Here is a 72,089-nt window from a genome sequence, read left to right on the forward strand (position 1 = left end):
TTAAAAATTTTCCCTATGTTTTAACAATAACTAATGGTTCTGGGGAAAACTTGTTTATGGGTATGTGTCAAGTGACCCGGAAATCACTAGCTCACATTTAAAGGTACATGCTACAATGCTGTATATGTTTAAAACATACAAGTGCCATAGGAGGGCCGAGACGTGCAGATTCTAGGAGCCGCATGAGAAATGGAGAAACCTAGACAATAGGAGGTTTTGTATTCCGGGTGAGTGGTCATCATTTATGAGCCTTCATTGTTCTCTGTTGCACTTTCCACTGCAAAACACTATATACCTCATACCAACACACTATTTCAACTTCTTTGAACTGGTCAATAGACATTAATATATTTTTATAGACTTTTTCTCTGAATGCAATCGAATAAGGGGCATTTTTTATATTCTGAGCAACTTGTATTTTTAACGAGGATTGTTTTAGTCATTAACACTTTTTTGTGGCCATTTAGAATTTCATTTTGAATATTGAAATATATGTCAAATGAACCACCGGTGGTCTTTTATTTTGTTTTATTTCATTTCATTTGCATTGTTAATTAATAAATACATTTATTTATTCACATGAGTGTATTTAATTTATCATATTCAAACGCTACCTAACTCTGTTAATTCTTTAATGTGTTCATAGAGTTGCTGTTTAATTTGATTAAATACAGTGGTGGGACAAATTAGAGCTTAAAGTAGTAGGGACTTTCTAAAAGACGACACCCCTTTCTCACCTCACTTTTTCTTTTTTATTCTATAGATATATTATTGATAACAACTTCACAACAGATATACATACATGTATTGCACACATGTAAGCATGCCAACACAACAATACAGATCATCGAGATGTGATATTAAAAATACACTAATAATCAATCCATTAACTTTCCTCAATTAAAAGTGATTTTCTCTTTTGTTATTATTATTTTTTTGTACGTTATTGATCAACTATTATTATTATCCTCTGATTTATGTTCATAATTACTACACATCCATATCCTTTTATATCAATACAAAAAATGGTGTGTGTATACATATATATTATTATTATTATTATTATTATTATTATTATACTCAGGGTCAGGCAAACAGATAAGAAAAGCTAAATAGAAAATGTATTACACAGGCCTGTGTCTCAATTGTTTGTATCTCAGTTTGTTTGATAGAAAGCTAGATTGTGTAGGAAGAGACCTTGATGTGGTCCTATCATTTTTGGCCAAATGTTGTAACTAACGTTTACATTCTGTTTTTAGTTGTGTACCTGCCAGTGAACACCCTACTTGTGCTCAAACCCAATCACATATTTTCAATGGCGCTAACCCGAAATTAATATATGAATATTTTACATTCCAATGTTCTTCACATTAGAAGAAAGTAATCTATTCATAAATACATAGTTCTACATATATCTGTAGGTATTATAGTACAAAATATATATATTTTGGTTCTTTAGGGGGCTATAAGGAGTGGTCACTCAGTAATATGTACATCAATCATCAGGAGAACTTGATCTATAGAGACTGGGGGCCCGATCCGATATGCAGCGTCGCCCGCAAAAGCCGGCGACGCCGAATTTTGCGCGGGTTTGGTATCCTATATACAGCGTAAACTAGAAATTATGCTCGTATATTTCTGCCTTCGGCCGTAGTTTTTTGGGCCATAGGCAGGTATACCAAACCCACGCAGTTTGGTATCCAATATACAGCATAAGGACCTACGTGGCGAAAATGGAGAAATCTTACTCCATTTTCACCTTGCCACAAAATACAGCCGTAGTAAGCCTTAAGCTGTCTATTGGAGCCCCGTAACTCCCTAAACTACCTGCCAAATAAAACCTAACACCTAACGCATGCGCAATGTCTATCTACCTGTCAACTGCAATCTGCTAAATAAAACCTAACACCTAACGCATGCGCAATGTCTATCTACCTGTCAACCGCGATCCCCCGCCGCAATCCCTAATAAAGTATTTAACCCCTAAACCGCCGCTCCCGGACCCTGCCGCCACCTACATTAAAAGTATAACCCCCTAATGTGATCCCCCTACACCTTTGCCAGCTACATTACATACCACCTAATGTGAGCCCCTTACACCGCCGCCATCTACATTACCTCCCCCCTAATATGAGCCCCTTACACCGCCACCATCTATATTACCTACCCCCTAATGTGAGCTCCTACCCCGCCGCCAGCTATATTAAAATTATTAACCCCTAATTTAATCCCCCTACCCCGCCGCCAGCTATATTAATTACATTAACCCCAAATTTAATCCCCCTATACCGCCACCAGCTATATTAATTACATTAACCCCTAATTTAATCCCCCTACCCCGCCGCCAGCTATATTAATTACATTAACCACTAATTTAATCCCCCTACCCCGCCGCCAGCTATATTAAATTAATTAACCCCTAATCTAATCTCCCTACACTGCCGCCAGCTATGTTAATTACATTAACCCTAATTTAATCCCCCTACACTGCCGCCAGCTATATTAAATGTATTAACCCCTAATTTAATCCCCCTACACCGCCGCCAGCTATATTAAATTAATTAACCCCTAATCTAATCCCCTTATACCGCCGCCAGCTATATTAAATACATTAACCCCTAATCTAATCCCCCTATACCGCCACCAGCTATATTAACTATATTAACCCTAATTATATTAGGGTTAATATAGTTAATATAGTTATTATATTATATATATTAACCCTAATTATATTAGGGTTAATATAGTTAATATAGTTATTATACTATATATATATATATATATATATATATTAACTATATTAACCCTAATTATATTAGGGTTAATATAGATAATATTGTTATTATATATATATATATATATATATATATATATATATATATATATATATTAAGTTTAATAACCCTATCTAACTCTAACATCCCTAACTAAATTCTTATTAAAATAAATCTAATTTATATTAATATTATTAATTAAAATATTCCTATTTAAATCTAAATACTAACCTATAAAAAAAAAAACTAAGATAGCTACAATGTAATTAATAATTACATTGTAGCTATTTTAGGGTTTATATTTATTTTACAGGTAACTTGGTATTTATTTTAACTAGGTGCAATAGCTATTAAATAGTTAATAACTATTTAATAGCCACCTAGTTAAAATAATTACCAATTTACCTATAAAATAAATCCTAACCTAAGTTCCAAATACACCTACACTATCAATAAATTAAATAAACTACAAATATCTAAACTAAAATACAATTAAATAAACTAAACTAAATTACGAAAAAAACTAACTCTAAATTACAAAAAATAAAAAAAGATTACTAGATTTTTAAGCTAATTACACCTATTCTAAGCCCCCTAAAAATAATAAAGCCCCCAAAAATAAAAAAAAATCCCTACCCTATTCTAAATTAAAAAAGTTAACAGCTCTATTACCTTACCTGCCCTTTAAAGGGCCTTTTGCGGGGCATGCCCCAAAGAAATCAGCTCTTTTGCCTGTAAAAAAACCCCACAATACCACCCCCCAACATTTCAACCCACCACCCACATACCCCTACTCTAAACCCACCCAAACCCCCCTTAAATAAACCTAACACTACCCCCTGAAGATCTCTCTACCTTGTCTTTACCCAGCCAGGCAGAACTCTTCATCCGATCCGGGCGATGTCTTCAATCAAGCGGCAGAGAAGAAGTCTTCCATCCGGCGATGTCTTCATCCAAGCAGCAAAGAAGAAGTCTTCCATCCGGCGATGTCTTCAATCAAGGGGCAGAGAAGAGGTCCTCCATCGGGGTGAAGTTTTCTTCCAAGCGGCATCTTCAATCTTCTTTCTTCGCTCCTCCGACGCGGAACATCCATCCGGTACAACGACTTCCCGATGAATGAGGTTCCTTTAAATGGCGTCCATTGAATTCCGATTGGCTGATAGGATTCTATCAGCCAATCAGAATTACGGTAGAAAAATTTGATTGGCTGATTGAATCAGCCAATCAGATTCAAGTTCAATCCGAATGGCTGATTGGTTCAGGGGTTAATGTATTTAATATAGCTGGCGGCGGTATAGGGGGATTAGATTAGGGGTTAATTAATTTAATATAGCTGGTGGCAGTGTAGGGGGATTAAATTAGGGGTTAATACATTTAATATAGCTGGCGGCGGTGTAGGGGGATTAAATTAGAGGTTAATGTAATTAATATAGCTGGCGGCGGTGTAGGGGGATTAGATTAGGGGTTAATTAATTTTATATAGCTGGCAGCGGGGTAGGGGGATTAAATTAGGGGTTAATAATTTTAATATAGCTGGCGGCAGGGTAGGGGGATTAGATTAGGAGTTAATAATTTTAATATAGCTGGCGGCGGTGTAAGGGGCTCAAATTAGGGGGTAGTTAATCTAGGTGGCGGTGGGGTAGGAGCTCACATTAGGGGGTAGTTAATGTAGGTGGCGGCGGGGTAGGAGCTCACATTAGGGGGTAATATAGTTAATGTAGGTGGCGGCGGGGTCCGGGAGCGGCCGTTTAGGGGTTAATAACTTTATTAGGTGGTGGCGGGGTCCGGGAGCGGCGGTTTAGGGGTTAATACATTTTTATTGTTAGGATAGTGAGGGGGGATAGCGGATAGAGGTTTAGACGTGTCGGGCTATGTTTTGGAGGCGTGTTAGACAGTACAGGAGATTTAATAATTTAGTCAGATTTTGTAGTCGCCGGCAGTTTCTAAAGTGCCGTAAGTCACTGGCGACTCCAGAAATTTGTACTTACGCAGATTTCTGGACATCGCTGGTTTGTGAGACTTACGGCACTTTAGCATCTGACCGCGCCATATATAGGATAGCTCGAGTTGCGAGCTGAAACTACGGGCGGCAGGGGTTCCCTCGCTTGCACCGCAAACTATGATCTTTATCGGATCGCGCCCTGGCTATTTTGCTAGTACCAAACATAAGCCATTAATATGTACAGCTCTCTACATCCTTAGTAGGGTATTGCCACAATATGTATAATCTGTGTTTGCATGGGGGGATATGTTGAAGGTAGCGGCACTTTAACACACATACAGTATATGAGGGGTGGGCTGAGTGATCCTTTTGCATAATTAGCTCTCTAATTTGCTATTTGCTTGTCCAGTTCAAGAGGTATAGATTTGCCTAAACCTAAAGGACGCATAAATATGACACATTTCAACAGGGTGTCTGCATGAGTTCATTATTTTGTTAGTTTGTGTCTACATTGTATATAGATTTAGTATGTAGTAAGTCAATAGGTCTATATTATACCCGGTGGTAAAGATTCTCTTAGATTTTCATTATAACACAATATTCCCATTTGTTTTGAAGATTAGAAGCACTATGTATTTGGCTTATTTGCCAGTATTACACAGATATTAAGATACACTATGATATCCCATGTATTTAGTAGGGAGCATTAAAAGTACCACTGTATGTTTATTAGGAGTGATATTGCTAACATGCAGGGACCACCATGGTTACAGAACATATACTAACTGCCCTGATATCCGAGCAGCCATATACTAAAAGGCTATCGCCTAGATTACGAGTTTTGCATTATGAGGGGTGCGGTGCTAACGTGCAGTTTTTTCTCACCGCTCACTTCCCTGCAGCACTGGTATTACAGGTTTTTACAAACTCGGCGTTAACAGGCAAGAAGTTAGCGTAGAGCAAAATTGAGCTCCACAATGCATTCCAATACCAGCGCTGCTTACGTCAGCGGTGAGCTGGTTATACATGCTCGTGCATGATTTCCCTATAGACAACACCTGCCAAAAAGCAGCGTAAAGCTCAGTGACGCAGCCCCATTGATTCCTATGGGGAAACTAAAGTTATGTTTACACCTAACACCCTAACATGAACCCCGAGCCTAAACACCCCTAATCTTACACTTATTAACCCCTAATCTGCCGCCCCCGACATCGCCGACACCTGCATTATACTTATTAACCCCTAATCTGAGGCTCTGGACATCGCCGCCACCTACATTATATTTATTAACCCCTAATCTGCTGCCCCAACATCGTCGCCACCTACCTACATTTATTAACCCCTAATCTGCCGTCCCCAACGTCGCCGCCACTATTCTAAATTTATTAACCCCTAAACCTAAAAACCCCTAACTTAAATATAATTTAAATAAATCTAAATACAAATTACTATCATTACCTAAATTATTCCTATTTAAAACGAAATACCTATAAAAATAAACCCTAAGCTAGCTACAATATAACTAATAGTTACATTGTAGCTATCTTAGGGTTTATTTTTATTTTACAGGCAAATTTATTTTAACTAGGTAGAATAGCTACTAAATAGTTATTAACTATTTAATAACTACCTAGCTAAAATAAATTTTAACACCTAACACTACACTACAATTAAATAAATTCCACACAAAGCAAATAACTAATTAAATTACTAAGCCCCCTAACCTAACAGCCCCTAACCTAACACCCCTTAAATTAACCCCAATTACCTAAATTAAAAAATGCTAAAGTAAAAACAATTAAAATAAAAAAGCTAACATTACTTAAAAATAAAAAAATATTTTTTTTAATTAATCTAAGATTACAAAAAAATAAAAAAATCTAACATTAAACATCAAATAATAAACCAAATTATCAAAAATAAGAAAATTAAACCTTATCCCTATGAAAATAAAAAGCCCCCCAAATAACCCCCCCCCCAATCTAATGCTAAACTACCAATAGCCCTTAAAAGGACTTTTTGTAGGGCATTGTCCTAAGTTAAATAACTCTTTTACCTTAAAAAAATACTAAGTCCTCCCTCTAACAGTAAAATCCCCCACCCACCAAACTCCCAAAATAAAAAACAGCACTAAAATATCCAAAACTATCCACTATCCATTGCCCCTAAAATTTAAAAAAAAGCCTAAGATAGGTACTCATGGTTCCTGAAGTCCGGCGGTGAAGTCTTCTTCTAAGTGGTGATATCTTCTATCTTCTTCCAGGAACAAGCTGGCATGGAGTGGAGGGCAGAACTGAAGACTGGTTAAAATCAGCCAATAGGATTTCAGTAGCTTTCCTCCTATTGGCTGATTTCAATTTGAAGACTCAAATCAGCCAATAGAAATTCAAGGTACCCCATATTTAAATGCGTACCTTGAATGCAATCCTCAGTTTGCATCAGTGATCGTACGAAGAGGATCTCCATGCTCCATGGCTCCGTGGTTGCTGGTCTTCCGTTCTGCCATTGCCGGTCTTCAGTTCCGTGGTCACCGGTCTTCAGTTCCACCCTCCGCTCCGTGCCGGCTTGTTCCTGGAAGAAGATAGAAGATATTGCAACTCGGAAGAATACTACACCGCCGGACTTCAGGAGACGTGAGTACCTATCTATAGGTTAGACTTAGACTTTTTTTATTTTATTTTTTTTATTTTATATTAGGGTTTTAATTGGCCTTTGCAAAAGAGCTGAATGCCCTTTTAAGGGTAATGCCCATACAAATGCCTCTTTAGGGACAATGGGTAGTTTAGGACTTTTTAGTGTTAGGTTTTTTTTATTTTGGGGGTTTGGTGGGTTGGGGGTTTTTTCTGTTAGAGGGGGGACTTAGTATTTTTTAGGGTAAAAAAGCTGTTTAACTTAGGGCAATGCCCTACATAAGGCCCTTTTAAGGGCTGTTGGTAGTTTAGCATTAGATTAGGGGTGTTTTTATTTGGGGGGGTTATTTTTATAGGGATTAGGTTTAATTTTTTTATTTTTGATAATTTGGTTTATTAATTTATGTAATGTTAGAATTTTTTTTATCTCAGATTAATTTAATCTTAGTTGGGTTTTTTTTAAGTAATGTTAGCTATTTAATTTTAATTGTTTGTAACAGTATTTTTTAATGTAGGTAATTGGGTTTAATTTAGGGGGTGTTAGGTTAGGGAATGTTAGTTTAGGGGGTTTAGTAATTTAATTAGTTATTTTGGTTGTGTGGGTTTGGCGGTTTAGGGGTTAGTAGTTTTATTAGGATTATTGCATTGTGTGGGTTTGACGGTTTAGGGGTTAATAGTTTTATAAGGTTTGTTGCAATGTGGGGTTAATAGGTTAATTAGGGTACTTGCATTTTGGGGGTTTGGCGGATTAGGGGTTAATAGTTGTATTAGGATTATTGCATTGTGTGGGTTTGGCGGTTTAGGGGTTAATAGTTTTATAAGGTTTGTTGCAATGTGGGTTAATGGTGGATTAGGGTTTAATAGTTTTAAAAAGGTACTTTGCGATGTGGGTGAATGGCAGATTAGGGGTTAATACATGTATTAGGTAGTTTGCGATGTTGGGGTTGGTGGATTTAGGGGTTAATACTTTTATTAGGTAGATTGCAATGTGGGTGAATGGCAGATTAGGGGTTAATACATGTATTAGGTAGTTTGCGATGTTGGGATTAGCGGATTTAGGGATTAATACATTTATTAGGTAGATCACGATGTGGGTGTATGGCGGATTAGGGTTAATAGTTTAATTAGGCATATTGCATTTTGGGGGGGTTGTCAGTTTAGGGGTTAATGCATTTACTATTAGTTGTGATGTTGGCGATTGCGGATATAGGGGTTTTACGTGTCGGGTTTATTTTTGGGAGGTGGGTTAGACTTTAACAGAGATTTGACTTTTTTTTTTATTTTCTTAGGCGCCGGCAGTTTCTAACGTTTGTATTTACCACATTTCTGGACATCGGTAGTTTTTCGACTTACGGCACTTTATGAACTGCCGGTGCCGTATTTGTGATACCCCGATATGCAAAGGAAAATTACGTGCGGCGTGGGTTTCAGCAGTTGCGCTAAAGCTTGCTATATGTATATGCATATGTATTCTCACCCGGGGATGGTACATAGTTTATAGATTTTGCAAAACACACCTCATAATCTGCAAGAGTGAGCTGTAAAAATATCTCTAAATGTCAATTACTAAAGACGCTCATGAGACTAGTGACTAAGTACGTCTGCCTTATAAGTAAGGCTGAAGCGTGTCCCAGTGTTAAAATAAGTTTTTATAACATTGCTGTGATTCAAAATATCTTGGGTGCAATTTTCTGCTTGAACATTGCTGTAAACTACAGTAACAGAATGGGAAGCTATCAAGAAAACACAAGTTCTTAAGCACCTAATGTTCAGATGGTATGTAATTGTAAACAAAACATTCTCTGTATCAGCTCATATTCTTCAGCTAAACACAGCTCACGTATAATTGTAAAAGTCAAGTGTACATGATAGAGTTAAGCAAAACCTGATGCCAGATGGCAGGTTTGTTCCACAAGTGTTTTGTGTAATCAACCCATTAACACAACAAGACCTGTTTTACATAGCTAATTGCACAAATGTAAATCTGTTACTAAATTAACAGGTGTATAAAATAAAAAATCCAAATACAAAGTATAGCGTACCTAAAATTCTTAATATAATACTAAAATAATAGGTTTATTATTATAATTATTAGGCTTTATTTATAAAGCGCACTACAAATTCCTCAACACTGTCAATGGGCGCCATGTACTAAACGGCGGGCGGATAGCTTCTTAACTCGCGAAGCTGTCCACCCGCCTCCGCTACACACGGGCAGCGGATCTGTTGATCTGCTTGCCCGTATGTATCATTACACACTCATCGGTGTGAGTAATGCCCGCCCCTTCAATCGCGCCATCAATCACGCGACTGAAGGGCTTTCAATCACCGAGAGCGAGCGTGCTCTCTGTGATTTTCCTTTGCCACCTAAGAGGTGGTATAGGGTGTAGGAAGCAGCGGTCTAATGACCGCTGCTTCTTACATTGCGGGAAGCAGGCTCGCATATGCGAACCTGCCCTGCAAAGGCTCCGCAGCAGCTTTTGCTGCTTCGTACATGGAGCCCAATGGGTACAAATGATAAAAGCACAACGATGACACTATTGGCTAGATTACAAGTTAAGAGCAAGATATCACTTCCGTGAAAGCGATATTTGCAATCAACATAGTAATAGCAGCACACGCAAATGTGCGCTGGTATTACAAGTGAGGTGCAATGCAAATTTGACTTTGCATTTGAATCTCATTGCACGGAAGCATTGCGCTCACAAAAGCACCCTTCCATAGTCTCCATTGGGAGCCTCGTTAAGACCACACACTCCAAAAACTGCTTAGTACATTTATTTTTTTTGCTACCTTTTTTTCTTAAAAGGGACCTCACATGTTATTTTGGGGACAATTGGGAGACATTTAAAAAAATAACCAGAGATCTGAACTCTGGTTAATTTTTTGAGCACTAATTGCTAGCACGAGCTTGCGGTAGAAATAACCAGCCACATGTAATGGCTGATTATTGATCATGCGCCAGTAAACTGGCGTGTGATAAATTAGCGCTCAACTTGTAATCTAGATCTATATTTTTAATAGACAAGACAAACTAATCAAACAAATACAGGAGGAATGGAGGGCCCTATTCCTGAGAGAACTTACAATCTAGAAGGGTAGGAGGGTATGCAACAGAAGTTGTATTAACGTCTGACATATTTTTAGCTGTATATTTAGAAATATGATCTATTTTTTGCATATATTTATCAGCCAGAAATGTTGTGAAACCCACAGTGATCTAATAAGTCTTTTAATTCAAATTATTGTTTTTTATAAATTGTTTGTATACATTCTATGCAGCGGACACTGTAGACCTGACAAATCTTTCAGTAGAAACTCAGTTTAAAGGGACAGTAATGTCAAAATTAAACTTTAACTGCAGCATGCAACGTTTAAACAACTTTTCAATGTACTTCAGTTATCTAATTAGTTTTTTCTCTTGGTATCTTTTGTTGAAAATTATACCTAGGTATACTAAGCAGCAGCAAGGCACCACTGGAAGATAGCTGCTGATTGGTGGATGCACATATGACTCTTGTCACTTGCTCACACAATGTGTTCAACTTAGCTCTCAGTACTACATTACTGCTTCTTCAACAAAGGATACAAAGATATTGAAATGTTTTTGTCAATAGAAGTTCGAAAATTGTTTATCATTGTATGCTCTATCTGAATCATGAGATTTTTGGTGCTGGTGCCAGACCAAATGGGTATATATATACTGAATATTCAGTATTTATTTCATTGTTAAAGGGACACTGAACCCAATTTTTTTATTTCATGGTTCAGATAGAGCATGCAATTTTAAGCAACTTTCTAATTTACTCCTATTATCAATTTTCTTTGTTCTCTTGCTATCTTTATCTGAAAAAGAAGGCATTTAAGCTTTTTTGGTATAGGAACCTGGGCAGCACTTTTTTATTGGTGGGTGAATTTATCCACCAATCAGCAAGGACAACCCAAGTTGTTCTCCAAAAATGGGCCGGCATCTAAACTTACATTCTTGCATTTCAAATAAAGATACCAAGAGAATGAAGACAATTTGATAATAGGAGTAAATTAGAAAAATGCTTAAAATGTCATGCTCTATCTGAATCACAAAAGAAAAAAATTGGGTTCAGTGTCCCTCTAAACTAAATGAATACCAAATAGTGCAGCAGATGAATATTCAGAAAAACTAAATTTTCAAAATATTCTTTCAGAAAGTTTGGCATGAACCAAATTCTTTGGTGTTGCACATGTGTATATATCTGTATATATACAGGAGAGAGGAAAGATAAATCACAAATTGAATATATAACAACTAAACCATAATTCTGGTGAAATAAATATTTAACTGCTTTTGCAAAACAGTTATTAATAAAAAGATATAGGGTCAGATTACGAATGGAGCAGAAACAGTTATGCTCAAGGGATAATAGGTTTATCGCAAGTGTTTGCGCTCATTGGGTTTACAGCTGGTATTACAAGTTGAACGTAAATACGATCACTTGAGCCCAACCACAATTTGTGCTTTAATTATTACCATGTCCTTAGGGATGTGGTTAACGGTTTTGCGAAACTAAAAGTTTCACAAAACACATAAAAACGCATTACAAAGTACACTTACACTCATAATAACACCATCTAATAAAATTATTTTATACAAATATTGCACACAAGTTATTAGGTCTCAAAGATATGAGGTCTTAGGTGTTAGAGAAAAAAAAAGGCATGCAAAGGACTTTAACATAAAGATACATACATGTACAAGTCTAAAGATGTATATATATATATCAAAATAACAAGAGCATTGCATTGACCAATGATACTTTTTTAATGGACTAAATATACATTTATAAGTTGACAAGCTTATTTTGATATCTAAATCTCTTGACTAACACGGCTACTCCAGTCAAGGTATATATATAATATATGTGTGTGTGGGTCTATATGTGTGTGTACATATATATTTAAAGGGACACTTAACCCAAATTTTTTCTTTCGTGATTCAGATAGAGCATGCAATTTTAAGCAACTTTCTGATTTACTCCTATTATTAGGGATGGGCGAATGTTTCGCAACATTCGAAAAACGGCATGAATTTTAACACATTCGTTCATTTGAATCGAATTTCGAATGTTTACATAACATTCTAACATTCGATTTTCGAATGTTCGGTTTCGAATTTTACGATTACATTCGAAAATATTCTTTTCCAAAAATTCGAATTTAGATTGTAATAGTATTTCTAATGCTTTTTCTTTAAATGTAATATTCGAATAATGCAATATTCGAATTCGAAAAATTTGAATTTAGATTGTAATAGTATTTCTAATGCTTTTTCTTTAAATGTAATATTCGAATTATGCAATACGTGTATTCAAATTCGAAAAATTTGAATTTAGATTGTAATAGTATTTCTAATGCTTTATCTTTAAATGTAATATTCGAATTATGCAATATTCTAATTAGAAAAATTCGAATTTAGATTGTAATAGTATTTTTAATGCTTTTTCTTTAAATGTAATATTCGAATTATGCAATACGTGTATTCGAATTCGAAAAATTCGAATTTAGATTGTAATAGTATTTCTAATGCTTTTTCTTTAAATGTAATATTCGAATTATGCAATATTCGAATTCGAAAAAATCTAATTTATATTCGAATTAAAAAAATTCTAATTTATATGTTTGTAATAGTATTTCTAATGCTTTCTTTAAATGTAATATTCGAATTATGCAATGTTCTATATGGAAACATTCGAAATGATATATTTGTATCTATTATGTATCAGTTTACTAGATTCCCGCCCTACCACATGAACTATTGAACTTCTGAATAGTATTTGTTAAATAGAATGTTAAATTCAAAATTTCGAATGTGGACATTCAATATAATTGTAAACATTCAAATTCGAAAGTGACATTCGAAAACTGTAAATAACATTAGATTTTCGAATTTTTAAGAATATTCGTTCTAATCGACATTCGGATTTAGAATTCGAATTTCGGTAATAACATTCGTTCTACATTCGAAATTCAAAAATTTACACATTCGCCCATCCCTACCTATTATCAATTTTTCTTCGTTCTCTTGCTATCTTTATTTGAAAAAGCTGTACCATTAACAGTACTTTTTTTATTGGTGGATGAATTTATCCACCAATCACCAGCAAGGACAACCCAGGTTGTTCACCAAAAATGGGTCGGCATCTAAACTTAAATTCTTGCATTTCAAATAAAGATAGGAAGAGAACAAAGAAAATTTGATAATAGGAGTAAATTAGAAAGTTGCTTAAAATATAATGCTCTATCTGAATCACAAAAGAAAAAATTTGGGTTCAGTGTCCCTTTAATTATTTATATGTGTATATATGTATTTACAGTTATATGTACAAATATAAATACATATGTAGACATATACTATATATATATATATATATATATATATATATATATATATATATATACAGTATAAGCAGAAGAAAACAGCACTCTCTGGGCTTGACAGAAAAAGATGTCCTTATTCAAGCAACGCGTTTCAGGGAATACACCCCTTCATCCCCGAAACGTCACTTGAATAAAGGATATCTTTTTAAGTCAAGTCAAGAGAGTGCTGTTTTCTTCTGCTTATATTTGAAACTCTACTTAGCACCCTGGCCAAAGAATAGAGTTTGTGGCAGTGCACCTGTCTCTACCTCTCTCTCTCTCTCTCTCTCTCTCTCTCTCTCTCTCTCTCTATATATATATATATATATATATATATATATATATATATATATACACACACATACATACATATGTGTATTGGAGCCCTTTGCAAGGGTTAAATAGCACTCCACTTATTGTCTTGCCCATAATGTTTAATAAATGATTTAGAAATCATAGTTTTATATTATATTATATTTATATGCATCCTCCTGGTGCCATACATATTCTGATGTTTTTATGTTTTTTATTTTTAACTAATATAACTAAATTAGTCAAAGACAGTATCCAAACATGAAGGAGGAATCATAATATGCACATACTGACACATCATTTTCTTTTCTTTAAAAATGATGAGAATAAAAAAGGATTAAACTTTAGTTGGCTTTTTAAATGTATCATTAAATAATACCAGATCTTTGTACATATTTTTACAGAACTCGATCCCACTGGAATACTCTCAATGTAATGGCATAACTCTTTAGTTTTGAGTTAATCTTCTGTGAATTTATATTTTGCCATATGTTTAAATTTCCAATCTCCTAAGCCATATTCATTAACAAATGCTTTTGCATGTAACACTTGGCTTAGTTATCATTTTTATAATTAAACATTGTTCATTATTTGTCAAACTACTGCACTGTGAAATTTAACACTGTACATCAATGTTAGCTTGACCTCATTTGTATGACATCAACAAGAGTTCTATTGCAAGTCTAAATGAGTAAAAGCTTATTCTACAGAAATAATAAAAATATAATAATCATAAAAAAGGAATATATAGAATTATTTTTAATTGTGCGACTTAAGGAGATGAATATTGAGAATTATAAAACTACATATAATTATTCAAATCTTATTATTCAAAGTTCTTAGAAATATAGGGATAGATTACATGTGGAGCACAAAAATATTCACGCTATTTTGCACATCTCTTGAGTGCAATCGAAAGCACTTATATTTTTGTACTTATATTACAAGTCCAATTTTTTTTTGATCACTCAATCAATAGTTTAGAGTGCACTATCATCTGCATGTCGGCTAGAACAGGTGCACTAAATCCTTCACATAACTGACCTGTATGGCGATGTGCAGTACTTGCTGGATACCACTTGAACGCTAAACCTATGGTGCATAATTAGATGAGTGCTTCATGTAATTCTATGTTGTACTAATTATAATATGTTTATGTGAGGTCTTAAAAAGATTTACATTTTAGATGTTTTTTTGGGGATGATTTAAATACAGCTCTTTCATGAGCATGGCACAAGTTTGAGCCTGCACTTGCATCGTAAGCTGTTTGTGCATCGGGAGTGAGTAACATGCACTTTCAAAAATTATCATTCAGTAATATTTACATTTTCAAAGACTAGACTGATTTTCAGTAAAAAATGTGCACATATATTGTTGTTGTTTTTTTTTTTAAATACATCTACTCACCATTTTCAGGCTAATTTTTGCTTTGAATACATCATCTAATCTAGCATTTACTTTGCCTTTAATGTCCCTTTTAAAGTCAATATCTCAATTTGGAAGTGTTAAATTCAGATCTGAGCTCTTTCATAAAAAATTTTTTGGCAGTAACTTTATTAAAATGCATTAAAATCTAGGAAACATTAAGGAGGAAAGGAATCCTAACTGGCATTAGGTAAGTACAGTGCACTATACAGAATACAAATTGTTCTCTAACACAAACTAAAACTTGAACAATCAAAGCCTGCAGTATGTAAACTGCTTTGTACAATTAAATTATACCTTTTCAAGAAAATAAAAGATACATATAACTTTCCATCATTTTCAATGTCGGTTTTAAAAAAGGACAGTTTTAGGCCAAGGTCAAAAGATCAAAATTCTTGCACTTATGTTACTCAAAGAATGACCTAGTGGCCTCTAGCAAATTTGCTGGTTTTGGAAAGCTTAGGAAGGTGGGTATAGTCCTTTACCATGCACACAAAAAAACTCTTAAAGAATCCCAGCAGAACTTTTAACATTTTATAATATTATTTAAAATGTATGTATTCTGATTAAGTTATATGATCCCTAAATGAAAGGTAAATCAGCTAGAAGAAATCGCTTTCATGATTCACAAGGTCAAATTTGAAATGTACTGTCTCATATGGTTTGCAATTGTTTATTTTTATTCCAATCAATCAATATTATTAATTTTAATTATTTGGTTTAAACAACCAATAGGATGCAAGTTCCTTTCTATTGGATTGGTTTAAAATTTTAAATAAACCAATATGTTTAATGGCTATTTGTATTGGTTAATTTGAATTAGTTCAACTAATAAGAATAAAGGTAGCCAGAATGGGTGCATATGACCAAATAATTGTCAGAAAAGAGGCAGAGCACAACGAAGGGCACTAAGAAGAGGACACTGTACTGCAATGGATCAAAATTTCAGGCACTAGACGGAAGACTTCATATGGTTAGCAAAATGGAGTGATTTTTTTTTCTGGAGGGGGAGTTGTAATTTTTAAATAAAAACTTTTATTATATTAGCCATTTTTCATTGTAACGTAAAAGGTTAAAGATGTCTAGGGGTCTTAAGGTACACATACATTTAGGGGGGTCCTTGCATTAAAGGAAGTTCTTAGGATATGTGTTACTTTTAGTAGTATTATCCTTTTAGTGGGGGAGATTTGTATTGGGGAGATTGGCTAGTAGTTGAGGTTAATAGATGGGGTAATTTTTTTTTGCACCTATGGGCCTCTAGTTATCAAGGTCTGTCGGACCTGATCCGACAGTGCGGATCAGGTCTGACAGACCTCGCTGAATACGACGAGCAATACGCTCGCCGTATTCAGCATTGCACCAGCAGCTCACAAGAGCTGCTGGTGCAACGCCGCCCCCTGCAGACTCGCGGCCAATGGGCCGCCAGCAGGGGGGTGTCAATCAACCCAATCGTACTTGATCGGGTTGATTTCCGGCGATGTCTGTCCGTCTGCTCAGAGCAGGTGGACAGGTTATGGAGCAGCGGTCTTTGTGACCGCTGCTTCATAACTGCTGTTTCTGGCGAGCCTACAGGCTCGCCAGAAACACGGGGCATCAAGCTCCATTCGGAGCTTGATACATATGCCCCATGGTCTGTAAGTTAACAGGGGATATTTTTCAAGGTCTGGTAGTTAGTTAATAATTGTTTTTTGTGTTTATCCATCAATGCAGAGGATGAGAAAATATCATCATATTGGAGGCTTCACTCTTCCAAACCTGATCCTGGAGATGCCCTACACTACGACCAGGGCAGTATTTTCTAAAATTGTTATGTCTGCTGAAAAAAAACTAGGTATCATTTGTCTGCAAGTCACTCTACACTATACTCAATTCAACAGTATCTATCTTGTAACTGTTCCCTTCTTAGCAGAAAGTTCTACTGTGATGGAAACCAACGTCACAAAAACACCTTCAAAATATTAGAGAAAATTTAAGTTAAATGAAAATGTCTCTATAAAGAAGTCCATTCCAACATATTCAAAAATCATGTGCCCACCTGATGGTGATTTCCCTTGCCTTCCAACTCAGATCCAACCCATCAAACGCCCAGATTCTGCCCATAACCCGTCCAGGCTTCCCTCACATGGAGGCCCACCCACAAAGTGCTGGTGGGTCTCCGGAAAGTACCCAAACATTAAATTAGAGATGCCACTGTGAGACACAAATGCAAGGCAAGATACTTTACAATGGCAACAGAATCTTTATGAATTTGGCATGCTGAGCTTAAGTCCCAATCATGCCTCTAGAAAGCCTCATAATATTTACAGCCAGTGCCAAGTTTGAAATCACCGACACCTTTCTTCTATTCAGTGAGGCTACTTTACCATAACAAGACATGTAAATATTTGACAGTTTACGTTTGATGCCAGAAATCATTTATTGGCACCTCATGGCATGATAATGACAGGAACAACCCTAGCACCCTTAGCAACTGTGCATGAATAAATTAAACGTTATCTTATCTTTACCACAAGGCCATTCTGCAACCTCATGAATGTCTATCAAGTATGGAGGGGAGAAAAGTAGTGTTTTTAATATAAAAATGTTTGGTTGAATTAAAGGGGTAGTAAATACTTTGGGCTCCATTTATCAAAGGCAATGCAGACGAGATTCACAGTCTTGAACCTCATCCACCCAGCCTTACAGAAAGCAGGGAAACAGTATTTGCTGATAGTGCAATGCTGCCCCCTGGTTCTGCATGGCCAATCACATGTAAGAGGGGGCTGTCAATCAACTTGATCCAATCAGATCGAGATGATTGCAATCCACCACCTAAAGTGTTGTTAATAGGTTAAGTAGCAGTGGTCATAAGTAGTGTTTCAGGCTTCCTCTGAGCGAGCCTATCGTTGCTTGTTAAATTAGAGATTGCAATATAACATGCTTAATTATGCATAGTAAAATAATTTTGCAATATACTTTTTCTGTAATTTTAGTCTATAAAATGCTAGAAAAGCACATGGCAGGCTTCACAAGAATATCCTTGCTACATATTTGTACCTATTTTACAGTTCGTTGCCTTATCCTTTTTTTAAGCTTAATATCTATTTTAACGAGTCCTGCCTATCTCAGCAATGTGAGGTTGAAAATAACAGCAATATGACACTAGTTTTGCTAAATGTGACACTGCTTCTGAATACAGGTAGCCCTCAGTTTACGCCGGGGTTAGGTTCCAGAAGGAATGGTTGTAAATCGAAACCATTGTAAATTGAAACCCAGTTTATAATGTAAGTCAATGGGAAGTGAGGGAGTTAGGTTCCAGGCCCCTCTCAAAATTGTCATAAGTAACACCTAATACAGCTAAACAGCATTATAAACCTAATAAAATAATTACACAACACAGAATATATAATTAAAATAAGTTAAATGAACAAAAACATTTGCTAAACAGCATTATAAACCTAATAAAATAATCACACAATACAGATTTCACTTGCATTTTTCTTCAAACAGTTCAATCTATGCATTCCAATCTGGACTGATTTATAGACAGGAAGATCTTGTTCCTCTGAAATCTGCTCGATAGCTCAGGTCTGGTTAAAATGATTAATTTCAGCTTGCTTGGCTTTGCTGCAACACAAGTGGACAGATCCACCTACTGGCTATTTTAATAAATGCACTACTTCTCAATGCTTTTCAATAGCAGTCACATGACTGAAAAAAAGGTTGTTATTCTGAAACGGTGTAAATTGAACCGTTGTAAACCGAGGGCCACCTGTATATATATATATATATATATATATATATATATATATATATATATATATATATATATATATATTTATTATAAAAAATAGAAAAAAATAGAAAAAAAGTTTCATATATTACTTTTACTGAAATTAGTTAATTTTCTTCCAATGCTTGTCTCTTTCGTTTCATTCTGAACTATTTTTTTCCAGCATGTTAAATGTACTTGGTAATAAGCTGAAGTGGGAGTGAAGTACATCCATACAGTAATTACTTCTTTTCTACTGTGTATTCTTTGTTATCTCATTAATTTATTGCTTCTTTTTCAACCTTGACTTGTCACATTCTCAAACAGTGCATTGCACTGAGGTTCCGCCCACTTCAGAACACAATATGTATCTGTTATTTTCCCACATAGGAATTAATATATGTCATCTCTTGTCTGCCAGGCACATTTATTAAATATTTTGCTGAAGTTGATACAGTAACAGCTCTTCTTAAATAGCATAATTGTGATATCTCAATGACTTCAGATTCAATTTTCACTGTATTGCTTCTTATTTTATTCTTTTTAATTACATACTCATACATATTTCATTTATGCTATTGCATCTGAAATGGGATTATTTATAAACCAGGAGTAAATGGAAAATATGTATAGACTAATGTTCTATATGGCCAAAAGTAATAATTTAAGTTTCTGTTTAGCTTTTTTTTTCCATTTCTTTCTTACTTTTCCATTTTTTTTTTATCAAATTCAGTTTTTAAAGGACCAGTAAGGCAGTAAACACAATTGATTTGAATAATCAACAAATGCATGATGAAAAGACATTTCAATAGCACTTAGTTTGAACTTCAAATGAGTAGTAGATTTGTTTCTGACACATTTCAAAGTTATGTCTATTACCATTCCTACTGTATCAGGTGACAGTCATCAGCCAATTACAAATGCCTATACGTATATTCTGTGAATTCTTGCACATGCTCAGTAGGAGCTTGTGACTCAAAAAGTGTAATTATAAAAAGACTGTGCACTTTTTGTTAATGTAAATAAATTGGAAAGTTGTTTAAAATTGCTGCTCTATCTGAATCATGTAAGTTTAATTTTGACTTAAAGTGTCCCTTTAAATTTCAAAGTTACCTTTTTCATGTTTGCAAGTATTTCAAGACAAATTTGAATTATTTTATGTTGCACATGTGCAAGACGCACAGGTGACATTTTAGAGGTGTAATTGCATACATTGTCTAGATTTATTAAATCACTATTCATTGCTATTGTATAGGACATGTGCTGTAGGCAGGACACACATTGACACATATATGTGTATGTTTTAATAAATATATATGTATATACTGCGTATGAGAATAATAGGACTAATTTTCCCAAAAACAATTCTCATAAAGTTGGCACTCACAGTCATTTTTAAAAAGCCATTAATAGCAATTTGTTAAAGGGACACTCAAGTCAAAATTAAACTTTTATTATTCAGATAGAGCATGCAGTTATAAAAAACTTTCCCATTTACTTCCATTAACAAAATGTGCACAGTCTTTTTATATTTAAACTTTTTAAATCACCAGCTCCTACTAAGCATGTGCAAGAATAAGTGTGTATGCATTTGTGATTGGCTGACTGATGGCTGTCACATGGTACGTGTATGCATTTGTGATTGGCTGACTGATGGCTGTCACATGGGACGTGTATGCATTTGTACAGGGGAAGTGGAAATAGACATAACTTTTAAAATTGTCAGAAAAAAAATCTACTACTCATTTCAAGTTCAGACTAAAGGGTCCGTACGGAGCTTGATGCTCTGTGTTTAACCTGTCCGCCTGCTCTGAGGCGGCGGACAGAAATCAACCCGATCAAATACGATCGGGTTGATTGACACCCCCTGCTAGCAGCCGATTGGCCGTAAATCTGCAGGGAGCGGTATTGCACCAGCTGTTCACAAGAACTGCTGGTGCAATGATAAATGCAGACAGTGTATGCTGTCGGCATTTATCAATGTGCAGTGGACATGATACGCTACATTGTATCATGTCCGCTCGCACATTAATAAATTGACCCCTACGTGCTATTGCATTGTCTTGTTAACTTGCTAACTTGCATTTGTTGATTATGCACATCTACTGTGTTGACAGCTTTAATCCATTTTTCCATAACGTTTCGGATTGAACAAGAGCCTTTGTCAAATGGAGTACACATACTCCCTCAGATCTCTCCAGCCTCTTTTCAGGTTTACGCATCTCAAATTAAAGTTACTTAGTTATTTAGTTCAATTTTGTGCATTCATATATTGTATTTGTTGGTGCTTCAGTGGATTTTCTTTTCCTGCTTTTTACCTTTTAACCACCAGTTTGATCCCACTTGTGGGAAGTTTAGATAATTTTTTTATCCTAAAGTTCTTAGTTATATTATTATTTTATGCATAATATATATTTTTGTACATATTTCATTTCTTATTTGTTAATTACTTATACTTAAAATAATATCACAAGATACTCAATCTGTACAACCTTTGACAGTGCAAACGGTGCAAAGTATGATTGACACCTCTATCGGAAAACTAATGTCACACATGACAGACCTTATGTTTCTGCAGTCAAAACTAAAATAAATATTAAAAGGAAGAGAACTACTTCTGTATCTGTAAAAGCATGTAAAATAATGCTTACTAGGTCTCATCAGATTCTGGCTGACAACTAAATTTCTGGTGGCAAAAGAATGAAAACAACTACAAAAAATACTCCCAAGGAATCATATATGGTAGCATCATTCTCTGAGACAAAAACTAAACAGCTCATTGCTTCCTCCTCTAATTCCAATAATTATTTGGATGAGTAATATGAGGATATTTTTTCAAAAAAATTCTCTTTAGAGTCTTATTCACCTAAACCATAAATGTGATTATATATAGGTATAGATATATACAGATATATATAGGATATCTATAGGAATATCTATTTATACATACTTAGAACATATTTCCCCATGTGAAGAACATTGGAATGTGCAATATTTACAGTAAATGCATAGTTATACACTTTATAAAATATAAATATTGAATAAATATGATTTTACGTTTTCCGCTACTTGATTGCAAAGGATCCCAGTGCACTTCTATATATGTCTATATATATATAGAGAGGACATTGAACAAGTGTGCAACCGCAGAAAACGCGTATGCCACAAAGCCTGTGTTTACCTGCTAGCAGCTATTACCTGTCACGCTGTATTATGGAAAGTTTGTATCTATTTATTTTTTTAACTTCGATAAAATAAATTTACTTTTTACTTTACTGGATGAATTGGCCGTGTATTTTTGACTGCTGGGGCAACAGTGGTTTATGTTACGTCCTTGGAAGTGGTGACGAGAACACTGCCCCCAGCATTTGGAGCCTATGCCGGACCCCGCTCTCCTGATGTGCTGTTACTGAAGTGCACATGGGATAGTTTAAGAGTGCCTTAGGCTTAATCTGTGTGTACATATGTCTATATATGTATTCAATGTATTTATGTATTCATATGTATATAAATAAATATATACAAATGTATACACACACATACAGTATATGGTAACCCTATATATATCTCACATCTTTGAGCACTTATTACTTTTTAAAGCAACTTTTTTTTATACTTTTTATTAGATTGTGTGATTATGAGTGCAACTATACTTTTAAATGTAAATGTAATGTTTTATGTATTTTGTGCAAGTTTTTATTTGAACGTAACAGTTAACCAAAGCTCTAAAGTCATTCTGACCCTAAGCACGTTAAATTCAATTGTGTGAACGCATTTACTTTATTAAACTTTGTAATATGTGTGCTACTTCTGATGCTCGCAAATACCTGCAAATTAAACCCCTTATCGCTCAAGCTCAACTGTTAGCGTGCCACTCATAATCTAGCCAAATATCTGGAATTACAATGACTAAAAATTATTAATTTGCAGAAAGGGCTCTTCTAATCTCATTTAATTCTTTTATCTTCCAAAGCCAAGAAATAACTTTTTTGTGGCTTTCTCATATGGAAGCCTTTTATGGGAGAGCTACTTTTGGCAATTCTCCAGATATAGTCAATGGGGCCTATCTATTAAGCTTCGAACGGAGCTTGACGGCCCGTGTTTCTGGCGAGTCTTCAAACTCGCCAGAAACACAAGTTATGGAGCAGCGGTCACAAAGACCGCTGCTCCATAACCCTGTCCGCCTGCTCTGAGCAGATATATATAGGGTTTGCCATATACTGTATGTGTGTGTGTACATTTGTATATATGTATTTATATACATAGATATGAATACATAAATACATTCAATACATATATAGACATATGTACACACAGATTAAGCCTAAGGCACTCTTAAACAATCCCATGTGCACTTCAGTAACAGCACATCAGGAGAGCGGGGTCCGGCATAGGCTCCAAATGCTGGGGGCAGCATTCTCGTCACCACTTCCAAGGACGTAACATAAACCACTGTTGCCCCAGCGGTCGAAAATACACAGCCAATTCATCCAGTAAAGTAAAAAGTAAATTTATTTTATCGAAGTTAAAAAAATAAATAGATACAAACTTTCCATAATACAGCGTGACAGGTAATAGCTGCTAGCAGGTAAACACAGGCTTTGTGGCATGCGCGTTTTCTGCGGTTGCACACTTGTTCAATGTCCTCTCTATATATATAGACATATATAGAAGTGCACTGGGGTCCTTTGCAATCAAGTAGCTGAAAACGTAAAATCATATTTATTCAATATTTATATTTTATAAAGTGTATAACTATGCATTTACTGTAAATATTGCACATTCCAATGTTATCCACATAGGGAAATATGTTCTAAGTATGTATAAATAGATATTCCTATAGATATCCTACATATATCTGTATATATCTATACCTATATATAATCACATTTATGGTTTAGGTGAATAAGACTCTAAAGAGAATTTTTTGAAAAAATATCCTCATATTACTCATCCGAATAATTATTGGAATTAGAGGAGGAAGCAATGAGCTGTTTAGTTTTTGTCTCAGAGAATGATGCTCCCATATATGACTCCTTGGGAGTATTTTTTGTAGTTGTTTTCATTCTTTTGCCACCAGAAATTTAGTTGTCAGCCAGAATCTGATGAGACCTAGTAAGCATTATTTTACATGCTTTTACAGATACAGAAGTAGTTCTCTTCCTTTTAATATTTATTTTAGTTTTTCAACCCGATCGAGTACGATCAGGTTGATTGACACCCCCTGCTGGCAGCCCATTGGCCGTGAGTCTGCAGGGGGCGGCGTTGCACCAGCAGCTCTTGTGAGCTGCTGGTGCGATGCTGAATACAGAGAGCGTATTGCTCTCCGCATTGAGCGATGTCTTGCGGACCTGATCTTCACTGTCGGATCAGGTCCACAAGACATTTGTTAAATTGGCCTCATAGAATCGGATGCCAGCAGATCTGGTAGGTGCGCTCATTGCAGTCTCCATTACAGGAGGAAAATGGTCTCTACAGAAAAAACAGCTCCACGTAAACTGCTTAGAACTTCTAGCAGAATCTTTTGCTTTCTAAAGTTTTATGAAGAACTCTTCTCCAGTTACCATTCTGCTTTGGATGAATAATATCTCTGGAGTTCATTATTTAAATTGTCTGGATGGTAGAAAATCCAGAGATACTTCCAACATCACCAAGGATTTTATTCGCTTATGCCTAGACAGGAACATTTCTATCAAAGTGGAATATAACACTGCGGCAGACTGGGGTTCACAGTTCAAAATCAACAAAGGTATATTCCTCTCCCTCTCTCGTTTCAAGTTTTTTTTTTTATTCTGCATCTTTTTTCCTTTGTTGAATTTCTAAATCCTCCCATATTTCAGCTAGAGACCAGATTCAGAAGCAGCAGCTATCGATGTTCTCCCCCAACTTTGGCCTCCATAAGGGGATTATGCTTCCTCCCTCTTCTCTATGATATCAAGAAGGTTTTTGACGGTTGTAGGGAAAATATTTCTCTCTTAATAGTAATCCCCTTTGGCCAATGCAACACTGGTACCCTGCTCTTCTAGAGATGTCCTTCACACCTCCTATCCTACTCCCTCAACTTCCTCATCTGTTGACCAACCCAGAAGGAAACTTTCACAATCTAATTCTACTAGATTCCCTTCATCTAGTAGATTCGTCAATTTCAGGGGATCCTCATCTCTTTAATGTATTTCAGAAGAAGCTAACATATTCATGCAGATCCCACTTTTCCCCATGGACCAGATAGTCTAGCTGGTGCATGGTCAACACCACATTAAATTACTTTATTAACTTTTTAACCACCTTATTCGAGTCGGGTCTAGCCTATGGGCCTATCTATCAAGCTCCGAATGTAGCTTGACACCCCGTGTTTCTGGCGAGCCTGCCGGCTCAACAGAAACAGCAGTTATGTAGCAGCGGTCTAAAGACCGTTGCTCCATAACCCTGTCCACCTGCTCTGATGAGGCGGACAGGAATTGCCGAAATTCAACCAGATCGAGTACGATCGGGTTGATTTACACCCCCCTGCTGGTAGCCAATTGGCCGCGAGTCTGCAGGGGGCAGCGTTGCACCAGCAGCTCTTGTGAGATGCTGGTGCAATGCTGAATACGGAGAGCGTATTGCTTTCCACATTCAGCAAAGTCTTGTGGACCTGATCCGCACTGTCGGATCAGGTCCGCAAGACCTATGATAGGCCTCCAGATATCCATTTATATATATATCATTCTGCTTTTTCCGCTTAACAAAAAAAAATTCTTCTTTTATCTTCTACCCCTATTTACCTTCTGAACCATCTTTTTGAGTTATTATTATTATTATTGGTTATTTGTAGAGTGCCAACCCATTTCTGCAGTGCTATAGGACTTGCCCAATGTCTTAAAGAATATGATTCTTGAACCACTTCTTAGAGACTTCCTTCTACTAACCAACTCCTTCTCTCCTATGTTCTTCCTCCTCACGCTTCTGTCTCTTCTACTTATATAGTTTGCAGGGTTAAATGGGTTATGAAAGAAGATGGTATTGACACTCAATCTTTTTCTGCTCAGTAAGAGGCTCAGTGGCTTCTAAAACCTTTTTAAAAGACGCTCCACTGCAACAAATTTTGAATGCAGCTTATTGGTCCTCTGACTATTTTTAAACAGTTTTATTTCAGACTCATTTAACATCCAGCTAAAAATTTATTTTGTTTGTATGCTTTAAACTAGCAAAATATGAGTTTCTGTTCTTTTTATAAACTGTGAAGTTTAATCTATATTTTATTAAAGACAAAGAGACAAATATTTCCCCACTCCTATATAGTCTCTCCCACCATTATAATTCTGGATATTAAAAAGACGGTATATCCATGCAATAGACAATACTATAAAGAAGAATATGCCCTCATACTGCTACAAACATCCAGTATAAAAACTTTTAAAAACATACTTAGAAGATATTTTACTTCATTTTGGATATCATTGCTTTAGAAATTAACTTTTTTTTTCAGCATACGTAAAGAACAGCAGCATTGAAGCAATTATTTCCTAAATATATAAATATCAAATGTATGGTATTTATGACTTATGATTTTGCAATTCTTTAGATACCACCCCCCCCCCCAAATAAAAATGTAATGTTAAAATGTAACTGAAAATTGGAAGAAAAAAAAATTGTAACATGCAGTTACATGTATAAAAATAGCATACACATTTTAAAACTACACAATACATGGTTAAAAGGTAGTTGCAATTTTTTTGGAGGTTGTCTGATACTTATAATACTTATATATACTCATGTATACTTATGATACCGTTCATTTGAAAGAGATGTACGTTTTTGTTTTTTTATTTGTATGTGTATATGTGTATGTTGGAACTATGCTTTATTATGGGGATATGGGTTCTTTTGGAGCCACTATCCGTCAATCTGTAAATATTAATGGCCATCACCTACAGATGACAGGGGAACCAGACCTATTATTGGAAAAAAGGGGCATTATGGTTTCCAAAAAATGTCTGTCATGCCCTCTGTATTGTTTCTGATGGGTGATAGGGGGCTCTACATTGTTGCCTTGCCACTTAAAAGCACCTTGATACTCAGTGGGGCCAAATGGTAATTCTCTTAAAAATTTATGAAGTTATTGACCCACATTTCAAAAGAAGAAAATTCCCTCACTCAAATCAGAGGTTTAGTCTTGCTCTAAGTAAAGCAGATGGGGTGGAAGCATTTGTCCATAGTCCTCTGTCACCTTAGAAAAATGTATCTGGTATTAAAACATATATATGGGGCTCTAAGAAATCAATAATTAGTTATAAAAAATTAGTATTTAACCCCTTAATGACCGAGGACGTGCAGGGTACGTCCTTAGAAAAAAGACAGTTAACGCCTGAGGACGTACCCTGCACGTCCTCGGTGTGGAAAGCAGCTGGAAGCGATCCTGCTCGCTTCCAGCTGCTTTCCGGTTATTGCAGTGATGCCTCGATATGGAGGCATCCTGCAATAACTTTTTACGGCCATCCGATGCAGAGAGAGCCACTCCGTGGCCCTCTCTGCACCGGACATCGATGGCCGGTATCGTTGGTGGGTTGGAGCCGGTGTGGGAGGTGGGTGGCGGCCATCGATGGCCCTGGTCATGTGGAGGGGGGCGGGATCGTGGGCGGGGAAGTCCAGGGGAGCGCGCGGGCACGCGCACGTGCACGATGGGGCGGGCGCGTGCACGGGGAGGGAGCGGGTGGGAACCGCTGCACTACAGAAAAAATGTGTCCCAAAACAAAATAAAAGTGGGACCTATAATGTAAAAAAAAAACCTTAGGTGTCATTTAGGTGGTGGGGGTTGGTCCGTGGGGGGGGGGAAGCTACACTACAGAAAAAAATAAAAAAAAAATACAAAAATAAACATTTGTTTGTGCAAACTGGGTACTGGCAGACAGCTGCCAGTACCCAAGATGGCCCCCAATAAGGCAGAGGGGGAGGATTAGAGAGCTGTTTTGGGGGGGATCAGGGAGGTTGGGGGCTAAGGGGGGATCCTAAATACAGCATATGTAAATATGCTTTTTTTTTTCTTTAAAAAACAAACAACAAAAAAAAATTATTTTAGTACTGGCAGACTTTCTGCCAGTACTTAAGATGGCGGGGACAATTGTGGGGTGGGGGAGGGAAGGGAGCTGTTTGGGAGGGATCAGGGGGTGGGATGTGTCAGGTGGGAGGCTGATCTCTACACTAAAGCTAAAATTAACCCTGCAAGCTCCATACAAACTACCTAATTAACCCCTTCACTGCTAGCCATAATACACGTGTGATGCGCAGCAACATTTAGCGACTTTCTAATTACCAAAAAGCAATGCCAAAGTCATATATGTCTGCTATTTCTGAACAAAGGGCATCCCAGAGAAGCATTTACAACCATTTGTGCCATAATTGCACAAGCTGTTTGTAAATAATTCCAGTGAGAAACCTAAAATTGTGAAAAAATTAACGTTTTTTTTTTATTTGATCGCATTTGGCAGTGAAATGGTGGCATGAAATATACCAAAATGGGCCTAGATCAATACTTGGGGTTGTCTACTACACTACACTAAAGCTAAATTTAACCCTAGAAGCTCCCTACATGCTCCCTAATTAACCCCTTCACTGCTGGGCATAATACACGTATTGTGCGCAGTGGCATTTAGCAGCCTTCTAATTAGCAAAAAGCAAAGCCAAAGCCATATATGTCTGCTATTTCTGAACAAAGGGGATCCCAGAGAAGCATTTACAACCATTTATGCTATAATTGCATAAGTTGTTTGTAAATAATTTCAGTGAGAAACCTAAAGTTTGTGAAAAAATTTGTGAAAAAGTGAACAATTTTTTTTATTTGATCGCATTTGGCGGTGAAATGGTGGCATGAAATATACCAAAATGGGCCTAGATCAATACTTTGGAATGTCTTCTAAAAAAAAATATATACATGTCAATGGATATTCAGGGATTCCTGAAAGATATTAGTGTTCCAATGTAACTAGCGCTAATTTTGAAAAAAAGTGGTTTGGAAATAGCAAAGTGCTACTTGTATTTATGGCCCTATAACTTGCAAAAAAAGCAAAGAACATGTAAACATTGGATATTTCTAAACTCAGGAAAAAATTTAGAAACTATTTAGCATGGGTGTTTTTTGGTGGTTGTAGATGTGTAACAGATTTTGGGGGTCAAAGTTAGAAAAAGTGTGTTTTTTTTCATTTTTTCCTCATATTTTATAATGTTTTTATAGTAAATTATAAGATATGATGAAAATAATGGTATCTTTATAAAGTCAATTTAATGGTGAGAAAAAAAGGTATATAATATGTGTGGGTACAGTAAATGAGTAAGAGGAAAATTACAGCTAAACACAAACACTGCAAAAATGTAAAAATAGCCTTGGTCCTAAATGGACAGAAAATGGAAAAGTGCTGCGGTCATTAAGGGGTTAAGAGGAAATATTAAGGGTTAGCTCTTCCCAACATACTGATTATAATCTAGTGGCGGTTTGCGAAGATCGCTCTGGACTGGATATTAGATAGTAGTCATTTCACTCTACTGGATATTGAAACCCAAATAGTTAAACCTCTTTATCTAAAGAATATTGTACATTTGGAAATTAGTAATTTATCTATATATATTAAAATAATAGAATTTCTTAGGGACCTAATTTTAGCTTGGCATCAGATTTGCATATATCTAAAAATTAATTTTGCTGTATGACAATTTTTATCTATTAAAGAAAATTATGATTTTAAGCAAGGTCTTTCCTCTAAAATCTTTTCTCAGTGGAGAAACAACAGAGTAATTAATGCAGATCAAGTGATAAATAAAGATCAGGAGGCATCAAAAATAATAGATTTAGCAAAAAAAGAATTCTCATTATCAGATGATCCCTAGTTTGCATTCTTGCAAATCAGTCATTATTGTTTGAAACTCATAAAACTTTATAGGAACACATTTGATTCTTCAATACTTGCTCCGGTAATAAATGCATTCAAAAGTGTTATATAAAATAGTGAACAACATAGAATATAAAAAATATTTAGATAAGGGAATTGCACAATGGAAATATCTTCACTTCAGACATTTTAATGAGCAAATAGTGTTAAAAAGTAGGAAAACAGCATATTAAAATGATTTGGATGGCATACATCACACCAGAAAAAAAAATCAAAATGGGGGAGTGCTGCAGAAGGAGCCGTTTGTGGGAAATGGAGATTGAATGAAGCAAATTTTCCAAAGATACAAAACATTTTGGATTAATCTTATTTTTAGTATTCAGCTAAATCTCCAAAGGGACCATATTATTTTTTTTAACTATCTTACTAATCATTTGCAAATAAGAAAATCCCCTTCTATGGAATCCTAATTGGTAGGAACCTCATTTTGAATGAGTGGAAGGGTATGTATGCACCATCCTTCAAAGCCTTCAAACAGGCTATCTATAAAAAAATATATTATATAACAACATGACAACTGGTTTAAGTTAGAAACCAATGTTGAAATGTTCTTTGAAAAATGTGAAAAAATTATAAAAACTCAAGATATAGATGATCAAAAACAATTAATTAAAACATTTGAAAACACACTATATTTTAGCAATGTTAGTTTAAGGGAAGAATGGCTTATTTTGACTCCATACGGAAGGGAGAGAAGGAGGAATTTAATGGGAGAGAAGTTTTTGTTTTTTTCTCTCTCCCTCTCTTTTTCCTTTGTTTTGTTAAAGAGAGTAGAGAATAACTCATAGTTAAGTGAATAGGAAGAAGGTCCTGGAAAGAAGTAGCTGGGGGAAGAGATGCAAATAATTTTCCAAGGTTATTGAATATATTTAATACACAGAAATGTGTTACTTTTTACTTTATCTGTCTCTCTCTCCCAGCCCAGGGTAAAGGGGGTTATATGTCTTGGTTTGTCATTTATGTACAATCTAGTTATATTAAAATAAGGATAATGGGGTATATTTCATAAGCAGCGGATGCTGCTATCTACACCCATAGTTTCCGGCTCGTGGGAAATAGAATTTAAAAAGCAGCGGTCGTAAGACAATACGATCGGGATGATTGACACCCCCTTCCTGCTCCAGAATTGGTCTGACCCAGGAAATACAGGATAATATTGAAAGAAACAATCACCTTTATTCTGTTGAGGACGCAAGGGCCTTTCCGATTTCTACATCTGAAACTCATAGAGTGAAATTTTCCAGCTCCCCGAAAAGGAGTCCTAAGAGAGGGACTAGCCAAAGGAGGTTTGCTGCACAACTCAAGACCGCTACCCCAGAAGGGAGTCACTAAGGGAGGACATCTTTCGAAGTTTATGGTGTAAGTACCTAATAACACCTATATTGAAAATTACTTGCATACTTGTGACAAGGATTTCCTGTCTCACCACAGGAATCGAGGATTTTGCTCATGCAATTTCCTTTTCTACCTGGATCCCGGATTGAATCTGTATATTTTATTGGCCACATTCCATTTCATTTATGAACTTATTATGAACTAATTTGAACTCATTGTGATAATATTCATCTATGTAGTGGATCTACACATTTTCTGGCTCACAGCTGAAGTCCGGTGTGCAGTAGCACACACTATTGTGTCTTTGTTTTTAGGAATGTTAGTTATTTATTTATTTGTTTTCAATACACAAATTGATGCTTCATTTTTTACCCTTTTTAATCCCTGTTTTTAACTTAATAAATTGTTTTATTTAGACACATATATTTGCAATCTCCATTTTCCCTCTTTCTATTCTAATATCACCACATAGTTACTACATTGATTTAGATTATTTTTTAGCTCCCCGGCACAAAGGGATTTTTTTTGTGTTTTCACACTTATTATCTCTCACGCATGCTATTAATTTCTTTGGAAGTAATCTCAGGGGGAATCTTCTATACCGGTGGCCTATTTCTCTGTAGTCACTACTAGCGCAGTATATCAGATAACCATCTGTTGGTACCTTTCTTGAAAGTGACTTGTGCAATGATAAATGCAGGCAGCGAATGCTGCCTACTTACTGAAAAAGCTGACGGACGAGGGGCCTGATAGCAAACTTTGTGCGCCCAGCAAATGATAAATTGAGCCTATTGTCATCTTTAACATTCTGTGATAAATAACAAACTCACTTTTATGTGCATTCACATGGAATTACTATACAGTTTAAGACAAAGGGGCATATTTATGACCGCTGCTCCATAACCTGTCTGACTGAGGCAGCGGACAGGCATTGCCAGAAATCAATACGAATACGATCGGGTTGATTGACACCCCCTGCTAGCGGTCGATTGGCCGCAAATCTGCAGGGGGCAGCATTGCACCAGCAGTTCACATTTATTGATGTGTAGCGGACATGATCCGCAATATCGGATCATGTCCACTCGCACTATGATAATTAGGCCCCACTGGGGTAGATTTACCAATGTCTGTCCGACATGATATGCTGTAGTGTATCATGTCCAACAGACATCGATGAATGCTGACAACATAAGCTGTCGGCATTTATTATTGCTCAAGCAGTTTACCAGAACGGCTTGTGCAATGCCGCCCCCTGCAGATTTGCGGCCACTCGGCTGCTAGCAGGGGGTGTTAATCAGCCCGATCGTATAGGATCGGGTGGATTGAAGACCGCAGCCTCAGAGGCAGTGGACAAGTTATGGAGCAGCAGTCTTTAGACCGCTGCTTCATAACTGTTGTTTCCTGCGAGCCTGAAAGTTTGTGTGGAAACAAGGGGAACAAGGGCCATTCGGCCTTGTTAAATCAACCAAATCGTGTTGTTTGTTAATTCATTTGTGCTCCACTTTTTAAAGTAGATAGTTGAATTCTTAAAAGGTGACTGCACTGTCCAAATTATGGTTAAATGGCTTGAGCAGTTCAAAGAAAATATATTGTTTAGTCAGAACTGTAGCACTAATGTCACTGCCTTGTGTTAGATAGACAAACACACAGGGGTCAATTTATCAACTGCCAGGCGGACATGATTCTCTGTAGCGAATCATGTCCGCCCGACATTGCTAAATGCCGACAGCATATGCTGCATAAGATGATTGCAGTCAAGTTAAGGAGCAGCGGTCTTACGGTGTAGATAGCAGCATCTGCTGTTTATTAAATCTACACCATTATCCTTAATTTAATATAACTAGATTGTACATAAATGACAAACAAAGACATATAACCCCCTTTACCCTGGGCTGGGAGAGAGAGACAAATAAAGTAAAAAGTTATTACGACCGCTGCTTCTTAACTTAAGTTTCCGGCGAGCCTGAAACGTTGGGAATAGAAAGCAACATTCACTGCTTAATAAATCTACCCCACAAGGTTGTCAATATGTTGATTTTCATAACTTTTTCCCTTTGGTTTTCAGTATTGTCTTTATTGCATTCCATGATTCAAAAAAGGTAACACTGCTCATAAACTGTTGATAAACTAGAGTTGCGCTTTATTTGTTTCTTGTCTTTCTTGTAAACAGCAAAACAATTGTCCGCATTTTGATAAGTGTACACTAGTCTGGAGTGTGCACAAATGGATAAAGCTGGCTTAAAACTGGACACATTTTGAATTGACATAAAAGAGAGTCTCTCATCTCTTTCAATGTAAAATGGTGCTTCATCTACTATGATGATGATTTTTTGATAATTATGAGTACATATTTTATTATTTATTATGTTGCAATTTAGTACCTAAATAAACTATCTCCAACATACTGTCCTGTGTTAATAACTTAAAGGGACTGTTTACTTGGCATCTATATCTTTATAAAGATCAAAGTTCTTCAATGTGCATGACATCATCTATTACTTAAAGGGACAGTCTACTCCAGAATTGTTGTTGTTTAAAATAATAGATAATCCCTTTATTACCCATTCCAAAGTTTTGCATAACCAATACTGTTATATTAATACACTTTTTACCTATGTGATTACCTTGTATCTAAGCTTCTGCAGACTGCCCCCTTATTTCAGTTCTTATCTATATGGCACACATGAACTAGCGCTATCTAGCTAAGAAAAACTGTCAAAATTTACTGAGGACATCAAGGGCTTAAAAATTAACATATGAGACTACCTAGGTTTAGCTTTCAACAAAGAATAGAGAACAACGCAAATTTGATGGTCATTTTTTTATTTTTTTTATTGCATGCCCTATCTGAATAATGAAGTTTAATTTTGACTAGACTGTCCCTTTTAAGATGCTTAAATTAAGGTGAATGTGTTTTTTTTTCCCTTTACATTTTTGTAAGAATTCTCATAAGGAACGTTATATTTTTATATTACAAATTCTATTAGCACCTTTAGTACACTCAATGAAATCTTGTTTTGTTTTTTTAGCAATACAAAGGGCCAGATTACAAGTGGAGCATTATTTAATGCTCCCGCTCAAATGTTAAGCTTTTTCCACGTGTTAGGTTGTACTTGTATTATGAGTTGAAAGTGAACTTTTTTTGCCCGTACACTAGCACGACGATCGCAAAAAGCTAATTTTAGAATATCACGCATGCTATAGCTTCCATAAAGGTAATTGAAGAAAAAAATGGAAAGGAAACACCCCACTCATGCACAAACCCAATCACATATTCTAAAGTGTGCTAACCCAACATAAAATATGAATAGTTCACATTCCACTGTTCTTCACATAGCAGAATATGTTCTATTTATATGTATATATATATATATATATATATATATATATATATATATATATATATATATATATATATATATATACATATACAGTGGGGCAAAAAAGTATTTAGTCAGCCAGCAATTGTGCAAGTTCTCCCACTTAAGAAGATGAGAGAGGCCTGTAATTTTCATCACAGGTATACCTCAACTATGAGAGATAAAATGTGGAAACAAATCCAGACAATCACATTGTCTGATTTGGAAAGAATTTATTTGCACATTATGTTGGAAAATAAGTATTTGGTCAATATCAAAAGTTCATCTCAATACTTTGTTATATATCCTTTGTTGGCAATGACAGAGGTCAAACGTTTTCTGTAAGTCTTCACAAGGTTGTCACACACTGTTGCTGGTATGTTGGTCCATTCCTGCATGCAGATCTCCTCTAGAGCAGTGATGTTTTGGGGCTGTCGCTGGGCAACACGGACTTTCAACTCCCTCCAAAGGTTTTCTATGGGGTTGAGATCTGGAGACTGGCTAAGCCACTCCAGGACCTTGAAATGCTTCTTACGAAGCCACTCCTTCATTGCCCAGATGGTGTGTTTGGGATCATTGTCATGCTGAAAGACCCAGCCACATTTCATCTTCAATGCCCTTGCTGATGGAAGGAGGTTTGCACTCAAAATCTCACGATACATGGCCCCATTCATTCTTTCATGTACACGGATCAGTCATCCTGTTCCCTTTGCATTTAAACAGCCCCAAAGCATGATGTTGCCACCCCCATGCTTCACAGTAGGTATGGTGTTCTTTGGTTGCAACTCAGCATTCTCTCTCCTCCAAACACGACGAGTTGTGTTTCTACCAAACAGTTCTACTTTGGTTTCATCTGACCATATGACATTCTCCCAATCCACTTCTGGATCATCCAAATGCTCTATAGCATACTTCAGACAGGCCCGGACATGTACTGACTTAAGCAGGGGGACACGTCTGGCACTGCAGGATCTGAGTCCCTGGCGGCGTAGTGTGTTACTGATGGTAGCCTTTGTTACGTTGATCCCAGCTCTCTGCAGGTCATTCACTAGGTCCCCCTGTGTGGTTCTGGGTTGTTTGCTCACTGTTCTTGTGATCATTTTGACCCCACGGGGTGAGATCTTGCGTGGGGCCCCAGATCGAGGGAGATTATCAGTGGTCTTGTATGTCTTCCATTTCCGAATTATTGCTCCCACAGTTGATTTATTCACATCAAGCTGCTTGCCTATTGCAGATTCAGTCTTCCCAGCCTGGTGCAGGTCTACAATTTTGTTTCTGGTGTCCTTCGACAGCTCTTTGGTCTTCACCATAGTGGAGTTTGGAGTGTGACTGTTTGAGGTTGTGGACAGGTGTCTTTTATACTGATAACAAGTTCAAACAGGTGTCATTAATACAGGTAATTAGTGGAGGATAGAGGAGCCTCTTAAAGAAGAAGATACAGGTCTGTGAGAGCCAGATATCTTGTTTGTTTGTAGGTGACCAAATACTTATTTTCCACCATAATATGCAAATACATTCTTTCCAAATCAGACAATGTGATTGTCTGGATTTGTTTCCACATTTTGTCTGCACAATTGGTGGCTGACTAAATACTTTTTTGCCCCACTGTATATAGATATATATTTATATATATACATACAGTGAGGGAAACAATTATTTGATCCCTTGCTGATTTTGTACGTTGGCCCACTGACAAAGAAATGATCAGTCTATAATTTTAATGGTAGGTTTATTTGAATAGTGAGAGACGCATTTCAAAAAAGTTTTAAATTGATTTGCATTTTAATGAGTCAACAAAAGTATTTGATCCCCTATCACTCAGCAAGATTCCTGGCTCCCAGTTGTCTTTTATACAGGTAATGACCTGAGATTAGGAGCACTCTCTTAAAGTGAGTGCTCCTAATCTCAGTTTGTTACCTGTATAAAAGACTCCTGTCCACAGAAGCAATCAATCGATCAGATTTCAAACTCTCCACCATGGCCAAGACCAAAGAGCTGTCCAAGGATGTCAGCGACAAGATTGTATAACTACACAAGGCTGGAATGGGCTACAAGACCATCGCCAAGCAGCTTGGTGAGAAGGTGACAACAGTAGGTGTGATTTTTTGCAAATAGAAGAAACACAAAATAACTGTCAATGTCCCTCGGTCTGGGGCTTCATGCAAGAGCTCACCTCATGGAATTTCAATGATCATGAGAATGGTGAGGAATCAGCCCAGAACTACATGGGAGAATATTGTAAATGATCTCAAGGCAGCTGGGACCATAGCCACCAAGAAAACAATTGGTAACACACTACGCCATGAAGGACTGAAATCCTGCTCAAGAAAGCACATGTACAGACCCGTCTGAAGTTTACCAATGAACATCTTAATGATTTAGAGGAGAACTGGGTGAAAATGTTGTGGTCAGATGAGACCAAAATCGAGCTTTTTGGTATCAGCTTAACTCACCTTGTTTGGAGTAGGATAAATGCTGCCTATGACCCCAAAAACACTATCCTCAAAAATGGAGGTGGAAACATTAAGCTTCGGGGGTGCTTTTCTGCTAAGGGGACAGGACAACTTCACCCCATCAAGGAAACGATGGATGGGGCCATGTACCACCAAATCTTGGATGAGAACCTCCTTTCCTCAGCCAGGGCATTAAAAATGGGTTGTGGTTCGGTATTCCAGCATGTCAATGACCCAAAACACACAGCCAAAGCAAAAAATGAGTGGCCCAAGAAGAAGCACATTAAGGTCCTGGAGTGGCATAGCCAGTCTCCAGACCTTAATTCCATAGAAAATCTGTGGAGGGAGCTAAAGGTTCAAGTTGCCAAATGTCAACCTTGAAACCTTAATGACTTGGAGAGGATCTGCAAAGAGGAATGGGACAAAATACCTCCTGAGATGTGTGCAAACCTGGTGGCCAACTACATGAAACATCTGACCTCTGTTATTGTCAACAAGGGTTTTCCACCAAGTACTAACAGCTAGATTACGAGTTTTGCGTTATGAGTGAAAAGCATTGTTATGCTTCATAACGCTGCTTTTCCCCTAATGCCACTATTACAAGTCTTGCAGGTATAGGTGTACCGCACACCATTTTGGCCATCATGCAACATCAGTACCGCACTTTTAAAAAAGTAATTTGTCAATGGGACTCCCAAAGCGCCGGTATTACAAATTTGCCTGGGAGGCCAAAAAGTGAGCGGTACACTCTCTAAGCACAAGATTCATACCGCCATCTAAAGTCAGTAGTTATAAGTTTTATGTTACAAAGCTGTAGCATAAAACTCATAACTAAAGTGTTAAAAAGTACACAAACACCCATAAACTACCAATTAACCCCTAAACCGAGGCCCTCCCGCATCGCAAACAATATAATAAATGTATTAACATCTAATCTCCCGCTCCGGACATGCCACCACTTAAAAAATGTATTAACCCCTATTCCGCCGCTCTCTGACATTGTCGCCAATATAATAAACTTATTAACCCCTAAACTGTCGCCCTCCCACATCGCAAGCACTATTATAACTAATAGTTACATTGCAGCTAGCTTAGGTTTTATTTTTATTTCACAGCTAAGTTTGTATTTATTTTAACTAGGAAGACTAGTTAGTAAATAGTTAATAACTATTTAATAACTTTCTAGTTAAAATAAATACTAACGGCTAGATTACGAGTTGTGCGTTAGGATTAAAAAGCAGTGTTAGCCGGTCCTAACGCTGCTTTTTAATGTCCGCTGGTATTACGAGTCTTGAAGGTACAGGTGTATCGCTCACTTTTTTGGCCAGACTTGGAAATACCGCAAATCCACTTACATCAATTGCGTATCCTCTTTTTTCAATGGGACTTGCATAGGGCCGGTATTACGAGTCTGCCAAAAAGTGAGCGGTACACACTCTCCTGTCAACACTGGTACCGCATTTTAAAGTCAGTAGTTAAGAGTTTTACACTACAACGCCGTAGCATAAAACTCTTAACTAAAGTGCTAAAAAGTACACTAACAACCATAAACTACCTATTAACCCCTAAACCAAGGCCCTCCTGCATCGGAAACACTAAAATTTGTAACCAAAATCCGCCGAACCGGACATTGCCGCCACTATAATAAATATATTATCCCCTAAAACGATGCACTCCCGCCTCGCAAACATTAGTTAAATATTATTAACCCCGTCCCTAACATTGCCGACACCTACCTACATTTATTAACCCCTAATATGCCGCCCCCAATGTTGCCGCCACTATACTAAAGTTATTAACCCCTAAATCTAAGTCTAACCCTAACCCCCCTAACTTAAATATAATTTAAATAAATCTAAATAAAATTCCTATCATTAACTAAATAATTCCTATTTAAAATTAAATACTTACCTATAAAATAAACCCTATGCTAGCTACAACTAACTAACTAACTAATAGTTACATTGTATCTAGCTTAGGGTTTATTTTTATTTTACAGGCAAGTTTGTATTTATTTTAACTAGGTAGAATAGTTATTAAATAGTTATTAACTATTTAATAACTACCTAGCTAAAATAAATACAAAGTTACCTGTAAAATAAAACCTAATCTAAGTTACAATTACACAACACTACACTATAATTAAATTGATTCCCTAAATTAAATACAATTAAATACAATTAAATAAAATTATCTAAAGTACAAAAAAACAAACAGTAAATTACAGAAAAGAATAAACAAATTACAAGATTTTTAAACTAATTACACATAATCTAATCCCCCTAACAAAAAAAAAAAAAAAAAAAAAAGCGCTACCCTACACTAAATTACAAATAGCCCTTAAAAGGGCCTTTTGCGGGGCAGTGCCCCAAAGTAATCAGCTCTCTTACCTGTAAAAAAATTACAAATCCCCCCCAACATTAAAACCCACCACCCACACAACCAACCCTACTCTAAAACCCACCCAATACCCCCTTAAAAAAACACTAACCCCTTGAAGATCACCTTACCGGGAGAAGTCTTCACCCAACCGAGCCACAGTCCTCAACGAAGCTGGGAGACATCTTCATCTAAGCCGGGTGAAGTGGTCCTCCAGATGGGCAGAAGTCTTCATCCAGACGGAATCTTCTATCTTCATCCATCCGGCGTGGAGCGGGTCCATCTTCAAGACATCCGACGCGGAGCATCCTCTTCAATCGACGGCTAACACAGAATGAAGGTACCTTTAAGTGACGTCATCCAAGATGGTGTCCCTTCAATTCCGATTGGCTGATAGAATTCTATCAGCCAATCGGAATTAAGGTAGAAAAAATCCTATTTTTTAGGGTTTTAGAGAAGGGTTGGTTGTGTGGGTGGTGGGTTTTAATGTTTGGGGGGATTTGAATTTTTTTTTACAGGTAAGAGAGCTGATTACTTTGGGGCAAAGCCCCGCAAAAGGCCCTTTTAAGGGCTATTTGTAATTTAGGTAGGGTAGGGCTTTTTAATTTTGGGGGGGCTTTTTTATTTTGTTAGGGGGAATAGATTAGCTGTAATTAGTTTAAAAATCTTGTAATTTGTTTATTATTTTCTGTAATTTAGTGGGGGGGTTTGTACTTTAGATAATTTATTTAATTGTATTTAATTGTTTTTAATTTAGGGAATTAATTTAATTATAGTGTAGTGTTAGGTGTAATTTTAACTTAGGTTAGGTTTTATTTTACAGGTAAATTTGTATTTATTTTATCTAGGTAGTTATTAAATAGTTATTAACTATTTAGTAACTATTCTACCTAGTTAAAATAAATACAAACTTGCCTATAAAATAAAAATAAACCCTAAGCTAGATACAATGTAACTATTAGTTATATTGTAGCTAGCTTAGGGTTTATTTTACAGGTAAGTATTTAGTTTTAAATAGGAATAATTTAGTTAATTATAGTAATTTTATTTAGATTTCTTTTAATTACATTTAAGTTAGGGGGTGTTAGGTTTATGGTTAGACTTAGGTTTAGGGGTTAATAACTTTAATATAGTGGTGGCGACGTTGGGGGCGGCAGATTAGGGGTTAATAAATGTAGATAGGTGGCGTTGATGTTAAGGCCAGCAGATTAGAGGTTAATAATATTTAACTAATGTTTGCAAGGCGGGAGTCCGGCGGTTTAGGGGTTAATATGTTTCATATAGTGATGGCGACGTTAGGGGCGGCAGATTAGGGGTTAATAGGTGTAGATAGGTGTTGGCGACATTGGGAGCGGCAGATTAGGGGTTAATAAATATAATGTAGGTGGCAGCGGTGTCTGGAGCGGCAGATTAGGGGTTAATAATATAATGTAGGTTGCGGTGATGTCGGGGGTGGCAGATTAGGGGTTAATAAGTGTAAGATTAGGGGTGTTTAGATTCAGGGTTCATGTTAGGGTGTTAGGTGTAGATATAAAATTTATTTCCCCATAGGAATCAATGGGGCTGCGTTAAGGAGCTTTACACTGCTTTTTGGCAGGTGTAAGACTTTTTTTCAGCCGGCTCTCCCCGTTGATTCCTATGGGGAAATTGTGCCTGAGCACGTTACACCAGCTCACCGCTAACATAAGCAGCGCTGGTATTGGAGTGCGGTAAGGAGCAGAATTTTGCTCAACGCTCACTTCTTGTCTGGGTTGTAAAAACCCGTAATACCAGTGCTATCTGTAAGTGAGTGGTGAGCATAAACTGCTTATTAGCACTGCTCTAACGCAAAACTCATAATCTAGGTGAAAGTTACCTGTAAAATACAACCTAACCTGCCTTACACTAAAACCTAAAATTACAATAAAATAAATTAAATTAATAAAATACAATTATCTAAATTACAAAAAAAATAAACACTAAATTACAAAAAATAAAAAACAAATTTATAAAAAAAACACGAATTACTCCTAATCTAATAGCCCTATCAAAATACCCCCCCCCCCCAAAAAAAAAAAAAAACTAGCCTACACTAAATTGACAATAGCCCACAAAAGGGTCTTTTGTGGGGCATTGCCCCAAAGAAATCAGCTCTTTTACCTGTAAAAAAAATACAAACAACCCCCCAACAGTAAAACCTACCACCCACCCAAGCAAACCCCCCAAATAAAAACCTAAGCTAACCATTGCCCTGAAAAGGGCATTTGGATAGGCATTGCCCTTAAAAGGGCATTTAGCTCTTTTGCCATGCCCTGAAAAGGGCAATCAGCTCTTTTAGGAAGTCACCAAACCCTAAGCTAAAAATAAAACCCACCCAAAAAACCCTTTAAAAACCTAACACTAACCCCCGAAGATCCACTTACAGTTTTCGAAGTCCAGACATCCATCCTCATCCAGCCGGCGAAGTCCTCATCGAAGCGGGCAGAAGTCTTGATCCAAGCGGGCAGAAGTCCTCATCGAAGCGGCCAGAAGTCTTTATCCAGACGGCATCATCTATCTTCATCCATCTGCGGCATCATCTATCTTCATCCATCTGGCGTGAAGCGGGTCCATCTTCAAGACATCCGGCACGGAGCATCCTCTTTTTCCAATGGTCGCTGAAGAATGAAGTTTCCCTTTAAGTGACGTCATCCAATATGGCATCCCTTACATTCCGATTGGCTGATAGAATTCTATCAGCCAATAGGAATTAAAGGTGAACAAATCCCATTGGCTGTTGCAATCAGCCAATAGGATTGAGCTTGCATTCTATTGGCTATTTTATTGGCTATTCCAATCAGCCAATAGAATGTGAGCTTAATCCTATTAGCTGATTGGATCCAATAGGATTTTTTCCCCTTTAATTCCTATTGGTTGATAGAATTCTATCAGCCAATCGGAATGTAAGGGACGCCATCTTGGATGATGTCACTTAAAGGGAAACTTCATTCTTTAGCGGCCATCAGAAGAAGAGGATGCTCTGAGGAAGCAGTAATCATTCTAGTGAAAATACTTTCAACTTGTAGTATACCCTTATTGCTTGAGTGTAACTGTAAGTGCTCCACTTGTAATCTGGCCCAAAGTTTTTAATTTACTATTTGTAAAATTTAAAGGAATATGAAACCCAAAATTTTTCTTTCATGATTTTGATAGAGTATATGATTTTAGACAACTTACTATTTATTTCTTTTATCATTTTTGCTTGTTTTCTTGGTAACTTTTGATGAAAAGCAGCGACGTATACTTAGGAGACACCACATTTCTTGAAACACTATGTGGCAGCTGTTGTGCATGAATGTTATCCATTTGCAAGAGATCTAGATTGCAGCACTATTTCCTGTCACATAGTGATCCAGATACCTACCTAGCTATCTCTTCAACAGAGAATATCATGAGAATTAAGCAAATTTAAAAATTCAAGTAAACTGTTTTTTTTGTTTTTTTAAATGGTATGCTCCGTCTGAATAACAAAATATTTTATTGGGGGTTTCAAATCCCTTTATCTAAAAAAATTGAAATCAGGGGGTAGATTTATCATAGTGCAAACGGACATGATACGATGTCCTCATGTCCGCTGCACATCGATAAATGCCGACAGCATATGCTGTTGGCATTTATCATTGCACCAGAAGTTCTTGTGAACTGATGGTGCAATACCGCCCCCTGCAAATTCTCATCCAATCAGCCGCTAGCAGTGGGCGTCAATCAACCCGATCATATTCAATCGGGTTGATTTCTGTGCGCGGCCTCAGAGCAGGCGGACAAGTTATGAAGCACCGCTGCTTCATAACTTCTGTTTACGGTGAGCCTAAGGCTCGCGTGGAAACAAGGGCATCCATACGGAGCTGGGTAAATCGGCCCCCAGAACTTTTTTAACCTTATACTTAATAATATTTTATCTACAGAACAAAATATTTACAAATTGTAAAACTTGGGCTGTAAAAGAAATGTTTATAAATGTTTAAATAATGATATATTCTACAAAGTAGTTCCTAGGTTACATTTACTTTTATAAGGGAGATTTTGTTCACTCTGTTTTGCAGTTTAGAACTCAATGTGTCGTTTATTGGTAAGATGAACTAATTAATTACAGGACGTATAGTCTATAAAGTAGACAAGATTAAACAATAATAAAGTAAACAAGAAATAAAAAAAAATAAAAAAAATACATTAGAAATATCAAAGAGGGAAAGTAAAAAGTAAGATAATTTGGGGGCAGAGCCAGGGTTCAAGAGAGATGGCTGCACTTTAAATGAGCTTCATTCACCTCTTGGGCTAATCACTCTCCACAAAGCATCTATTCAGCCTAATCCAGCTGCATATTGGAGCGGAAGGCACAGCAGGATGGAGCATGCAAGCAGACCCCAGCGGAATGCATTATTAGACCCGATACAAACAGGAGAAGGATCCGGACGGAGGACTATGCAACGTGAGTAGGCTGCAAGCAGGCCATTCTTACACTCACAAACATCAAGTACACGGCAGTCCACAGAAAAACGCATATGTATTATGATAGATCCATACCCTCTATAAAGACTGTGTGAGGCAAATGCTATGACATAGTAAGCGTATCTGGATTAACCAAGTCTGGCCTATATTAGCATATGCAACCACAATATGATCTGACAACACAGGCCAGCAACTATATACATTTCAAATCTGCAAGAGTCTGTTAAGAGTGGAAGGGGAGGAAAGGGAAGCAAATAAAAGGAAAAAACTAATAATAAGGGCTTGAAAATTCTCATTTAAATTTCACATTAACGCTACAACTGGATTGTAAGCAAAAGATGGTTAGGCCGGAATAAGGTTACACAAAAAAATGATATAACAGAGCTTAAGGACACTAGTCTTGACTTTCTTTCTTCTCTATCTGTCTTCCAGCTGGACATAAAAGATATTTTGTTTAAATAAAGGGTCATATCACTGGTATGTAGTGCAGCCTCGCTTGGCGCTTTAGGAGTGTATATTCCAAAGGACTTACACTATATTCTAAGGGGTAACAACAAAAAAGTCTTAAATGAGATCTTCATCACCATCATCAGAGTCAGATTCGGAACCTATCGCTCAGGCAATAGCAATCCCTAAAGCTCTTTCGACTCCCTACCCTCTAAAAAAGATTTCTCAACACTACTATTACAAGTCAATGAATGCATCCGTGAAGAAATCGCAGACATAAAAAAGAGCTTACGGAAGTAGGCCAAAGGGTAGAGAAGTTGGAAGATGAATCATCTACACAACATTACGTAATGAATGATATGTTTTCACACATGACCCAACAAGATGACACTATACATCAATTAGAAAATAAAATAGGCAACCTTAAAAACAGAGGCCACAGCCACAATATAAGAATCCGCAGAATCCCAGAAACAATCATCTCACAAGAATTGGAACATTATGTACAAGGTGTGTTCGCATATCTTTTGGAAGAGTCTGAAGATAGCACGATAGTACTAGATAGAACACACCGAGTCCTAAGGGCCAAACCTACCGATGGTCAACCACCTAGAGATGTTATCACAAGAGTCACTAACTACCAAATCAACGAAAAGTTCATGAAAAAGGCGAGACAAAAACATCCAATACAATTCAAGTCCATAGGCCTGCAGCTATTCTAAGATGTATCTACCAGGACCCTACAGAAGAGAAGAGACGTTAAACCTCTAACAAGAAAACTTAGCTAACACAACATTCCACACAGATGGGGTCATCCCTTTAACCTACAAATAGCCTGGAGAGGAAAAAGAATCATCTGTAATTCTTCAGAAGAAATCAAACGGGTTTGCAAAGATATGGGGATTGCCCCACCTTCACCACCACCCAATAATTCACCAACTTCATCCAAGAACCATTCCCAAGCTCCACCACTGCCTCAAAGACCAGAATGGCAAAGAATGGCCTCTAAAAGACCTCATAATTCAGCCATCATGCCGACCTCTGAAGCCTCTGAATGTCTGGAAAATAACTAGACATTCCGCAAGTATTGTAATAAGAACATGCCAAAATGCTTCCTGTTATTAACATGTTTTCTTTAAAGGTTAAACTACATAGATATATTGATACATATAACTTATCTTCTGTCATGATTCCACCTTAAATCCCTTTGTCCACCTTTACTATTCACCTATAAAAGGATATCAGACACACCTGTTTAATGCTTGATTATTGAAGTTGTGTTTCTGAAGAACTTGCTGTTCCTTCGTTTCTACTCTCTCAAGCCTTTAACTAATTTTTGAGAATCATCTACATTGGATCAAGTTTTCACTTTCAAAGTGTATCTCAAGTGATTATATATTCCAAAACTTACTTCTCCAAGGTATTTATCCCTTGCCGTAATCTATAGCCTGAATCTGTGACGTCATCTCACACGCTGTATCACAGGATCCGTACAGCACTCGCATCTTGCAGCCTCCTCCTCTCTGACCTGTTCAGTGAACGCTGCCTAATCAATAACGCTGCTTCCCAGCTGTGTCTTCGATACATTTCAGTCTCCGATCAGGTACAAACTTCCTCAAGCTCATAAACTGTTTTTGCCTCAAGTAAGATTATCTTATAACTTACAAAGTATATTTTGTCAATTCAAGTTTACATATTATAATTAGCGGATACATATTTTTTCTATCTTTTTGCTCACCATTTTTGTCTCCTATTTTTCTCTTGTGCGCACAGAGTGTATTATTTTTTGTCATTAATACAGCCTGTCTCTTGTAAGACAAATCTTATTTCTGAGTGAGTTTACTCCAAGAATCTTTTTCCTCAGATTTTCCACTCTGTATTATTTTTTATTTACACAAATCATTTATCAATTACTAATATTAAGTTGCTTTATTCCATGAGTTTAACTTATTCAAAGCTATATTTGTTAAATATTGGAAAAAAGCTACAAATCTATTTTTATTTTCCTGGAGACATGACAGAATAATCAAGCCATAAAAATATATAAAGTTATTCTTAAATATGGATCCTGCAGCAATGGCAAATGAAATAACCAGTTTAAATCAAAAGGTGGAGATATTAGCTCAGGGTTTAACAGAGTTAAAAAATGAAAATAACACTTTGAAAAGTATTATGAATGACTTTATTACACAAAAGGCAGCTGAACACCCTGAACCAAAGATTAACCCACCAATTGTGTTTGCTGGTGTACGCACTCGCTTCCGTGAATTTCGCAATGCATGCTTACTCATGTTCTCTATGAAACCTAAAACATATTATTCTGATAGAGTAAAAGTATGTACTGTGATCTCATATTTAAGTGGGGAACCCAGATTATGGGCTGACAAATTTTTTGAGGCTAATGATCCCATTTTGGGTTCACTGGAAGATTTCTTTAACGCAATGGCTTTATTGTATGAGGACCGCAACACCCAACTCACTGCTGAAAATAACTTAAGAACACTTAAGCAGGGCAAACGGCCAGTTGAGGACTACGTCGCTGAGTTTCAACTATGGGCTACGGAGTCTCAGTGGAACTCAGTCTCTCTACGCAATCAGTTTCGTCTGGGACTGTCAGAACATTTGAAAGATGAGTTATCTCGTATTGAGTTCCCAGACACGCTTGAGTCTCTCATAAAGATCTCTATTTCAATGGATAGGAGATTCAGGGAACGCCGTGCTGAAAAGGTACCACCTGAACCATTTCCAAAGAAGTACCATCAACCACATGTACAACAACCTTCTTCAAGTCCTGTACCTATGGAAATTGGCACAATTAAGGGTCCTCTAACATACGAAGAAAAACAAAGAAGAAGAAGTTTAAATCTTTGTATGTATTGTGGAAACAAAGACCACACAGTGTCCACTTGTCCAACTCTAATACGCCAGAAGAGGGGTAAGATATTGATAGTTAACCCTCAAATTAATTCTAAAATGATATCACACTTAACCATTTCATTGTCTTTGCAGTGGGATCAACATCTTCTGCTGAATGAGGCCATGATCGATTCAGGGGCGTTTGGCATGTTCATGGATCAAACTTATGTTACAAAAAATAAAATACCCAGAGTGTTAAAGCAATTCCCTATTCTTGTCAAAGTTATTGATGGTTCCACTCATTTAAAAGGTCCAATAACACACCACACTATTCCACTACTCACTACTACAGGTAATGGACATACTGAATATATCACATTCGATATACTACCTAACTCTATCCATCCTATCATTTTAGGATACCCTTGGTTGCAGCTGCATAATCCAAGTATTGATTGGGTAACCAATAATATACAATATACATCTCAGTACTGTACCAATACATGTTATCCTACAATCTCTATAAACCACATACAACCTCAACTACCCCCAGAATACCTTGAGTTTTCAGATGTGTTTAATCTTAAAGAGGCAGAAAATCTACCACCACATAGGCCATTCGATTGTCCTATAGACACTAAACCTAATACCACCATACCTTTTGGTAAAATATATCCTATGTCTAATAAAGAATTACAATACCTTAGAGAATATCTCGATGAAAATTTAAGAAAAGGGTTTATATCCACTTCCACTTCTCCAGCAGCAGCTGGAATGTTTTTTGTGACCAATAAAGACGGTACTATACGTCCTATTATAGATTACAGGGGTTTAAATGAAATTACAGTAAAGAATCGCTACCCACTTCCACTCATCCCTGAACTCTTAGAAAGATTAACTGATGCTCAAATCTTTACCAAACTAGATTTGAAAGGTGCGTATAATCTCATACGCATAAGGAAAGGGGATGAGTGGAAAACAGCTTTTAAAACTCGTTATGGCTTATATCAGTACAATGTCATGCCTTTTGGCTTGACAAATGCTCCAGCAACTTTTCAGTTTTTTATAAATGAGATATTCAAGGATTTATTAGATATCTGCGTAGTGATATATCTAGATGACATTTTAATTTATTCTAAGAACATAACTGATCACATCAAACACGTACAATGGGTTTTAATGAGGTTAAGAGAGCATCATCTTTATGCTAAATTAGAAAAATGTCAATTCCATGTAAAGACAATCAAATTTCTGGGTTACATCATCTCCCCAACTGGCATAGAAATGGATCCTGACAAAATAAAGGTTGTTTTGGATTGGCCTGTCCCTACCAATTTAAAATCTCTCCAAAAGTTTCTTGGTTTTTCCAATTTTTACAGAAGATTTATTCAGGGGTATTCTTCCATAGTCCAACCCTTAACTAAATTGACAGGAAAAATTAAATTCTGTTGGACTACTGAAGCACAAGAAGCTTTCGAACATCTGAAAAAATGTTTTACTTCAGCTCCCATCTTACAGCTTCCTGATCCAGATGCAGATTTTACCTTAGAAGTTGATGCCTCAAATGTTGGTGTTGGGGCAATTTTGTCTCAACGACGCATTGGATCACAAGTTAACCATCCTGTTGCCTTTTATTCCCGACTCTTGACTCCAGCAGAAAGGAATTACTCTGTGGGTGACCTAGAACTTTTGGCAATAAAAGTTGCCATGGAACATTGGAGGCATATTCTTGAAGGCACATCCAAACCTTTTTTAGTACTTACAGATCACAAGAATCTACAGTACCTAAAGAAAAACAAAACTTTATCTTCACGTCAGGTCCGATGGTCCCTTTTTCTAGATCGTTTTAACTATCTCATCCACTACCGTCCAGGATCAAAAAACACTCAAGCAGACTCTCTATCCAGAACTTTTCAGAATGTACCTGAAAAGGAAGAGGCACAAAATATCATACCCACTCACAGATTCTTAGCCTCCATTACCTCATTCCATTCTGATCTACTAAATGCTCAACTCAAAGATTCCACAATCCCTTCAATCTGTATTAAAGATTCTAAGACTGGTTTATATCATTATCACAAACTTCTGTATGTACCACCAACATTAAGAAAACAATTACTTCATCATTTCCATAATCTTCCATTAGCAGGACATCCGGGTATTACTAAAACCCATGAATTGTTGAATAGAGAATATTGGTGGCCGAAAATGAAACAAGATATTTGTAGCCATATCACTGACTGCCAAGTTTGTTCCCGAACCAAACGACCTTCGCATAAACCATTCGGTTTGTTGACTCCTCTGCCAATACCTGACACTCCTTGGCATATGATATCAATGGATTTCATTATAGAGTTACCACCTTCGAAGAACTATACCTGTATCCTAGTAGTCGTTGATCACCTTACTCGTATGGGACATTTCATTCCACTTAAGAAGATACCCTCTGCAACAACCACTGCTACCTGTTTCATCAACCATATCGTAAAATTACATGGTCTACCACTTTCAATAGTTACAGATAGGGGAACTCAGTTCACCTCCAGATTCTGGAGGGAATTGTGTCGTCTATTGAAGATCACCCCCAGATTCACAACAGCTTTTCATCCGCAATCTAACGGTTTGACAGAACGACTAAATCAAACGTTAGAGCAGTATCTTCGTTGTTATATATCTCAAGTTCAAGATGATTGGTCAGACTGGCTACCAATGGCGGAATTCGCTTATAATAATTCGATTAACACTTCTACTAAAATGACACCATTTTATGCTTCTTATGGTTATCATCCGAGAACAATACCCACTTCTAACATCACCTCATCTTCTCCCTATGCTGTCGAATATATTACTGAACTGAAAAACTCCATACCTTTATTGAAAAAACATCTGGAGAATGCAAAAGATAAACAAAAGTTTTATTTTGACAAGAAACATATACCACCCCCATCATATAAACCTGGAGATCGTGTATGGTTATCCACGAAAAATATAAAACTGAAAGTTCCCTGCAAAAAATTGGCAACCCAATTTATAGGTCCCTTCAAAATTAAGAAAATCTTAAATCCTAATGCAGTCGTTCTCCATTTGCCAGCTCATCTACGGATTCATCCTTCCTTCCATGTGTCTCTCTTGAAACCTTATTCTGGTACATTAGACTCACTACCCGGGACTGATTCCTCTGATACGGATTTGTGTGCAGATCAGTCTGAATTCGAGGTGGAAAAGATCTTGGATTCCCGCAACCGTTGGAGACGAGTTGAATATCTGGTCCGTTGGTTGGGATATGGTCCTGAAGATGACTCTTGGATTCCCTTACGTGATATTCAGGCTCCAGAGCTCTTACGTGAATTTCATCTTCACAACCCTTCCAAACCTGGGTCTCTGCTCCCAGGAGGTCCGCCTTGAGACGGGGGATCTGTCATGATTCCACCTTAAATCCCTTTGTCCACCTTTACTATTCACCTATAAAAGGATATCAGACACACCTGTTTAATGCTTGATTATTGAAGTTGTGTTTCTGAAGAACTTGCTGTTCCTTCGTTTCTACTCTCTCAAGCCTTTAACTAATTTTTGAGAATCATCTACATTGGATCAAGTTTTCACTTTCAAAGTGTATCTCAAGTGATTATATCTTCCAAAACTTACTTCTCCAAGGTATTTATCCCTTGCCGTAATCTATAGCCTGAATCTGTGACGTCATCTCACACGCTGTATCACAGGATCCGTACAGCACTCGCATCTTGCAGCCTCCTCCTCTCTGACCTGTTCAGTGAACGCTGCCTAATCAATAACGCTGCTTCCCAGCTGTGTCTTCGATACATTTCAGTCTCCGATCAGGTACAAACTTCCTCAAGCTCATAAACTGTTTTTGCCTCAAGTAAGATTATCTTATAACTTACAAAGTATATTTTGTCAATTCAAGTTTACATATTATAATTAGCGGATACATATTTTTTCTATCTTTTTGCTCACCATTTTTGTCTCCTATTTTTCTCTTGTGCGCACAGAGTGTATTATTTTTTGTCATTAATACAGCCTGTCTCTTGTAAGACAAATCTTATTTCTGAGTGAGTTTACTCCAAGAATCTTTTTCCTCAGATTTTCCACTCTGTATTATTTTTTATTTACACAAATCATTTATCAATTACTAATATTAAGTTGCTTTATTCCATGAGTTTAACTTATTCAAAGCTATATTTGTTAAATATTGGAAAAAAGCTACAAATCTATTTTTATTTTCCTGGAGACATGACATCTTCAGGCTAAACTATAGCCTGTATAGGTTGCTTCAAATACAGCATTATCTAACCCAAGAGGTGACTGGTAACCCTCCATAAGTTTTTGAGTATATTATGGTTCAATCGTACTGAAAGTCATACTTTTCTAGGTATCATTATGTACATTTTATTTATGCAAAAAATCATATTGATATGACATATAGTGATGTCGCAAATAGTTCGCCGGCGAATAGTTCCCGGCGAACATAGCTTGTTCGCGTTCGCTGCAGCGGGCGAACATATGCGATGTTCGATCCGCCCCCTATTCGTCATCATTGAGTAAAATTTTGACCCTGTACCTCACAGTCAGCAGACACATTCCAGCCACTCAGCAGCAGACCCTCCCTCCCAGACCCTCCTACCTCCTGGACAGCATCCATTTTAGATTCATCCGGAAGCTGCATTCTTAGTAAGAGGAGGGACAGTGTAGCTGCTGCTGATTTAATAGGGAAATCGATAGCTAGGCTAGTGTATTCAGTGTCCACTACAGTCCTGAAGGACTAATCTGATCTCTGCTGTAAGGACAGCACCCCAAAAAGCCCTTTTTAGGGCTAGAACATCAGTCTGCTTTTTTTTTTTTTCCCTGTGTAATCTAATTGCAGTTGCCTGCCTGCCAGCATGTGTATCAGGCTCACAGCGTATACTGTGCCCACTTGCCCAGTGCCACCACTCATATCTGGTGTGGCAGGTGGTGGGGTTGGTCTGTGGGGAAGCTACACTACAGAAAAAAAAAAAAAAAACAGAAAAAACTAATTTTTTTTGCAAACTGGGTACTGGCAGACATCTGCCAGTACCCAAGATGGCCGCCAATAAGGCAGATGGGGAGGGTTAGAGAGCTGTTTTGGGGGGGATCAGGGAGGTTGGGGGCTAAGGGGGGATGCTACACCACAGCATATGTAAATATGCTAAAAAAAATTAAAAACCTTTTATTTTAGTACTGGCAGACTTTCTGCCAGTACTTAAGATGGCGGGGACAATTGTTGGGTGGGGGAGGGAAGGGAGCTGTTTGGGAGGGATCAGGGGGTCTGATGTGTCAGGTGGGAGGCTGATCTCTACACTAAAGCTAAAATTAACCCTGCAAGCTCCCTACAAACTACCTAATTAACCCCTTCACTGCTAGCCATAATACACGTGTGATGCGCAGCAGCATTTAGCGGCCTTCTAATTACCAGAAAGCAATGCCAAAGTCATATATGTCTGCTATTTCTGAACAAAGTGGATCCCAGAGAAGCATTTACAACCATTTGTGTCATAATTGCACAAGCTGTTTGAGAAACCTAAAATTGCGAAAAAATTTAAGTTTTTTTTAAATTTAATCGCATTTGGCGGTGAAATGGTGGCATTAAATATACCAAAATGGGCCTAGATCAATACTTTGGGTTGTCTACTACACTACACTTAAGCTAAAATTATCCCTACATGCTCCCTAATTAACCCCTTCACTGCTGGGCATAAAACACGTGTGGTGCGCAGTGGCATTTAACAGCCTTCTAATTACCAAAAAGCAACGCCAAAGCCATATAAGTCTGCTATTTCTGAACAAAGGGTATCCCAGAGAAGCATTTACAACCATTTATACCATAATTGCATAAGTTGTTTGTAAATAATTTCTGTGAGAAACCAAAGGTTTGTGAAAAAGTGAACAATTTTTTTTTATTTGATCGCATTTGGCGGTGAAATGGTGGCATGAAATATACCAAAATGGGCCTAGATCAATACTTTGGGTTGTCTACTACACTACACTTAAGCTAAAATTAACTCTACAAGCTCCCTACATGCTCCCTAATTAACCCCTTCACTGCTGGGTATAAAACACGTGTGGTGCGCAGTGGCATTTAGCTGTCTTCTAATTACCAAAAAGCAACGCCAAAGCCATATAAGTCTGCTATTTCTAAACAAAGGGGATCCCAGAGAAGCATTTACAACCATTTATGGCATAATTGCATAAGTTGTTTGTAAATAATTTCTATGAGAAACCAAAAGTTTGTGAAAAAGTGAACAATGTTTTTTTTTATTTGATCGCATTTGGCGGTGAAATGGTGGCATGAAATATACCAAAATGGGCCTAGATCAATACTTTGGGTTGTCTACTACACTACACTTAAGCTAAAATTAACTGGACAAGCTCCCTACATGCTCCCTAATTAACTCCTTCACTGCTGGGCATAAAACTCGTGTGGTGCGCAGTGGCATTTAGCAGCCTTCTAATTACCAAAAAGCAACGCCAAAGCCATATGTCTGCTATTTCTGAACAAAGGGGATCCCAGATAAGCATTTACAACCATTTATGCCATACCATAATTGCATAAGTTGTTTGTAAATAATTTCTGTTAGAAACCTAAAGTTTGTGAAAAAGTGAACAATTTTTTTTTATTTGATCGCATTTGGCGGTGAAATGGTGGCATGAAATATACCAAAATGGGCCTAGATCAATACTTTGGGATGTCTTCTAAAAAAAAATATATACATGTCAAGGGATATTCAGGTATTCCTGACAGATATCAGGGTTCCAATGTAACTAGCACTCATTTTAAAAAAAAAAGTGGTTTTGAAATAGCAAAGTGCTTCTTGTATTTATTTCCCTGTAACTTGCAAAAAAAGTAAAGAACATGTTAACATTGGGTATTTCTAAACTCAGGAGAAAATTTAGAAACTATTTAGATGTTGTACCCGCTGCGGGAGTTTGGTCTGTCACTGTGAAGCGGGCGTAACCCTTACACTACCTGATCGATACAACATCATACCTGATGTTTTAAAGCACGTTATTCCAAACAATTTAGGAATGTTAGGTGATTTATGCCCTTTATGGATTAAAACCAGACTCTGCATCAACTATATAATTTTCCATGGGAGTTTTGCCATGGATCCCCCTCCGGCATGCCACAGTCCAGGTGTTAGTCCCCTTGAAACAACTTTTCCATCACTATTGTGGCCAGAAAGAGTCCCTGTGGGTTTTAAAATTCACCTGCCTATTGAAGACTATGGCGGTTCGCCCGGTTCGCCCGTTCGCGAACATTTGCAGAAGTTCGCTGACATACAACACCGCGCAACAGCTACACATAATCACACAAATTGTGAAAGGTTTCAATTGCCAGAATAAGAGAGCTATGGCTCTAAAGGATTTAAGGAAAAAGGGAGGGAAGATCTTATTACTTGAAGATGCAGGGGAACAATTGTAAACAATGGCACTATTAAGGCGATCCCCACCTATAGTATTGCTTTAAAGTGTATGTCTAAATCTTCTACACTATTGTAATAGGAAGTCATGCAGGTGAGTTGGTGCTGTGCACAAATCGAATCTAGTTCAAAACGTGGAAGTATAGACACTTACCACAAGAAAGAATGCACGTCTAGCACTCTACGCCCAGACTCTAGGGAAGTACTAGTTATGAGTAGTACTAATTTAATAATAATAACACACAATACCAGTTGATAAATTCTACAAGAAATTATTTCTTAACGATCTTTGCATATATATTCTATCATTAGATAGACCTACACTGACATAAAAACTGCGCCATTTTCATTTGATAATAATACTGGATACATAAGGAATACTAGTATCCTTATTTCATCACCAATACTACATCAATTGACCTGTCATTCCATATGTGAACAATCTGACAAAACTACCTGGATATAATAGGATACATTATACTCGATTCCCTATATCATTAAACTGGTGTGACTTCATATATTACATGAGTCTTAATACAAACACTGTATCAGCCAAGACACGATTAAGTTTAAATACTAGTGGTTGATTATATTTTATCTTATTTGGTACCACACTAGAATCATCTTATTGATGCAATTCAGAGCGTTACTACACTCACTTACGTTGCTTTAACAGAAGCAATTTTTACTGTGGTAGTTACCTATTTAGTTGCCTCTATCACATTAGAGCAATACGCTAATAGCACTGTCATAGGAGCTTTCATTCATTTCCATTACCATAGTAGTGACACACTATGATACTTACATGATGGCATTTACATAGTACTTGTGTCTACTACTTCCTATGTGATTGCTTCACTTTGAGTCCTTTTATCTTTGTGTTGTTTGTTCATTTGTATTTTATCTATAATAATCAATAAAAGTTATATTTTAAGTCTCTCATAACTAGTACTTCCCTAGAGTCAGGGCGTAGAGTGCTAGACGTGCATTCTTTCTTGTGGTAAGTGTCTATACTTCCACGTTTTGAACAAGATCTTATTACTGCAGGAATCACATTACAAAGCAACACACAATCCCCAACATTACCATAGCACCAGTCCCATAAAGAAAATAAACGGAGTAAGCATTTTAATCCATAAATCTGTACTCTTTAAGCAAACACAAATAGACAAAGACAAGTAGGGGATATCCTGGGTGTGTCAGGCCTCCTATTTGGAAAACCTATCACCATAATTAATCTCTATGGGACATATTTATTGAGCTCCATATGGAGCTTGATGCCCCTTGTTTCTGATGAGCCTTTAAGCTCGCCGGAAACAGAAGTTATGAAGCAGCGGTCTAAAGACCGCTGCTCTATAACTTGTCTGCCTGCTCTGAGGCCGCGGACAGAAATCAACTCGATCGAATACGATCTGGTGGATTGACACCCCTGCTAGAGGCCGATTGGCCGCAAATTTGCAGGGGGCTGCATTGCACCAGCAGTTCACAAGAACTGCTCGTACAATGATAAAGGCTGACAGCGTATGCTGTTGCCATTTATTGATGTGCAGCGGACATGATACGCTACTTCGTATCATGTCTGCTCGCACATTGATAAATATGCCCCTATGCCCAAATAAGCACAAAGACCATGTCATCAATAAAATAACATCCAAAATATTAGAACTAGTTAAAGGTCCTTTAATAGTAGCGGTGTATTTGAACATTCCACTCAATCCCAATATAAACTGCATTAATCATGACAATCGCAAAATTCACAAAGCTCTCCAGTTCATTTGGAGAAATTTTAAAACATTAACTTTATACGATTCATGGAGATATTCCCATCCGCAAACCAAAGATTACACTTTCTTCTCACACCCGCAAAGAGTTATTTGAGACTTGATTACATACTTGTAGATAAAATAGCCCTCTCACTAATTAAACAGATCAATATAAAACATACAACATGGTCCGATCCCTCTATGGTGGAATGCGTTATCCAATGGCCATCTATCCCAATTAAACAATTCTGCTGGAGATTAGATGACATGTTGCTTTCTGACCCAGCTGAGCTGGAGAAACTCAAAACTTAATTGGAAACATATTTTACAATACATCAGACACCAGACTAAAATATAGATATGGTATGGGAGGCCCATAAAGCCTATATGAGAGGAAAATTTATAAAGCTCAGGGCACACAAATGCAGATTAGCTACAAAACTTTACCAAACACTAGCCCAGGAAGTAAACAAACTAGATTATTTAGCAAAAACAAACCCCACAGACACATCCATACAGGCACAATTACGTGACAAAAGTGAATAACTAAATGAACACCTACAATTAGATACCCAAAGGAAATAATTGTTCCTACAGCAAAAATTATATGGAAAAGGGAATAAAACAGGCAAGTTACTAGCGAGAGCATTAAAAAAAACAACAAATAAAAACTTACATTCACTCTATAACAATGAATCAGGGCACTCATGTAGAAGACACTAAATGCATTGCAGAAGTTTTTAAATCCTTTTATCACAGATTGTACAACCTATACCCAGAGAGATCAACTGAAACCCATAGAAAAGCCTGTGGGTCATATTTAAATAGTATCAAACTACCTCATTAAACTGCGGATGCAATACAAACCCTGGAGTCACCCATAACAAATCTAGAAATATCAACAGCAATATCAAGCATGAAACCCAACAAAGCACCAGGCCCAGACGGTTTTACTAACCTGTATTATAAAACCTTCTCATCACATTTAATACCACATCTTAACAAACTGTTCAAATATATACTAGATTAAAATGTCTTCCCAGACACCATGTTACAGGCACACATAACTGTTCTACCAAAACCAGGCAAAACTCCAAATACCCCAGCAAATTTCAGGCCCAGCTCTTTATTAAATAATGACCTAAAAATATACGCCAGAGTTCTAGCTTAAATAAATTATTGCCAACTCTCATAGACTTAGATCATGTGGGATTTTTACCTCATCATGAGGCCAAAGACAATATAGGTAAAGTGCTGAATCTATTAGACTACATTAAACATTCTAACATACCATCAGCCTATTTATCGACAGAAGCCAAAAAGGCTTTCGACCGTCTCAATTGAACATATTTACACACCATATTAGTCAAATTCTGATTCCCCAACAATTGCATCACACAAATCTGGGCCCTATTCTCGAACCCCATAGCACAAATAAAAACCAATAACATTCTATCAGATATTTTTGAAATATGAAACGAGACAGGGTTGCCCACTATCCCCCCTCTTATTCATTCTTTCTTTAGAACCCCTAGCTACTAAACTACGCAAAAACAGTAAAATTGCAGGAATTTGAGTTTAGGATCAAAACACATAAACTGGCGATGTTCGCAGATGATATCCTATTAACCCTCTCCTCTGCCCTAGAATCCTTAAGTAAGGTCCAGTTGGACTTAGATGCATACAGATATCAAATTTTTTAATAAACCCCACAAAATCCAAGCTTTATCCTATTAACATTTCTAAAAAAGTATTACATGCAATTAGACAAACCTGGCCCTTTTAAAATAAATGAAAAAGCCCTGAAATATCTAGGTGTCCACTAGACCTCCATAAATTAAACTATGGTTCCCTAGTGACTGAATTTCAAAATGTAACATCTCGATGGTTACCCAAAAATAGTATCTCATGGCTAGGAAGGATCTCAGCATCTAAAATGACACTGCTACCAAAAGCTCTATATATTATGCAAGCTCTTCCTATCCCAGGAATATCCAAGGAGATACATTAATTACAATCTATTATGAATGATTACATATGTCCAAAAGAACACCTAGGCTAGCGAAATCTATTCTTTACACACCCAAAGAAAATGAGGGACTTGGAGTTCCTAATTTAAAATGGTATAAGTAAGCAATTTCATTAACAAGAGTTATAGACTGGTATAGGCAGGGAGAAATTTCCCATAAGAAACTAGTACATTTACTAAACATCCCACATTTAAGTGGATTATGTTGGGCTACATCCATATATTTTATCTAAATAAGACAGCCCCATTAACTATTATAAAACAAACATTGTCCGATTAGCTATTCAAAACAAATATAAAATAATATCTCATCTCCATACATTCCTTTAACCATCCTAACCATAAATAGGGAATTTGAAGTGTGAAACACATGGAATTGTCCAAAACAGAATATATCATATAATTTTCAGGACCTAATCCCAATATACAAAATATCCCAAAAAAGGTAAATTGTTATCTAGGGAACTTATCCAAGAATTAGGAAATATTAACTTAAGTTCATGGTTTAAATACCATCAATTACATCACTATATAGTAACACATAAATAAAATTAAGGCCTCCTTAAATCTTTAACGACTTTTGCATCCCTATGCATGAATCATGTCATTAAAGGTATTTATCTCTTCAACATACAAACATATTCAACAAGCACATCTCCCACAAGTTCCTTGTTATACTCATAAATGGGGTTCAGAACCTAATTTAGATATAACACCTAAACAATGGAAAAAATGGGCCTACGCTACTGCAAAATTGGCGCACTTTTCGTCCGCACTGGAGACAAATATAAAACTCATTACCAGGTGGTACTTGACTCCGAATAGGCTGAAACATATGTTCCGAATGCTAATAGTAAATGTTGGAGGGGTTGTGGACAAGAAGGGAACATGATACATATTTGTGGGAATGTGATATTTTTAATCTATTCTGGAAACAGATCCATGCTATAATTAGTAAAATCATAGAACAAACCTTTAAATATACCCCAGAGACCTACCTATTTAACTTCTTTCCAGATATCACTTGTAAAATCAGAGGAAGTCTCGCTCAAATTATGGTTAATGCAGCTAAAAAATTGATACCCAAACACTGGAAAACACCACAAATACCTTCATTAGAAATACGGGAAAACCAGGTTAAGAGAAAGCTAACCATGGAGAGATACCATTACTTCAAGGGTGGGACAATGACAATGTACTATGATATGCTATTCTTTGGGAACAATACAAATACTCTAAACATAATTGATCTATCATATGACTGTATGACTTGTATCAAGTCTTATAAGTTTAATGAGAAATAATGGGTAAAATAAGACCTTGTCAATAAAACATAGCCTTTCAAGAGTAAGCACTCACCATTAAGTTCACTGTAAGTAATTAAATCAGTCAAAATCTGTCACTTTTATTATATAAACCTTACACTAACACCTTAAGTAACACTCATACTTTATATTTTGACAACAGCTGTCAACAGCAGCTTACACAAACCACTAGCAATAGTGGGAATTAATTTTGATAATTAGAAATAAAATTATTTTTATTCTTAGTGATTATACACTTTGATTTGAAATGCTAGTATGACACAACACTGTGTGCTTTTACCTTTTAGCACATTTTAGTATAAATTTAAATTATAATTGTATACACTTAAACAGGGTTATATAGTTCTTGCACCCCATATCACATAAAATAAGAGATCTAGGCAAATAATGAGCCATATACAATCATTTTTCAATTTAAAACGGGAACCTTTTAATAATCAAAATCAGTAAGGACAATGCCTAATAGTAGCATCAATACTACAGAATTAATAAAAATCTATTGTTTTTCCCAGGCACAACGTTCGATTACACTGATATAATTGCAACAGCATTGCAGCATACACTACGTATAGTTAATACAATCTAATACTAACAACAAGATATACAAGGATACCCAAATACAAAGGCAATCATTAAATTATATTTAACAAAACATGCTGGTTGATTGACATTCTGATAAATATTAATAAAAGTTATTTTTTTATTTTTATTTTTTTATTGTATCATACTTTGATTTATCAATATAGTATCAGTGCATAGAAGCATTCTTTTTTGTCATACTCACATACAGTGAGTTATGCCTATCTAGTAGTAATTAATTTGTATGCTTAAGCATTGCTCCTTAAAGTGAACTACAACATATATATATATATATATATTAATTTCAACAAGGCACTTAAGGAGAAATAGAAAAAATTCTTGTTCCTTATTTTCTCACAAATTAGGGGTTGATAGGTTTATTATAGCGGCGGAGTGGGCGTATGGCAGATTAGAGGTTAATTCTATTTAAATAGTGTTTTTGATGTGGGAGGGCGGCGGGTTAGGGGTTAATAATTTTATTATAGTGGTGACGATGTCGGGGGGCGGCAGAATAAGGGTTAATACATTTTTTAAGTGGTGGCGATGTCCGGAGCGGCAGATTAGGGGTTAATCATTTTATTTTATTATTTGCAATGCGGGAGCGCCTCAGTTTAGGGGTTAATAGGTAGTTTATGGGTGTTAGTGTACTTTGTGACAGTTTAGTTATGAGTTTTATGCTACAGCTTTGTAGTGTAAAACTCATAACTACTGACTTTAGATGGCGGGACAAATCTTGTCGGTATAGGGTTTACCGCTCACTTTTTGGCCTCACAGCAAAACTCGTAATACCAGCACTATGGGAGTCCCATTGAAAAAGGACTTTTTTTAAAGTGCGGTACTGACGTTGCGTGACGGACAAAAAAGTCTGCAGTACACCTATACCTGATAGACTTGTAATAGTGGCGTTAGAGAAAAAGCTTTTTCACTCATAACGCCAAACTCACAATCTAGCTGATATATATATATATATATATATAAATAAATAAAGTTACAGATATTTATTGTACCAATAAATTAGTTAAATGTAGAATATTTATTTATGAATAATTAGAACATGTTCTGCTACGTGCAGAACATTGGAATAAGAAATATTCAGATTTTCATTTTGGTTTAGCACAAATAGGAAAACTGGATTGTATTTGCGCAAGAGTGGGGTGTAATGTTTTTTTCCCCGCTTTTGTTTTTCTATTTACTTCTATGGGGGAATACCTGAACATGCACTCGCTATTCTAACTTTTGATTTTTGTACTTGGGTTACCGCTAGAGTGAAAACAGTTTACTTTCAACTCATAATAAAAGAGCAACCGGACGTGCGCAAAAATCGTACTTATAGCGCAATTAATGCTCAGGAGGGTGTATGCATTTGTGCTTAACTCGTAGTCTGGTCCTTTATTTTTATGTTGTTTTACCTATCAGCCAATGAGCATTAAAGTCTCAAGATTTAGTTGTGCACAATAATGTACTTCCTGTTAGTTGAATACTACATTTACACAACTTTAATTTAACCTTTTTTTTTAATGCTAATAATAAAAAAAATAAAAAAAAATGTAAACAAAAATGTAAAAAAAAATGTCAAATGTTTAATTTCTGCTCTTTCATTTACATGATAGAAAATTGTTGGCGTGCAATGTGTCTTTAAGCGGATAGCGATGTAAAAATGAAATTTAAATGTATTGGATAGTGTATTATATTTTATATAACATTTAAATTTACTGCTTAGTTCTCTTAGTATCCTTTTTAAAAGAGTAATCATAGGTGAACTCAGGAGCTTGCATGTGTGTTTAGACATCTGTCAGCAGTTTGCAACAATGTTTATGACAATGTTATGCATTGTTGCAAACACCTCTGCTGCTACTGCTAAAGACACGTGTATGCTCCTACCATCTACATAAGCATACTCTTTAACAAAGAAAATGGAAAGTTATTTACATTTGCACGCTGTCAGCATCACTTACCTTTCAGACAGCAGAGGACCATGGGCATGGATCGGTTGTGCAATCTTCAGTTTTGGATGTCCATAGTGTGGTGTTTGCTCCTTGTACCACTTCTTAATATATTGTGATTCATTTTGTCATTTGGCTCCCTGACCTTTGGATATACCTCTGGAATGTGTTACTTAATAATCAAAGAGGATTAAAAAAACGTTTTTATTTTTTTAATAATTATAACTTTTATTTTTGTCAGAAATTAATTTTTGACTTTAATATCTCTTTAAATTCTAAGATAAGATTCTAGTGAAAGAAACAGCCAACAGAAGTAGTTTTGCCTTTAATCCATGTGTAATTTTTAGGGCTTATTCCGTTAGTAAGTTTTATTTCTAAAAAATGTATTGTTATAATTGCATTTGCATTTTCTCTACATTTTGAAAGACACTTAAGAAAAACATGATGGGTAAAATGTATTTCAAACAACAGACAAGTTCTAGTCTCAGTACAGCATACTGTCTAATTTAGCTGGTGCCCGAGGCACAGACAGAAGAGTTGAGTTAAATAAAAAAGGGTCTGACATGGGAATCAATTCAAACTTCCATAGAAGAAATTTTGTGATGTAAGTCAGCGCATTTGCTGTGTAGAGAGAGAGCAGAATTATTTTAAAAAAAAATATCCACAAATACTATGGAGCAGAAAACAGAACATATCAAAGAGTATGTCTTCTTGGGAAAAAAAAGAACAAAAAAAAACATAGATTTTTTTATTAGAAAAACTAAGGATCTCTTTAAAACTTGTAGATTGATTCCAATTATTATTATTATTATTATTGTTAAAAATAATAATAATAATAATACTAAAAATAATAATACATAATACTTATCATTTTAAATGCTAATAATAATACAAAATAATATAAATAATAATAATCTAAAATAATAAAAATAGTAATAATAATAATAATAATAATACAAAATAATAATAATGGTAGTAGTATAAGTATTAATTATTAGTCTTACCTTTATCAAAATATATTATTATTGCTATTAATATTTTTTTTTTATTATTATTATTATTTATTTGTATAGCTCCCCTAAATTCCATAGTACTATATACTATTAAATGCCAAGAAATTCTACAATACTGTACAATGGTGCAATAAATACATGTTAACAATAGAAAACAAAACTGATATTGCTAAATCCAAATCCCTACAGTATGTGTTTGCGCCGACATTATTGACTCACAAAGGCACATTTCAGTTTACAAGTATGATAATGTAGGCACAAACACTTTGAAACACATTCTTGTGACATGTTTGGACTTTTCTTACATGAAGGCACATCCCTTATAAAACCCAGTCACAAAATCACAATCTCATTTGAGGGTCTTCTAGGCAGATACAATATTGCAAGGCAGCAGGTTCACACTTTACAGTTTAAGTGATGTTAAAATCAATATAAGAAGATATGGTAAGTCCTTTCAATAGAAAATTTCTTGATTTCAGATCATACCAAAATGGAAACGATGCTTTATCAAACAATAGAAATATAGTCTAAAATATAGTGGCAGCAAAATGTTGCCCATCATAACAACAGAAAAGATTGAATCAGCTAGTTTCCCAGAGGTGCGGATGGACACAGATCACAATAGGAAAATATGAAAGTAACAATTGCTCGATACCATGTATGTTAATAGTCCTCTACAATGTCTCATGTGGCCAAAAATGGATTGTGATTGCCCAGAACTTATTAGTCCCATAGGAGTTATAGTGATTTTGGCAAGGGTCCAAAAACTCATTCTAAAAATCTGCAAATTAATTAACTGTTCAATGTTCAATGCTTGACAAGAATACATCAGTTAGGATACACAAATTATTGTTCTGGTTTTGTATTTAAATGAGGTGATCTTATTTACCTCTACCTCAAACAACAATCACTTGACCATTTTGAAGATTCTGGAAATTAAATTGTAGAACAAGAATCTATATAATAAATAAATATACCAAGATAACAAAGTAAATTTGATAATAGGAGTAAACTAGTAAGTTGCTTAAAATAACAAACTCTATCTGAATCATGAAAAAAAAAAATTGGGTTTAATATTTAAGAATGTAGCATGCTAGAATTAAAGATCTCTCTGCCACAGAGTATTCTTTACAAAAGATATACATAGATATTTACAAATTTTAACTTTTTTTTACAAGAGTCCAAAATATGAGAAATGGTTACAACATGTGAGCATTTTTTTTACATATTTTTCCATGTGAGCATTTTTCTGTGTGGGTATGTTTCAGTGTGAGCAATTTCATGTGTAGGTATTTTTCATATGAGCATTTATGACAGTGTGGTCTTTTTCTGTGTGGAATTTTAATGTGGGCTTTTTATGTGGAGTTGTATCATCTTCAAATCTATATTATATTATTTACACAACAACTGGTTTAAAGGGTTTCTCTTAGCATAACTAATCTCTAAAATGCACATTGCATTTTAGAGATTAGTTATGCTAAGAGAAACCCTTTAAACCAGTTGTTGTGTAAATAATATAATATAGATTTGAAGATGATACAACTCCACATAAAAAGCCCACATTAAAATTCCACACAGAAAAAGACCACACTGTCATAAATGCTCATATGAAAAATACCTACACATGAAATTGCTCACACTGAAACATACCCACACAGAAAAATGCTCACATGGAAAAATATGTAAAAAAAATGCTCACATGGAAATATACCCACACTGATAAATGCTCACATAGATGAATGCTCACACAGAAAAATACACACATAGAATAATTATCATATTATTTTTAGTTTCAAACAAACTGTTCCATATTTCAAGACCCAACAATATTGAATTTATATATTATATATTTTATATTTTATTTCTATTTCTATACAATGCCTTTTAATAGTACTTCTATTTGTTTTTTTAAGTATAAAAAAATAAAATAGAAAATTTGAATATATATGTTTGCAAAGGAAGTTACAAATAATTAACAAATAACAAATAATTAAATGCTCTCGATTTATTTATCTTTTATTCATAAAAAATACATACGCCTAGATTAAGAGTCTTGCGTTAGCCTTAAAAAGCAGCGTTGAGAGGTCACTATGCTGCTTTTTAACGCCCGCTGGTATTACGAGTCTTGCAGTTACAGGTGCACCGCTTACTTTTTTATCCGCGACTCAAACATAACGCAAATCCACTTACGTCAATTGTGTATCACATACTTTCAATGGGATTTTCCTAACGCCGGTATTACGATATCAGGTTCCTTGGTTATTTGAATCACAACTGCAGAGTCTAAATAAATTATATTTGTTTCACAACTGAAGTACAGGCTATTATATCAGCATAGACTGTTTTACTCAGAGTGATTTTTTTATAAGGGAAGGCAGTAAGTCTTTATATGGTTATATATTATTGTTGTACCATATAAGTATTAAGAGTCTGAAAATAAGTATTAGTATTAATAACAACTTTTGACGTTGGTATAGCTCAAGCCCAAATGAGAGAGATAGTGTTCATTATAATAAGCACTGAAGCGTGAGAGATATGAGACACACAGACTGCAGCTGCTGACAGGGGCGTGACCTGCTGCGAGACACAGCACACTGAATAATGCTTGCAGCGTGGATATCTGAACACAGACCAGTGAGTGTAATACGAGCTGTGAGACACGCTGAGTTGTAAGGAGCTGTATGGCACGCTGAGATGAGTAAAGCTGTGTGACGTCACATAAAGTCCGTTACTGAATCAAAGAAAGTTTATATCATTAACATGAAACATACGTTGCAAATGACAGTAATAACTGAGAGACAAAGTCAATTTAGAAAAGTTCAAGAGAAAACATGATATTTGAAATTAGCCGTTACTTTAGGCATCCAAGGTAAATTAGATTTGATACAAATACCGTAGCGGTAGTAGGTAGAATCCTCCTGTTGGAAATTAAGTAGCAATTCCTGTAGAGATGTAGAGTTGAAATAAATTAATACTTCTTGGAATAGTAAACTTCAGGATGAATGAGACTAGTTGTTATTAGTCCCTTTATGAGACCAAACTGCAGATGGTATTTGTAATCCAAATGATAAAGTAGTAGAAGTAAATCTTCTCTTGATAAGAATGTAGCTTATAAGAAACAGAGCACTGGTTTTAGCAAACAATACTCAACAACTAAGCACTTGTTTGGGGTGGGGTAATGCCTTAAGTAGAGGTGAGGAAGGTGAGTTGAGGCAAAAGGTAAAAGCAGGACTGGAATCCTTACAGATCCCCCCCTCAAGCAAGCCGACCACGGGTTGAAATTTAGGTCTACTTGGATAGCGTCTATGGAAATGAGCAATAAGCTTCGGAGCATTAATGTGTGCATGAGGTTCCCAAGTGTCATCCTCTGGGGTGAACCCTTTCCATCGGACCAGATACTGTAATTCTCCATTATAATGTCTTGAGTCCAAGAGATCATAAACTTCATAGACATCAGTGCCCAAATGAATAGGAGAAGGGGGTAAAAGAGGTGCATCAGGCTTATCTCCTAAGTAGGGTTTCAATAATGATACATGGAAAGTTGGGTGGATGGGTAAAGAATCGGGTAGGTCAAGCCGAACAGCATTTTCATTGATGATGTGTAGAATTTTGAATGGGCCAAGGAACAACCCAGCCAATTTTTTACTTGGTAAGTGCATTTTAATGTTTTTGGAAGATAACCAAACATAGTCCCCTATGGAATATTTTGGAGAAGCTCTACGTCCTAAATCATAGAATTTCTTTTGAGAAGCCTGAGCTTGTTTGATGTTATCACGTAAGTGTAGGAAATTTTCAGCTATGTTTTGTGTCAACACATCAACAGATGGTGAATCATGTGTAGAGGTCGTTTGGATAGTGAATCTTGGGTTAAAACCATAATTGGCGAAGAAGGGAGAGTAATTTGTAGTGCTGTTAATGGTATTATTATAGGCAAATTCAGCCATAGAGAGAAAAGAAGTCCATTTATTTTGATGATATGAGCAATATCAACATAAATATTGCTCAAGCCACTGATTGAGTCTCTCAGTTTGGCCGTTAGTCTGAGGGTGGAAGGCTGTGCTTAACCTTTGATCGATTTGGAGTGCTTTAGTGAGTGCTTTCCAGAAGCGTGAAGTGAATTGGGTTCCTCTATCAGTAGTTAAAATGGAGGGTAACCCGTGGTATCGTACAATGTGGTTTAGAAATAAGTATGCTGTTTCAATGGAAGTGGGTAACTTGTGATAAGGAATAAAATGTGCCATTTTAGTAAAATGATCTGTAACAACTAAAATGGTAGTTTGTCCGGAACTAGGTGGTAAATCAACTATAAAATCCATTCCCAAATGAGACCAAGGAGATTCTGGTACTTCCAGAGGAATCAAATAGCCATAGGGAGGTCTCCTTTCTGGTTTTGATACTGTACAGGTTGTACAATGTTGTATATATTCCTTTATACTGGTTTTCATCGATGGCCACCAGTAACTTCTGGCGATGAGCTCATGAGTACGTTTGATACCTGGATGACCAATTAGTGGAGGGTCATGATGATCTTTGATTATTTTCTGTCTTAAACATTCTGGAATATATAGTTTAGAACCATGAAAGTAAAAACCATTCTGGAGGCTTAAGATATCTAGTAGGGTTTGGTCTTCTGAAGATAGATCAGATTGGTATTCCTTATCCTGTTGAGATAGGATAGCAAGGAAACGAGTAGGGGGAAGAATGCTAGTAGGAGAGTCTTCTTGTAAAGGTCTTGAATCTCGTCAAGAGAGTGCATCTGCCTTACCATTTTTTGATCCCGGCCTATACATGATTTGAAAATTGAAACGACTAAAGTAGAGACTCCATCTCACTTGACGTCCAGATAAAGTTTTGTTATTTTGTAGATATTCCAAATTCCGGTGATCAGTGTAAATCACTATAGGTAGTGAGGTACCTTCTAGAAGATGTCTCCAGAATTCAAAGGCTCTTTTAATGGCTAAAAGTTCCTTGTCCCCAATGGAATAGTTGATCTCTGCTGAAGTCATAATTTTTGAATAGAACCCAACTGGGTGTAGTGGTTCTTTAGGAGACTGTCTTTGGGAGAGGACAGCGCCAAGAGCATAATCTGAAGAATCCACCTCTAGGGTATATTGAAGGTTTGGATCAGGATATTTCAGAATGGGAGTAGATGAATAGGAATTCTTCAGGAAGCTGAACGCATCATCCTGTTCTTTGGTCCACTGGAAAGAGCAATTAGCACTAGTTAATTTAGTCAGAGATTTCGCAATTTTTGAGAAATTGCGAATGAACTTTCTGTAATAGTTACTGAAGCCAAGAAACTTTTGTAGTTCTTTCCGTGTTGACGGTGTGGGCCAGGATTTTACTGCTTCTACTTTGTTATCTTGCATTTGAATCCTATTTGGGCTGATGGAGTAACCCAGGAACTCTATTTTGTTGGTGTGAAAAATACATTTTTCCAATTTGGTGTAGAGCCGATGGACTTGGAGTCTTGCTAAAACCCAACTAACATGTTTGATATGTTCCTCTAGGTTTGTGGAATAGATTAGAATGTCATCTAGGTAGACAACAACACATGTGTCAAGGAGATCATGGAAAATGTCATTAATAAAGAACTGGAAAGTTGCGGGTGCGTTGGTTAAGCCAAAGGGCATAACTAGATATTCAAACAATCCATACCTAGTTCTAAAAGCGGTAAGCCACTCATCCCCCTCTCGGATACGCACTAAATTGTACGCCCCTCTCAAATCTAATTTAGTAAAAATCTGAGCATGTCTGAGTCTTTCTATGAGTTCAGGAATGAGGGGGAGATGGTATCGTTTTTTTATGGTTATTTTGTTCAATTGTCTGAAGTCAATGATAGGCCGAAGAGATTGGTCTTTGTTCCGCACAAAAAACATTCCTGCACCAGCAGGAGAAACCGAAGGACGGATAAACCCTTTCTTTAGATTTTCATCTAGGTAACTCTTTAGATGATCTAGTTCTGGTTGACAAAGTGGTTATAAATGTCCGATAGGTGGTGTGGTTCCAGGTTTCAATTCAATAGGGCAGTCATAGATTCTGTGTGGGGGAAGGGTGTCTGCTTCCTTCTTACTGAAGACTTCAGAGAACTGCTTGTACATTTCTGGTATCAGAGTTTCTGAAGTGGAGGATAAACTGTGAAAAAAGGTTCTATGACAAGTCTGTTGGCAGAAATCAGAATTTAATTGAACATTTAAGGATTTCCAATTAATATCAGGTTCGTGTAGCTGTAACCAAGCTAGCCCAAGTACTATTGGGTATAATGGAGAAGTGATTACATCAAAGGTGAGATGTTCATGATGTGTTTTTAATGTGGTGACAGAGAGCGGGATGGTGTGATGTGTAATGGGCCCTGATGATATCTCAGAGCCATCAACAACACGATGGAAAATAGGAGACAACTTTTTTATCAATGGTATTTTATTTTTTGAAACCAGAGAACTGTCAATGTAGTTTCCTTGTGCTCCTGTATCCAAGATGGCTGGAATGGTCACTTGCTTATTTGCCCACTGTAGAGAAATAAGTAAAGAACAATGAAGAGGGTTGTTATGCTTTAACTGGAGAGAAAGATTGGTATGGTACTTACTCTTCTTGTTCTGTGGCAAAGAGGGGCAATCCTTTAAAGTATGAGATGAGGATGCGCAATACATGCAGAGGCCTCTAGTCTTCCTTCTGATGCATTCTTCAGGAGTTAGAGGTCCTCTAATAAAACTTATATCCATTGCTTCAGCACCAGTTGAACCAGTATGAGAACTGTTAGAAGTGGGATGGTTTAGAACCTTATTCTTCTTGTAAACAATTTCAGGGTATTGACGTTCAAATCTTCTTTCACGTAATCTCCTATCAATTTGCCTGCTGTGCTTCATAAGGCCTTCCAATGTTTCAGGCAAGTCAGTTCGGGCTAATTAATCTTTTACTGCGTCAGAGAGTCCAAGCCTGAACTGGTTTTTTTTAAAGCAATGGCGTTCCATTGAGAGTCAATAGAATATTGCTTGAATTCTGTTATGTAACATTCAACAGGTTTGATACCTTGTTTTAGGTTCCTCATCTTTTTCTCAGCAGTATACTGTAGGTTAGAATCATAGTATAATTCATCCATGATATCCAGAAAAGATGAAAAAGATGAGAGAACAGGATTATTTGTCTCAAAGAGAGTGTCTGCTCAAATGCGAGGTTCACCTCTTAAATAGCTTATCATTGTAAGGACTTTAACCCTATCATTTGGGTATGTTCTAGGTTTAAGGGTGAAATTAAGCAGACAAGCATTTTTAAATTGACGGTATAAATTCCTATCTCCATTGAAAAAATCTGGAGGTGCAATAAATGGTTCTGACAGATTATCAGGAAGGCTCTGTTTAGTAGAGACAGTGTCTTTTATTGCTTTTCTTAAAGTTTCATTTTCTAATTGTAACTCTCTAAAGGCTTGACTAAGTTGGTCAACTCTTTGTGTTAAATTATAAACAATTTGAGGAAGCTCTGCTGGATCCATTATTTATGGCTTAGTTGTTATATCAGGTTCCTTGGTTATTTGAATCACAACTGCAGAGTCTAAATAAATTATATTTGTTTCACAACTGAAGTACAGGCTATTATATCAGCATAGACTGTATTTACTCAGAGTGATTTTTTATAAGGAAATGCAGTAAGACTTTATATGGTTATATATTATTGTTATGCCATATAAGTATTAAGAGTCTGAAAATAAGTATTAGTATTAATAACAACTTTTGACGTTAGTATAGCTCAAGCCCAAAATGAGAGAGATAGTGTTCATTATAATAAGCACTGAAGCGTGAGAGATGTGAGACACACAGACTGCAGCTGCTGACAGGGGCGTGACCTGCTGCGAGACACAGCACACAGAATAATGCTTGCAGCGTGGATATCTGAACACAGACCAGTGAGTGTAATAGGTGCTGTGAGACACGCTGAGTTGTAAGGAGCTGTATGGCACGCTGAGATGAGTGAAGCTGTGTGACGTCACATAAAGTCCGTTACTGTCCGGTATGAAAATGAATCAAAGAAAGTTTATATCATTAACATGAAACATACGTTGCAAATGACAGTAATAACTGAGAGACAAAGTCAATTTAGAAAAGTTCAAGAGAAAACATGATATTTGAAATTAGCCGTTACTTTAGGCATCCAAGGTAAATTAGATTTGATACAAATACCGTAGCGGTAGTAGGTAGAATCCTCCTGTTGGAAATTAAGTAGCAATTCCTGTAGAGATGTAGAGTTGAAATAAATTAATACTTCTTGGAATAGTAACCTTCAGGATGAATGAGACTAGTTGTTATTAGTCCCTTTATGAGACCAAACTGCAGCTGGTATTTGTAATCCAAATGATAAAGTAGTAGAAGTAAATCTTCTCTTGATAAGAATGTAGCTTATAAGAAACAGAGCACTGGTTTTAGCAAACAATACTCAACAACTAAGCACTTGTTTGGGGCGGGGTAATGCCTTAAGTAGAGGTGAGGAAGGTGAGTTGAGGCAAAAGGTAAAAGCAGGACTAGAATCCTTACATACGAGTCTTGG

Source organism: Bombina bombina, chromosome 5 (genome assembly GCF_027579735.1).
Source record: "Bombina bombina isolate aBomBom1 chromosome 5, aBomBom1.pri, whole genome shotgun sequence".
In the NCBI taxonomy this organism is placed as follows: Eukaryota; Metazoa; Chordata; class Amphibia; order Anura; family Bombinatoridae; genus Bombina; species Bombina bombina.